This window comes from Phoca vitulina, unplaced genomic scaffold (genome assembly GCF_004348235.1).
Source record: "Phoca vitulina isolate PV1807 unplaced genomic scaffold, GSC_HSeal_1.0 scaffold48, whole genome shotgun sequence".
In the NCBI taxonomy this organism is placed as follows: Eukaryota; Metazoa; Chordata; class Mammalia; order Carnivora; family Phocidae; genus Phoca; species Phoca vitulina.
In genome coordinates this window covers 6,342,026-6,414,114 of record NW_022589751.1, presented here as the reverse complement: position 1 = coordinate 6,414,114, position 72,089 = coordinate 6,342,026, and the positions used below count along the sequence as shown (strand labels likewise).

Sequence of the window (72,089 nt, the reverse complement as noted above, 5' to 3'; positions counted from 1 at the left end):
AGTGCACCAAATATTTTAGGTTTCCAGAATACCAGAAAATTGATTCCCTTTCTCATAGTTTTCCAGTATGTCTATGGAGATTTTCTGTAGCAACTGTTATTCCCAAGTCCAGTTTTCTGAACATGCCAATGTCAGTGGTCATCATCCAGCATTAAAATAGCCTTTATCGCCCTCAATGTCCACTTCCTGATCAGAATCCTCTGAAATCTCTGATTCAAGGTCTTCCTGGGAGGCAGGGGAGGGTGAACATTGAGAGCTATCCAAAGCACCTTTATTCTGCTCACTGGGCAAGTCTTGCCTCTGGTCACAGGGATTGTCCAAACTTTCCAGTTCTTCTTTTTTATTGCTTTGAGGGTTCTCCTGAATGAAAGGAATGAAAATGGAAATTGGTAGGCTTGTGAAATATGGAGATATAAGATACATAAATCAAAATGTGTTTTCATTCTCTATCATCTTTAGAATTTTTAGTTTATCTATTGCTTTCATCAGCTATAATCTTTATTCAGAAAATACATACTTGTGCTTCTTTCTCATTTTGGAAGAAAAGTGCCTGTCATATCAAAGAAAGATTATTCTCTTGCCGGATAAGAACAACCAGTCACAAATATAACAGTGTATTGTGTCAAATGAACACTTAGCTCCAGCCCATACTCATGGTCTCAAGATTCTTAAAAGTTTAGGGGAGGGAGAGATTAGATCACTACAGGTACACACTATCTTCATTCTTCAGGTGTTTTTAAACCTTGCCAATTAACAGGGTCTTCCAGACATTTAAAAAATATGAATGCTAAGTAGTGAATTAAGGGAAAGTTTCAAAATTATTAGATTGAATCCTTTTTCATCCATTTTCTGGAGTAAATTTATAAACTTATAAATACACGTAACAAGTTACAAAATCACGGCAAAGGTAAAAATGCAGAACTGGAAGAATGCTGCCAACTGCAAAGGGAGACAATTAACTACAATTTGCTTATAATCCAGGGGAAATATCTGGAAAATATATTCCCATATTACAAAGGAACCACTATTTTTTTTTTAAGACTTTATTTATCTGACAGAGAGAGAGAGAGGGAGAGAGAGCACAAGCAGGGGGAGTAGGAGAGGGAGAAGCAGGCTCTCTGCTGAGCAGGGAGCCCAATGCAGGGCCCCATCCCAGGACCCTGGGATCATGACCTGAGCCCAAGGCAGACACTTAAGGACTGAGCCACCCAGGCGCCCCAGGAACCACTATTTTAAAAATCCCTGGTAAATTGCAGTCAAGCCTTTGACCAAGAACTAAGTAAGTGAGTGAATTTTTAATTCTGTTTGTCTAAAATAGACATAAACACTACAAAGAAATATATATTCCTAAGGGTTTTTTTTTTAAGCAAGACTATAGAATAATATATTCACCAGGCTTGCAACTAAGTAACAAATAGATGCACAAGGTCAGAGATTGAGAGGGAATCTACAAATTTTTAAATCATGTTAGAGTAATGAAATTATGGGAAATTTATTTTCTGTCTCAAAGTGCTCTCTGTGACACCATCTTATTTCTAATGAAAAAGTTATGATCACTAAATTTAAAAATGTACACTGCTTTCAATTTCCCCACTCCTATTATTGTTTTCAAAAATATTTTATTCTAAACTGTATATACACTGACAAATGAACAATTCAGCAATTGTCAGATAACTTTGGAGAAGACATCCAGATTGGAACATCAAAAGCAAATCTTCAGCTTTAAGTCAATAGAGGTTTTTCAAAAACTGAATTAGCCTTTACTTTTTATCACATCTTGCGTAACAAGGTCATTGGAAAAAAGACTTAGTAACTTGAAGCTACTTTCCAAATAGGCTTGTATATTCTCTTACGTGTCTTATATTCATTTTAAGAGCTGGTATTAGATGGGAAATAATTTTAAACTCTTTGATATTTAATCCTTCTAAAAAAAAACAGTGCAAACAAGACTTAGAGGTGTTTATTTCCTTATATTTACCCTTGAGCTCTGCCTGGTTTTATTATGGCTGTGTAAATAAAAGAAACAATTTTCTCCCAAAGATAACTGCTTAAGTCATTTACTGTCAATTACTTTATCTTTCCTGCGTTAATTAGATAAACAACATATGGAGTTTATAAAACAATTAGCCCGGAGTTTTACCAGCCAGTGTGTGAAAACCCAAGCATAATTGATATAGGAACTGCATTAGGTGCTTTTAACATTACTGCCACCTGAGCAACTCATCCTGAATTTCAGCAGGACTATTTGCCTTTTTAATCAAGGTGAAGAGGTTAAATAGTCTCTCAAATGACTTTTGCATACAACCCATAACAGGCCTCGCATTGAGATAACATGATAAAAATATTTATTTCCATAGAAACAGAACCATGTCGATACCTGTTTCAGTCTTCTCCATTTAGCGCGTCGATTCTGAAACCAGGTTTTAACCTACAGGAAAGAGAGAAAGAAAACTTGCCACGAACCCAAGCGACCTGGGGAGTAACGGAGAAGCTGCTGAGCGGCCGTCGAGCCGGCCAGAGCTCCGGGGGGGGAGACAGCGCGACGCGGCACGCCCGAGCGCACGGCTGGCGACATGTCTGTCTTCCGCCCCGCGACCCCCCGCCCCTGGAATCTGCCCCGAGCCCGCAGGCGCGCTCACCTGTCTCTCGCTGAGCTGCAGCATCTTGGCCAGACGCTTCCTCTCGGGCGGAGAGAGGTATTTCTGGGTCTCAAACTTCTTCTCCAGCTCGATGGTCTGGTCGTTGGAGAACCTCACCTGGCCGCCTTTCCTTTTATGCAGAGGCCTCTGCAAGAAAGGGCTCCAGAGCAGGGGTTTGCCTGCGGGCAGCGAGAGCGGCGGTTAGTGACAGCCCTGGAGCGGCCGGGCCCTGGGGAGTAGGGGACGCAGAAGGACACTCAACCAGACAAGTTCACATACACCCACCCACAAGGACCCAATACGTTCCCACCAAGACACGTGCACACCCAGGGACACACACCTACACTGCGTATGCACACAGACCGCCCTTGTACGCTCAGACGCGCACGGACGGCCATCACAGGCACCGCTGATTTCAAACGCACAAATCTTTTGATCCCCAAAAGAACACCCACTATAAATCGAGCCTAAAATACCACGACACTCTTTTAACAAGTCACTCTCGAATTTATACAGAACTGTTTGCACCTCTAGGGCCTGTCCCTTGCTGAGCCGCACTTTCCAAATGCCCGAGTGTGTGTCTGTTGGGGAGGAACCGGGCTGTTACCCTCCTTGGGGCGTTCCGGCCAGGCGCCGCCGGCTGGAGCCTGCTCGGGAGGCCCTCGGGGCCCGGGCGCCGACGTTAGGCCGCTTGCTCGTGGAGCTTCCAATCCTGGCTCCAGGGCGCTGCGGCCTCCTCTGATTTCACACCCGGCGGCGGGGGCGGCCAGTTAAAGCTACCCCGTGGGCTATGGCAACATTTCCGTCAATGTGTTTCCTGTTGGTCTATCTCGAAAAGCCCTTTGCTTCCTCCTGCGCGGTCCCAGCAGTAACCCAAGGAAACCCAGGGCGCGCTCTGTGAAAACGTTCGCCCCAGGCCCGGCCCGGCCGAGGGTCCCGCTCCCGCCCCAGCAGGCGAACAGAGCCACGCCGAGGCCACCGCACCAAACCCTCGAAGCTGGAATCAAATATACAGTAACTTTAAAAAAAAAAAAAGCGCTACAATATAATCCCCTATCAGATCTTAACGATGAGAAAGGAAGGTGGAGGGCTGAGCTAGAGGCCGCGTCATAAACATGAACATGTCTTTATTCCCCCCGGGGCTTCAGATGCCAGAGCCGCCAAGGGCCACCCGGAGCGCGAGTCACCGTTGGCTTATTTCTTAGGCCGAGCGCTGAGGGGAAAAGCCCCGCGAATACCATATGCCCTAGGTGTCCTGGCTGCCTTTCCTACTCCAAAGACCTGTCAGTCAGTCAGTCAGTCCGTCCGTCCGTCGGTCGGTCTGCAGGCCTGCCCCCAAACACTTTGAAAGCTGGCATTGTTGGGTTTTTTTCCCCCAGATTTTGCTTACGTCAGGCTTCAGACTAGTGCAAAACAGCTTCGGGGGGAAAAAAAAAAAGGAAGCAACTGGTTATTTTAGCTGCCATAAAGTCACATCCCACACAGAGGAAATGAACAATATCAGAAAAACGGATCCCGGCTATCAGAAGTCGAGTGTTTCCTGAATTTGTCTGTATTGAGGATGTCGATAAAATAATCAGCAGCGTGCACTACTCCGGGGGAAGGGTCTGCTTCATGCAGCCAGGAAAACACTTAACAGCTTCTGAAACCAGATTTACTCCTATCGAGAACTCAAGATTTCCTGTATGAACGGAAAGGGTCAGGCTCTTTCACTGCACAAGCTTGTTGAACCAGGTCCAGCCTCGTAACCGCCGGGGCCCAGCAGCTATCCCTGCCCAGCAGGACCGGCCCGGGGCGCCTCGGCACTCCCTTCCCCGCCCCTCCAGCTAAGGGGACCCCACCACCCCGAGCGACGCGCGCGCCCCGGGGCTGCCTTCGGCCGCCAGCCCCCGCGGCAGTGCCAGAGGTCTCGCGCGGGCTCGCGCGCCCCGACGCCTGCAAGGTGCAGGAAAACCAATCTGAGTCATGGTGCGGTCAGTCCCGGCCGCGCGCCACTGGGGCCCGCGCCTCCCGTCCCCGCGCGCGCCCGAGAGCCGCTTTTCGATCGCTTTTGCCACAACTTTCTATTGCCTCCCCCTCCGCCCCCGCCGCCTCCTGGACGCTGCCACCTGCCGGGTGGCGCCTTCCTCGCCGCCGCCGCGGCTCGGCCCCGCCATGACCCCGGCCGCCTTACCCAGGGGGTCGTGGCGGAGCAGGGCGTGCGTGTAGTCGTTCACCGTCCGCGGGAAGGGGTACAGAGGGCCCCCGAAGCCGCCGGGTCCGTAGGCGGCGGCCAGCGCGGCGGCGGAGTGGTGCGAGAAGGCGGGGTGGATCGGCGTGGGCTCGTACACCGGGGTCCGGTAGGAGGACACGAGGCTGGTGAAGGAGGAGTTGGGGGACGGCAGCGTGGGGGCGGGGGTGGGCGCGGCGGGCCCGCGGCCCAGGATGTCCTCGATGTAGAACGGCGTCGGGTGCGCCGGCTGCAGCAGCGGCGTGGGCGCGTACAGCGGCACCCCCACGGCGCCCGCCGCCGCCGGCCCGGGGTGTGGGTACTGCATGGCTCCGCTGCGCTCCGGCCCCTCGGAGAGCTGGCGGCCCGCGCCGCGGCGCTACATTTATCCGCGCTCCGCGCTCCCGGCGATAGGCTCTGCCGGCCACGGGGTGGGGCCGCGCTCTCTGGCCCCTTCCTGCCGCCCGTCCCTGCGGCCAATGGCGCGGAGCCCCGGGAGCCGCCTCCCGCCCCCACCCTCGGCCCGCCCCCGCCGGCCGAGCTCCCGCCCCCCGGGACGCGCTCGCTCTCAGGCTCCTGGGACCCTGCGCCCCGGTGCCCGGCCGCCGCCGTCGCTCGGGGCTCCAGGCACCCTGGCCCGGAAAGCCCTCGAAGGAAGCCCAGGGTCACGTCCGTCGTGGGGAGACACGAGGAAAGTAGCGCCTGGAACACGGACTCAAATAGTCCCAGCTCCTGCCGGGAGGCAACTCTGCCGAAACTCGGGGGGCACTGATCCAGGCCCGGGCCCAGGGTGGCAGCAGCCGGCCCCAGGCGCGGGGCAGCTAGACTCGAGCCTGGCAGGCGTAGAGGCCACCGGCAGAGCCGCGTCTTCGCAGGCCTGAGAGTAGCGCTCCCTGGAGTAACGGTGACACTGGCTGTTGCCCGGGGCGTCTCCGGAGCTCGTAGCGGGAGCGGGCCCAGGGTTCCTGGGGCAGCTCCAAAGAGAGAAATCCAGCCCTTAGCTACGTCCCAGTTGGGGTAAGGACGACTAATCTCAGGTGCTCCGGACTCGTGGCCGCTCCAGCCCATTTCATTTGTGGGCTCCCCGCACTCAGCCACTTCCGTGAGGACGCTGGCAGAAGCCGCTCCGGGAAGGAATCAGGGGAAAGCCTGGGTCTTACGGTGCCAGGTAACCGCCCCGATGGGGGTTGCTCTGTGTCCCCTATCCCCGGGTCCTGGGGGTCGCAGCTGCGCGCAGCACCGCTTTCCCGTTTTGCACGTGTTTTCTATTGAATCCGTGGCGCTACCCCCTTGTGGCCTCGGCTCTGTGCAGCTCCACTCGCCTGAGGGGCAAGGGGGCATTTTCTTGATTGACGCCCTCCTGCGGTCGTCACACCTCGCGGTGAGCAGTTTCTGCTAAGGTCCTCCATTAATCGTGGAAATACACATTTCCCAGCTTTTTCTATTGAGGTTTTTTTTTTTTTTTAATTTACATCTTGGAACTATTTCTCCGACTAAAGCGGGGTCGCAGACGAAAGAAGAGTGGACTGGAAGCCGGCTGGCCTGAGTTCGAGTTTCACTGCGCACATTTCTGTTGAGCAACTACTGTGTGCCGCCAGTGAACGAGACAGATGTAGTTCCTGTCTTCACGGAGGCAGGAAACAAATTTTAATGCCGTGTCTTATGTGTGTGCTAGGAAGGAGAAGTACATAATGATCCGAAACCTAATAACCAGGGGACGTCACCTAGTTGGGGGAGGGGGCGTGTTAAGGAAGGGAAAGTATTCTCCAAGGAAGTGATGTTTGAAAAATGAGGAATTGTCAAAGAACGTAGAGAGGGACGAATATTCAAGGAATAGCATGTGAGTGTTGTCAATACAACTTTGGTCAAGTCATCCTCCCTGAGCTTTCTGAAACATTTGAAACTTAGCCTAAAGGCTCCTAATCTTTTGGGGGTGGAGTCGTGCATCTTTCAGAATCTGATGACAGACAAACACAGGGAGTGTAATAGGCTATCATTTGAGTTAAAAAGTTAGGAAAGGGTAAGGGTATTTATCTGTGCTTTTGTTCTGTTGGGTAAACTATCTCTGGAAGACGACACAAAAAACTAATATCGGCTGTCTATGAAGAGAGAGGTGGAGTTGGAGGGAGAACTTGCTGTATACTCTGTGAATATTTGGAGAATTGAACCATGTGGATGTGTGACCTATTCATAGTATAAGCAGGTCTTTGAAGAAGTGGCTGATTCTAGGTCTGGGGCAGGAAAAGTACAAGGTGAGCTCAAGGTGTCTTGTGCTAGAAACCACAGGAGAGAGACCGCCCTGATTCGTCTTCCATGGGACAAATTTGGGGTGGTTTAAGTATCAAAAGCACATTTTGGATTATAACACATTGAATGTAACACTTCATAGTCTCACTCTCCATAGTGATGCTCAGAGAGAGAGGGATGGTGGATGGTAAAGCTGGAAGGATGCCAGCTAACAAATGTAAAAAACTTGATAAAATCTAAAAAATGTAATAATTCAACCATCAAGTGAGGGGCGTCTGGGTGGCTCAGTCAGTTGTGTCAGCCTTCGGCTCAGGTCATGATCTCAGGGTCCTGGGATCAAGCCCCACATGGGCTCTCTGCTCAGCGGGGAGTCTGCTTCTCCCTCTCACTCTCCCTCTGTACTCTCTCTCTCAAATATATAAATAAAATCTTTAAAAAACAAAAAAAAAGAACCATCGAGTGAAACATTGTTGAGGATGAGGATTTTCAAAATCTCTCATAGTATCATACCAATTGATTAGATTCTGGATTTTTTTTTAAAAAAAGCTATAAAAGACATTTGGGCAGCTAATAGGGAAAAACTGGAAATGAATTGTAGGTTAGATGACATTAGTAAATTAATGTTCATTGTGTTACATGTGATACTGGTATTGTGGGTAAAATGTCATTCTTGGAAGGTGCAGACTGAAGTAGGAGTGAGGGTCTTGACATCTGCAACTTTCAAATAGTTCAACACATACACACAACATATATATACACAAACCATTATACACACACATACAGATAAACAAGGAGATAAAGCAAATTAGAAAATTATTCTTTGTTGAATTTAGGTGAAGAGTATACTGATGTTCATTGTACTAGTTTCAGCTTCTCTGTAGATTTGAAATTTTCCAATATAAAAACTTTGTAAAGTATGATTTTAGATATTAAAAAATGAAAGCAGTCTCATTTTTTAAGGTAAAAATTATTTGAATTTTTTGTGAAGTCTGCATACAAGCTCAGGTAGTACATTGTCCCTGGAAGCCATCCATGGAGGGCTGTTTGCAAATCATTGGTCCTTCTCTGGCCTGGTCTGATGTTGTGCCCATTCCACCAGTCATAATTCTCATCCCCTGGCCTGATGGAGAAGTCAGGCAGGTGCTGGGAGACTGTGAAAGTCTAGTGTGTTCTTCTGTGTACCAAGGACAGAGACAAGATTTGGGGACAAAGAAAGGATAGTTGCTATCTGAAGCTCAAAGGAGCCTTCAAGAGTTATGTTTGGGTCTTCAAAGATTGGGACCTCAGTGAACTAAGCAGGTGTCTGTGATTATTGTTTTCTCACAAAATGTCTCTCCCTCATCTTTGTTTTTCTTCTTTTCCTACCCTTTCCACCTAGCAAGCAATTGAGACAATCACTCCAATTCATATAATGCCTTTACAGTAAATCACTAGCCAGCCGTTATGCTCCATCTTCAAAAATAGTATGGGTTTATAATTTATTCTGTGCATGACTCAGCCACCAGCCAAAAAAAGAAAAAAAAGAAAAAAAAATCTAAATCTACAAACCTTCCAAAAATAAATATTAAAATGCTAGGAAAATAATCACTAATATAGGAAAAGGAAGCATCATCCCTTTCTTTGATTGGCACAGACCCTGTGATGTAGATGGAGATCTTAAAAGGCATTGATAGAACATTCCAGCTCCACTACATAATGCTCACCAGCAAATTGAAGCACTTAATTCTGGTAAGCTATATAACACCACCTCTTCTAAATCCAGTCGTCAGATCCATGTTCATTTTGTTATAGTTAAAAAAAAAATTACAACCACATTTGTGAATGTCACATTTATTGAACTACATAATTTTTAATATCACTTGTGTAGGTTTTATAGTTTATTTTATTGTTTTAAAAGTCATTTGGGGCTCTAAAAGAACTAGGTTTTTCCGAAGTTGTCCTTATAATTTTTTTTCACACAGTCAGAACTAATAAAACAAAACTGTTGTAGCTATTTAATTCAAAATCTCTTGGAGTTTCAATATTTTTTCTCTGCTGGATACTAAAACCAATAAAGCTACATGAGATTTTAATTATATTCTGAATTAAACAAGACTCTCTCCAAAAATTTGGCACCATTTATTTTAGTCACTGCTGTTACAAAAGAGACCAACCTTTGTAGGAAGAGAAGGTGGGTCTCACCTCTAATTTATCTAGTAAGAACTTTGGTAATTGTTTCGCAACTTCTTTTTTTTTTTTTTTTTAAGATAAGCAGTATGTTTATTAAATGCATTAGACAAACTTTACAAATAGACAAATCAAGTTATTTTCAATAATTAAATACACATAGAGGTAAAACTTTAAATTAGCTAAAGCTTGAAAGCATCAGGACACCTGGGTGGCTCAGTCAGTTAAGCGTCTGCCTTGGGCTCACGTCATGATCCCAGGTGCTGGGATCGAGCCTGGTGTCTTCAGGTTCCCTGCTCAGCTGGGAGCCTGCTTCTCCCTCTCCCTCTACCCGCCCCCCACTTGTGCTCTCTACCTCTCTCTTGTCTCTCTCTAATAAATAAATAAAATCTTTTTTAAAAAATTTTCATCACAAGAAAAAACAATTTTTTTTTTTGTATCACCATACATCACATCATTAGTTTTTGATGTAGTGTTCCATGATTCATTGTTTGTGCATAACACCCAGTGCTCCATGCAGTACGTGCCCTCTTTAATACCCATCACCAAGCTAACCCATCCTCCCACCCCCTCCCCTCTAGTACCCTCAGTTTGTTTCTCAGAGTCCATCGTCTCTCATGGTTTGTCTCTCCCTCCGATTTCCCCCCCTTCATTCTTCCCCTCCTGCTATCTTCTTCTTTTTTTTTAACATATAATGTATTATTTGTTTCAGAGGTACAGGTCTGTGATTCATCAGTCTTACACAATTCACAGCACTCACCATAGCACATACCCTCCCCAATGTCTATCACCCAGCCACCCCATCCCTCCCACCCCCCACCACTCCAGCAACCCTCAGTTTGTTTCCTGAGATTAAGAATTCCTCATATCAGTGAGATCATATGATACATGTCAAGAAAAAAAAATTTTTTAAAAGAAAGCATCAATGGATTTTATTATAACAATTTGGTTCTATTTTTACTTATAGTAAAAGTTGTTATTACCTTCAAGTATTGGGATGACTAAATCATTTATTATATCACATATCAAAGCATTGTATCACATTTAATTTAAAACTTGACAAAATCTAATTAATGTTTTAGGGCTTTCCTAACTTGCAAAATGCTAATGTGATTAGATAGAAATGTCTCACCTGCGACATGGATGGGATCAGAGCTCTGGAACACATGGGCAATAATCGCCATGACATCCCTTCAGTGATGTCCACATTTCACATACTATAACGTACTTAGCACCGTAATGTGGGTGTACTGATCATGGAAGTTTTGGTGAAGCTTATGCTATTTATTTGCCCAATTAAAAAACTTAAGGAACTCAGGGGCACCTGGGTGGCTCAGTCATTGAGTGTCTGCCTTCGGCTCAGGTCATGATCCCAGGGTCCTGGGATCGAGCCCCACATCGGGCTCCCTGCTCAGTGGGAGGCCTGCTTCTCCCTCTCCCACTCCCCCTGCTTGTGTTCCCTCTCTCCCTGTGTCTCTCTCTGTCAAATAAATAAATAAAATCTTAAAAAAAAAAAAAAACTTAAGGAACTCAATAATAAAAAGAGAACCCAATTTTTTAAATGGCAAAAATCTGAATAGACACTTCTCCAAAAAAGATATACAAATGGATGGGGCCCCTGGGTGGTTCAGTCAGTTAAGCGTACAGCTCTTGGTTTCTGCTAGGGTCATGATCTCCGGGTCGTGGATTGAGCCCCCCTGTTGGGCTCCACACTCAGTGCAGCGTCTGCTTGAGAATCTCTCCCTCCCCCTCTGTCCTCCCCCCACCACTCGTGCGTGTTCTCTCTCTCTCAAATAAATAAATAAATAAATAAATAAATAAAATCTTCAAAAAAACAAATGGCCAATAAGCACACAAAAAGATGTTCTATGTCACTACGTATGGTGCAAGTTGAAAGCACCATAAGGTAGTACTTCCTACCCACTAGCATAGCTCTAATAATTTTTTTTAAATCAGGAAATAACAAATGTTGGTAAGGTTGTGGAGATTTAGAATCCTCATCCATTGCTGGTGGCACCATAAAATGAAGCAGCTGCTCCAAAAAACAATCTGACAGTTCCTGAAAAGTTTAAACATAAAGTTACCATATAACCCCATAGCTCCACTCCTAGGTACATACCCCAAAAATGAAAATATATGTCCATCTCCCCCTCCGATTTCTTTTTTTTTAACATATAAGGTATTATTTGCATCAGAGGTACAGATCTGTGATTCAACAGTCTTGCACACTTCACAGTGCTCACCATAGCACATACCCTCCCCAATGTCTATTACCCAGCCGCCCCATCCCTTCCCCCCCCACCACTCCAGCAACCCTCAGGGGAGATGAACCATGAGAGACCATGGACTCTGAGAAACAAACTGAGGGTTCTAGAGGGGAGGGGGGTGGAAGGATAGGTTAGCCTGGTGATGGGTATTAAAGAGGGCACGTTCTGCATGGAGCACTGGGTGTCATATGCAAACAATGAATCATGGAACACTACATCAAAAACTAATGATGTGATGTATGGTGATTAACATAACATAATAAAAAAAAGAATATAGAGGCAGAAGACATGTAGTATTTTATGTGGAATTCTATATAATTAGAAGGTATCAGTAACAAAAGGGACAAGTCTTTGAAATTTTGCCTAAAAAAAAAAAGAAAGAAAGAAAAAGAAAATATATGTCCATACAGAAACTTGTACACAAATGTTCATAGCAGATTTATAAAACCCAAAAAGTGAAACAACCCAAATGTCCATCAACCAATGAGTATATAAATAAAATGTGGGGCATCCTAGCAATGGAATATTATTTGGCAATAGAAAGGAATGAAGTAGTGACTCATGCTACAACATGGATGTACATTGAAAACACATGCCCTGTTGTGCAACCTTATTAACTGTATGATATTTTTTACCAGTGTTACTGAGAAACAATTGACATACATCACTATATAAGTTTAAGGCATACAGCATGATGATTTAATATACATATATTGGGAAATGATTGCCACAGTAGGTTCAGGTAACATCCATCTTCTCATATAGATAAAATAAAAAGAAAAGAAAGAAGAAAGGAAAGAAATATTTCTCCTTGTGACGAGAACTCTTAGGATTTACCCTCTTCACAACTTTCCCATATCATGAGCAGTGTTAGCTATGGTCATCATGTTGTACGTTGTAGCCCTAGGACTTATTTATCTTATAAGTAGGATGTTGTACCTCTTAACCATCTTCCTTCAACTCCCCACCCTCCAACCCCTACCTCTGGTAGCCACAGTTTGATCTCTTTCAATTAGAGGTGTTTTGTTTTGTTTAGATTCCACATGTAAGTGAGATTATATAGTATTTGTCTTTCCCTGTCTGACTTATTTCTCTTGGCATAATGCTTTCAAGGTCCATTCATGTTATCATGAAACTAGGATTTCCTTATTTTTTGTAGCTGAATAATTTTCCATATATTTACCCATTCATCCATTGATGGACACTTAAGTTGTTTCCATGTCTTGGCTGTCGTAAATATGCTGCTATGAACATCGTGAAGGTGCAGATATCCTTTTGAGTTAGGGTTTTTATTATCTTTGGATATGTTCCCAGAAGTGGAATTGCTGGATCATATAGTAGTTGTATTTTAAATTTTGTGAGGATCCTTCATACTGTTTTCCATAGTGGCCTTACCAGTTTACAATCCCACCAACAATACACGAGCATTCCCTTTTCTCCATATCTACACCAGCATTTATTGTCTCTTCTCTTTTTTATGATAATCATTCTAACAGGCATGAGGTGATATTGTGGTTTGAATTTGCATTTCCTAATGACTAATGATGTTGAGCATCTTTTCATGTACCTGTTAGCCTTTCATATATCTTTTTTGTAGAAATGTCTGTTCAGATTCTTTGCTCATTTTTATTTTTATTTTTATTTTTTTTTTAAAGATTTTATTTATTTGACAGAGAGAGAAAGACAGCCAGAGAGGGAACACAAGCAGGGGGAGTGGGAGAGGGAGAAGCAGGCTTCCCGCGGAGCCGGGAGCCCGATGCGGGGCTCGATCCCAGGACCCTGGGATCATGACCTGAGCCGAAGGCAGATGCTTAATGACTGAGCCACCCAGGTGCCCCTCTTAGCTTGTTTTTAAAGTGGATTATTTGGTTTTTGTTATTGAATTGTATGAATTCTTTATATGTTTTGGATATTAACCCTAATCAGATATATGATTTGCAAATATTTTTTCCTATTCTGTGTGTTGTTCTTTCACTTTGTTGATGATTTATTTTGCTGTGCAGAAGTTTTTTGGTTTGATGTCGTCCCACTTGTCTATTTTTTATTTTGTTTCTTTGAGAACATTTTGTTATGTGAAAGAAACCAGACACAAATATCCCTGATGAACACAGATGCAAAAATCCTCAATAAAGGCACCTCGGTGGCTCAGTTGGTTAAGTGTCTGACTCTTGATTTTGGCTCAGGTCATAATCTCAGGGTTGTGAGATCGAGCCCAGCGTTAGGCTCTGCACTTGGCATGGAGCCTGCTTAAGATTTTCTCCCTCTCCCTCTGCCTCTCCTATACCCCCCATCTCTTAAAAAAAATCTTCAATAAAATACTAGCAAACAAAATTCAATAATACATTAAAAAAATCATTCACCACAATCAAGTGGGATTTATTCCTGTGTTGCAAGTGTGGTTCCAATATTTGCAAATCAATCAACATGATACATCACATCAATAAGAGAAAGGATAAGAATTATATGATCATTTTAATAGATACAGAAAAAGCATTTGACAGAGTACAATATCCATTCATGATAAAAAAACAAAACCCTCCACAAAGTAGGTTTAGTGGGAACATACCTTAACACAATAAAAGCCATATATGAAAAACCCACAGCTAACATCATCCTCAGTGGGGAAAACTGAGAGTTTTCCCTTAAGATCAGAAACAAGACAAGGATGTTCAGTCTCACTACTTTTATTCAACATAGTACTGGAAGTGCTAGCCACAGCGGACAGCAGAAAGAAAGGAAAGGACTCCAAGTCAGTAAGGACGAAGTAAAACTTTCACTACTTGCAGATGACATACTATATATAGAAAACCCAAAAGACTCCACCAAGAAACTGCTAGAATTGATAAACAAATTCAGTGAAATTACTGGATACAAAAATCAATGTACAGAAATCTGTTGCATTTCTATACACCAATAATGAAACAGCAGAAAGAGAAATTAAGAAAACAGTCCGGGGTGCAGGGAGGATGCTTGCTGGTTCAGTTGATGGAGCATGCAACTCTTGATCTCAGGCTTGTGGGTTTGAGCCCCATGTTCAGTGTAGAGACTGCTTTAAAATAAATCTTAAGGGGTGCCTGGGTGGCTCAGTTGGTTAAGTGTCCAACTCTTGATTTTGGCTCAGGTTGCGATCTCAGGGTCATGGGATCAAGCCCCAGGTCAGCTCCACGCTCCGCTCAGAGTCTGCTTGTCCCTCTCACTCCCTCTCTGCCTCTCCCCCCACTTGCACATGTGCATGCTCTCGCTCTCTCTCTCTCAAATAAATCAATCTTTATTTATTTATTTATTTATTTTTTTAAAGTTTCTATTTATTTATTTGACACACAGAGAGAGCACAAGCAGGGGGAGCAGCAGGCAGAGGGAGAGAGAGCAGACTCCCCACTGAGCAGGGAGCCCAATGAGGGGCTCGATCCCAGGACCCTGGGATCATGACCTGAGCTGAAGGCAGATGCTTAACGACTGAGCCACCCAGGTGTCCCTAAATCAATCTTTTTTAAAAATAAAAAATCTTAAAAAAGAAAAGAAAACAATCTGATTTACAATTGCACCAAAAATAATAAGATACCTAGGAATAAACCTAACCAAAAAGGTGAAAGACCTGTACTCTGAAAACTATAAAACACTGAGGAAGGATACTGAAGGTGACACAAAGAAATGGAAAGACATTCCATGTTCATGGATAGGAAGAGCAAATATTGTTAAAATGTCTACTACCCAAAGCAATCCACAGATTTAATGCAGTTGCTATCAAATATCACCAGCATTTTTCACAGAACTAGAACAAACAATGCTAAAATTTGTATGGAACCACAAAAGATCCCGAATAGCCAAAGCAATCTCGAAAAAGAAGAACAAAACTGGAGATACCACAATCCCAGATTTCAAGGTATACTACCAAGCTAAAGTAATCAAAACAGTATGGTACTGGCACAAAAATAGACATATAGATCAATAGAACAGAACAGAAAACCCAGAAATAAGTCCACAACTATATGGTCAATTAATCTTCGACAAAGCAGAAAAGAATATACAATGGTGAAAAAACGGTCTCTTCTACAAATGGTGTTAGGAAAACTGGACAGCTACATGCAAAAGAAATTGGATCATTTTCATACGCCGTACACAAAAATAAATTCAAAATGTATTAAAGACTTAAATGTGAGACCTGAAACCATAAAAATCCTAGAGGAGAACACAGGCAGTAACCTCTTTGGCATCAGCTATAGCAACTTTTTTCTAGATATGTCTCCTGAGACAAGGGAAAGAAAAGCAAAAATAGACTACAGGGGCGCCTGGGTGGCTCAGTCGTTAAGCATCTGCCTTCGGCTCAGGTCATGATCCCAGGGTCCTGGGATCGAGCCCCGCATCGGGCTTCCTGCTCTGCGGGAAGCCTGCTTCTCCCTCTCCCACTCCCCCTGCTTGTGTTCCCTCTCTCACTGTGTCTCTCTCTGTCAAATAAATAAATAAAATCTTTAAAAATAAATAAATAAATAAACTAGTGGGACTACAAAAGCTTCCACACAGCGAAGGAAACAATCAACAAAACTAAAAGGCAACCTCCAAAATGGGAGAATATATTTGCAAATGACATATCCAATAAAAGTTCAGTATCCAAAATATATAAAGAACTTACAAAACCCAACACCCAAAAAACAATCTAATTTAAAAATGGGCAGAAGACCAATAACATAGTTGATTAACATATTTTGTATGTTATACATATTATTTACTGTATTCTTACAATAAAGTAAGCTAGAGGGAAAAAAATAATGATCATTATCTCCTAAGAGATGGTGTAAGAAATAAAAATAGTTTTAAGGAAAAAAAAAATGGGCAGAAGACATGAACAGACATTTCTCCAAAGAAGACATACAGATGGCCAACACACACATGAAAAGATGTTCATCAATCACTTACCATCAAGGAAATGCAAATCAAAAGTATCACCTTACACCTGTCAGAATGGCTAAAATCAAAAACACAAGAAACAAGAGTTGGCGAGGATGTGGAGAAAAGGGAACCCTTATGGACTGTTGGTGGGAATGCAAACTTGTGCAGACACTGTGGAAAATGGTATGGAGGTTCCTCAAAAAATTAAAAATAGAGGGACACCTGGGTGGCTCAGTAGGTTAAGTGTCTGCCCTCAGCTCGGGTCATGATCTCAAGGTCCTGGGATTGAGTCCTGCATCAGGCTCCTTGCTCGGCGGGGAGCCTACTTCTCCCTCTGCCTGCCGCTCTCCCTGCTTGTGCTCTCTGTCTCTCTCTCTGATAAATAAATAAAATCTTTTAAAAAATTAAAAATAAAACTACCTATTATCCAGTAATCACACTGCTGGTTATTTACCCAAAGAATACAAAAACATTAATTGGAAAGGATATATGCAACCCTATGTTTATAGCAGGATTTTTTACAATAGCCAAATTATGGGAGCAACACAAGTGTCCATCAACAGGTGAATGGATAAAGAAGATGTGGTATATGTACACAATGGAATATTATTCAGCCATAAAAAAGAATGAACTCTTGCCATTTGCAACAACATGGTTAGAGCCAGAGAAGTAAGTGAATAAGTGAAATAAGTCAATCAGAGAGAGACAAATACCACATGGATTTCACTCATTTGTGGAATTTAAGAAATAAAACAAATGAATGAAGGGGTAAAAAAGGGAGAGAAACCAAGAAACAGACTCTTAAGTATAGAGAACAAACTGATGGGTGCCAGGCGGGGGGGATGGGTGAAATAGGTGAAGGGTATTAAAGAGGACACTTATCACGATGAACACTGCGTAATGTATAGAATTGTTGAATCATGGGCGCCTGGGTGGCTCAGTCAGTTAAATGTCTGCCTTGGCTCAGGACCTGATCTCCAGGTCCTGGGATCAAGCCCCACCTGGGGCTCCCTGCTCAGCGGGGAGTCTGCTTCTCTTTCTCTCTCTCTCCCTCTGCCCCTCCCCATTGCTCGTCCTTTCTCTCTCTCTCAAATAAATTAATAAAATATTTTTTTTAAAAATTGTTAAATCACTATATTATACACCTGAAACTAATATAACACTGTGTGTTAACTATACTGGAATTAAAATTAAAAAGTTAGTAAAATTTTTTAAAAAAGAAATAGAAAGCAAGGGAAGAAAAAGAATTTTCAGAAGGAATGAGGACAAGAGGGGCGCCTGGATGGCTCAGTCATTAAGTGTCTGCCTTCAGCTCAGGTCATGATCCCAGGGTCCTGGGATCGAGCCCTGCATCGGGCTCCCTGCTCAGCAGGGAGCCTGCGTCTCCCTCTCCCTCTGCCTGCCGCTCTGCCTGCTTGTGCTCTTTCTCTCTCTCTGTCCAATAAATAAATAAAATCTTTTAAAAAACAAAATAAATCTGATTTCTACCCCCTTTTATTTGAAAATTATAATTGCACTGTTATTTCAAGCTCCATATATTAAAACATATTTCAATTATAGTTTAATTATCCAATATTTTATTTTATTTTATTTTTAAGATTTTATTTATTTATTTGAGAGAGAGAATGAGAGAGAGAGAGCATGAGAGGGGGAAGGGTTAGAGGGAGAAGCAGACTCCCTGCCGAGCAGGGAGCCTGATGCGGGACTCGATCCTGGGACTCCAGGATCATGACCTGAGCCGAAGGCAGTCGCCTAACCAACTGAGCCACCCAGGCGCCCTCCAATATTTTATTTTAAATAAGTCATAGATACTTTTCATGTAAAGGATAGGAAATAGGCCTATTATATGTCTTTACCAAAAATTCAGGAAAAGATTATTAGGCTCATCAATTCTATTTCTTCTTTTTTTTTTTTAATAAGTATTTTCTTTCTTTTTTTTTAAAGATTTTATTTATATATTTGTCAGAGAGAGAAAGCACAAAGCAAGCGGAGCGGCAAGCAGAGGGAGAAGCAGGCTCCACCCTGAGCAGGGAGCCCGATGCGGGGCTCAATCCCAGGACCCTGGGATCATGACCTGAGCCGAAGGCAGACGCTTAACCGACTGAGCCACCCAGGCGCCCCTAAAATAATATTTTTAATAGAATATCTATAAAGTGGTGTTGCCAGTTTCTCTTCTTTCTCTTCCTCTTTGGGGGAAAATGTCCCAAGGGGTATCTGCTACTGATGCTCCTGCTGAACAAAAACCACTTACTTCATCAGATACTGTGCCGAGCCAAGGTAAAGCAACAAGTTTCCTTCAAAACAAAAGCTTTTGAATAAGGGGATTAGAATAAACCTAAGAAGATATCAGATCAAATTCTTCTTTTCCTAGGTCTCTTCAAGTACACATTGGGGAAGTATCTTGAAGGCATAGAAGGTGACCAGAAAGACTGGGAAAGACTTTTGGCTGGCAAGGGACAAGAAGAAATGGTAAGTAAACATATAACCATTTTTTTTTAAGAAGAGTAGAATAGGAACAAAACAGGCACACATTTGAAAAGGAAATCTCTCTTGAACTCAGTTCCACTATTTGAGAAGTTAGACAATGTTAATGCAAGATTACACTGATTCTGCTCCCACCCAGGACATAGAAAGCTCTACAAGAAAAAATGAGATAAGTTATATAACTTTTCTTGAACACATCAGAGAGCGAGGGTCTCAGGGCAGCCAAGTACTCTCAGGAAAGACAGGCCTTCCAAGGAGAGACGGGGAGGAGTAGCAGCCGACCTGTGGCAGAGCCTGGGAGGAGGAGACACCAGATACCATGTAAACCTGTAAGGAGAATTCAGCTAAAATTTTAACAAATTGCGAAAGGCTTACTATGAGCTAACGAGAAAATATAGAATCCCTAGGAAGTGCAGACACAATGGGAATTTGCATCCACTAGCAGCCTCTTCACAGACTTCACCAGGTGCTCAAGAGAGGCGGGAGGCTGTGATGCAGGCTTGGAAAGGGAACGGCCATCACTACAAGAAAAGGCATGGAGCTCTGCCCAGACCCTCCTTCCTTACAGACAAAAGCCATAGGGAGAAGGGCAGCACCCTTGCAGGGAACAGGTGAAGACCACTGCGATTGAGATAAACGAACAAACAAACAAACAAAACTTCTACTCCTAGGGGAAGGGCAGGATGCTGTTCCCTGCAAAGAACCTGCCGAAGATATGGGCAGTTTGGCTACCCCAGGGAGGGACAGGATCACGGAGAAAACCCAACTCCCCCAAGACTTGGGGCACAGAGCCCACATAGGAGTAAGGCTGGACCTGCACAGCAGAAAACCTTCCTCAACCTCCACCCTCCATCCGCCAGGAAACCCCAAGAATCAAGGCATAGCATCCTTCCATGGCGGAAAGGCAGAAGTGTGCCGAGAGACCCTTCCAGGGCTCAGGCACACAGGGAAGGCTGAAAGCACAGGATGGAGCCGAAATGCTGAGAAAAGCCCTCCAGTAACCTAGCACCCTGCCCCCTATTACAACCACTGAAAACCAGAGTCATAAAGAAAATTTTGAAGGCAGCCAGAGAAAGAAGACATTAAACGCAGAAGAGCAAAGATGGGAATTACATTACATTACCAGCCTTCTTGTTAGAAACTGCAAACCAGAAGGCAATGAGTGATATCTTTAAAGTGCTGAAAGAAAATAATGATAGAGACCAAACTGAGCGTGGCTGGAGGGGAGCTGGGTGGGGGATGGGCTACACGGGTGACGGGCATTAAGCAGGGCACTTGTTATGATGAGCACTGGGTGTTGTATGTAAGTGATAAATCACTAAATTCTACTCCTGAAACCAATACCACACTATATGTTAACCAACTAGGATTTAAGTAAAAACTTGAAACAAAAAAAAAAAGAGAAAGAAAGAAAATAACTATCAACCCAGAATTCTACACCCAATGAAATATCTTTCAAAAATGAAGACAAAATAGAGATTATTTAGAAAACAAAAACTGACAGAATTCCTCACCAGCAGTCCTGTACTATAAAAAATGTTAAAGGAATTTCTTTAAGCAAGAGGAATATATCAGAGAATCTGGCATTGTACACAAAGAAATGGATTTACAAAAACAACGATCTCTGGAAATGGGTAAAATGAAAATAAATAGGAAGACACTCTTTCTCTTATTTAGATGCCTCTAAAAGATAATTGACTTTCATAAAAAATATGGTAGCAATGTATTGTGGTTTTATTGCAAATATAAAAATAAAATGAAAACAACCACAGAAAAGATGAGAAATAATTAAAAGTGTGCTATTGTTCGGTTCTTAAACTACACATGCAATAGTATAATTTTTTTGAAGGTAAACTATGATTAATTCACAATGTATATTTACTGCAAGCCTTTGGGCGATGACTAAACAAAAATTTTAATGGCAATAAAATGGATTCATAACAATATTCAATTAATTGTAAAGGAGGAAGAAAAAGAAGGAAAAGGAACAAAGAACGGAGGAAACAGAAAACAAGTAGCAAGATCATATATTTAAGACCAATAATATTAAATGTAGGCAGTCTAAATTAGCTAATTAAAAGATTGTCAGATTGGATAAAAAACAATTATAATCTATTTACAAGAAAGCCATTTCAAATAGAAAAGACATAGATAATTAAAAGGAAAAAGATCTCGGGCCCCTAGGTGGCTCAGTCATTAAGCGTCTGCCTTCGGCTCAGGTCATGATCCCAGGGTCCTGGGATCGAGCCCCGCATCGGGCTCCCTGCTCAGCGGGAAGCCTGCTTCTCCCTCTCCCGCTCCCCCTGCTGGTGTTCCCTCTCTCACTGGGTCTCTCTCTGTCAAACAAATAAAATCTTTAAAAAAATAAAAATTAAAAAATAGAAGGAAAAAGATCTACCATGCAAACACTGATCAAAAGATGGCTGGATGGGTTGCTCAGTCAGTTGAGCGTCAGACTCCTGATTTCAGCTCAGGTCGTGATCTCAGGGTCGTGAAATCGAGCCTTGCATTGGGCTCCACACTGGGCATGGAGCCTGCTTAACATTCTCTCCCTCTCCCTCTGCCCCTTCCCTCCCATGTGCAGTCTCTCTAAAAAATAAACAAATAAAAATTAAATTAAAATTTTAAAAAGATGGCTGGAGTATCTACATCAATATAAAAATTTACTTTAGAATAAGAAATATCATCAATGATAAAGAGGGACACTATATACTGATAAAAGGGTCAATTTACCAAGAAGTATAACAATTCTAACTATGTATGTACCTTACAATGGAAGTGTTAGAAACAAAAAAACCAAATAAATACATTTACACTTATAGTTAGAGACTTCAACATTTTAGTTAATAGAACTAGACAAAAAAAATCAGTAAGGTGAGAGAAGACCTGACAACCTTATTGACCAACTTGACCTGACAGTTATAGAACCATCCATCCCATGATAGGAGAATATATTCTTTTCAAGTTTAATATTTTACTTACACTTTACTTACCAAAGTCTAATATTAATTAGAGCTTTAATTCCTCCCAGACAATCAAAGGATCCTAAACACAGGGCTCCTGGGTGGCTCAATCCGTTAAGCATCTGCCTTCCACTCAGGTCATGATCCCAGGGTGCTGGGATCCAGCCCTGCATCGGGCTCCCTGCTCAGCGGGGAGTCTGCTTCTCTCTCTGCCCCTCCCCCTGCTCATGCTCTCTTTCTCATATAAATAAATAAAATCTTAAAAAATAAAAAAGAACCCCTAATGCCTCTTACCCTTCTTCCATCTCACGTGCTATTCTTGAGAATTTTATATGTATGCGCTACAAAACACTGTTATTGTTTCACAGTGATTATTTACCTTTTCAGATGCATTTACATTTTCCATTGCTCTTTGTTCTTTCCTACATCTCTGAGACGCCATTTGGTATCATTTTCTTTTTGCTTAAAGAATACCCTTTAATATTTCCTTTAGTGCCAGTTTGGTGGTGACAAAATCAATCTTCATTTTTTTATTTTTTTTTAAAGATTTTATTATTATTTATTTATTTGACAGCGAGAGACACAGCGAGAGAAGGAACACAAGCAGGGGGAGTGGGAGAGGGAGAAGCAGGCTTCCTGCAGAGCAAGGAGCCCGATGCGGGGCTCGATCCCAGGACCCCGGGATCATGACCTGAGCCGAAGGCAGATGCTTAACAACTGAGCCACCCAGGCGCCCCCAATCTTCATTTTTTTAGACTGACAAGATGCCTTTAATGCACCATCATTCCTAAAAAATATTTTCTTTTTTTTTTTTTAAAGATTATTTATTTCTTTGGCAGACAGAGACGGCGAGAGAGGGAACACAGCGGGGAGAGTAGGAGAGGGAGAAGCAGTCTTCCCGCCAAGCAGGGAGCACGATGCGGGGCTCGATCCCAGGACCCTGGGATCATGACCTGAGCCAAAGGCAGACATTTAACGACTGAGCCACCCAGGCGCCCCCTAAAAAATATTTTCATTAGGCATAGAATTCGATGACGACAGTTATTTTCTCTATTGTTTCTTAATTTTTTATTTCACTTAGCTCCACTCTAATCTTTATTGTTTCCTTCCTTATGTTTGTTTTGGGTTTAGTTTGCCCTTCTTTTGCAACTTCCTTTTTTTTTTTTTAAGATTTTATTTATTTGAAAAAGAGATGGGTTGGGGAAGGGCAGAGAGAGCAGGAGAAGGATAAGCAGTCTCCCACTGAGCAGGGAGTCCAATTTGGGGTTCGATCCCAGGACCCCAAGATCATGACCTGAGCCCAAGTCAGAAGCTCAACCAATTGTGCCAACCAGGCGTCCCTCTTTTTCAACTTTCTTGAGGAGGAAGATCACTAACTCAGGTAGGTGCAATGTGAAACGCGAACCTCGGCTGTGGCTTCTTTTCAACAAACGCCCCCAGGAAAAAAGCTGTTCACACTGAGCAAGGTTGGATTCAGGTCAAATAAAGACAGGCCCTTGAATGCAGGTTTTCCAGAGAATTGCCAGATAGGTCAAATAATGACAGTTACCCGAGAATGGTGTTTTCAGGGGGCTCCAAACCTAATCGACCCCAGGCAGTGGCTACTAGGCTACTGGTTTTCACTGTGATTGTGGGACTGTTGGTTTTCAAGGCTAATGAGGAGCTGGGGAGAGTGGTAAGAACAGGTCAAGTTAAAATACCACAAAACTCATCCTTTTAACCAAAATACAACCTTTAAAAATATAAATAAAGAAATGCTCCTTGGATTATTCCAAGCCTTTGGTTAATTACCAGAATTCTGAAAAATGTTATCTTGACCAGTTTTCTCCGTGTCTCATTGCTTTTATGGAGGCCCTTCCTCCAGCCTTCCTGCGGACTTTACCTTCTTCATTACTGAAGCTGTCATTCCCGTCTGCTTCCTTTCTATTGCAAAGTCAGCGGTCAGCCTAATTTTTCTTCCTATGAAAATAATGCCTTTTTTTCCCTCTAGTTACTTAAAAGATTTTTTTCTTTATTGTTGGCGTTTAGCAGTTTAGCTATGGTGTATCTCGGTGTGACTTGATGTTCATCCTGATGGAGATTTACAGAGCTTCAGTCATTCTCTCTCCTCCCTTTGGAGGCTCTAATTACATGTACGTTAGACCTTTTCACCATACCATTTCTTTGGGTTTCTTGTCCGTTTGTCTTGTTATGCTTCAGTGTAACTATTTTCTTCTAACCTATCATCCACTTTTTAAAACTCCCTCTGATTTAACTCTTAACTATCCAGCAGACAAAGCCCATTCTCTGTGTTTATAATTTGTTGAATTTTTCAGTTCTAGAATTTCCATCTGACTTTTTATAATTTCCAGTTATCATTCAAAATATTTCATGTCTTTAAATTCTTTAAATGTCTGATTTTGAAAGATCTTGTTTTGCAGCTCCATTTGCTGAAATTTCTGTGATTTGTTTCCATTATCTTTCTTTTTTTGGTCCAGGTTCATCTCCTTGTATACAAAGTTATTTTTCAAAGGAGTATTAAGCAGCTGTGTTTTATGAGCACACAATGTACACATTTTTATTTTTATTTTTTTTTAGAGAGAGACAGAGAGAGAGAGCATGTGAGTGGGGGTGGGGGAGGGTTTTTGGTGTGGTTTTTTTTTTTAAGATTTTACTTATTTGAGAGAGAGAGTGAGCGTGACATCTTCACCAATACTTGTTCTTTTCTGTTCTTACTCTAGCTATCCTTGTGGATATGAACTGGTACTTCACTGTGGTTTTGATTTGCATTTCCTTGAAGACTACATTTTTATGCTTTCAGGATTCTGTCTTCAGCTTTTGACAGTTTGAATATATAATGTGTCTTGTGGATCTCTGAGTTCCTCCTGTTTGGATTTATTGAGCTTCTTGTATGTAAAGATTCAAGTGTTGTAATAAATTTGAGAACTTTTCAGCTATTCTATCTTCAAGTATTCTTTCTGCCCATTTCTCTCTTCTTCTGGTACTCCCGTTTTGAGAATGTTGATATGATTCATTGTGGTCCACAGGTCTCTTAAACTCTGTTATTTTCCTTCATTCTTTTTTCTTTCTGCACTTTGGATTAGACACTCTCAATAATCTCGCTTCAAGTTCACTGGTTCTTTCTACTGCCTGCTCACATCTGCTGTTGGAACCCTCTAGCGTTTTGTGTATGTGTGTGTGTCTATTTGTGTGTGTGTTTTCATTTGTTTTGATATGTTTCAGCTCAAAATTTGTATGGCTCTTCTTTAGTTTCTTCACCGATGTTCTCTATTTGTTGAGACATTGCCCTCCTGAATTCCTTTAGCTCTATGAGCATATTTGAGACAGTTCATTTAAAGTCCAATATTTGTCCTTCATAAGGGATGGTTTGTGTTAATTTCTTCTGTAAATGGGCCATACTTTGTTTCTTTGCATACTTCTTAGTTTTTTGTTAAAAGTTTTTAGTACTGGAGCACCTAGGTGGCTCATCGTCCAACTCTTGATTTCAGCTCAGGTCATGATCTCAGGGTTGTGGGATTGAGCCCAGCATCAGGCTGCCCACTCAGCAGGGAATCTGCTTGAGATTCTTTCCCTCTTCCTCTCCCTCCCGCTCTGCCCCTCCCTTGCTTGTGTGCGCACGTGCTCTCTCAAAAAAATAAAATCTTAAAATTTTTTTAGTATTATAATGTGACATCATGGAAATCAGTCTTCATGCCTCAGGGTTTGTTTCTGTTGCTTGCTGTGGCACTAACGGTTTGTTACTTTTCTAAACTATTTTCAAATCTCAACTCTCTGACTTAGGTAGTCTCTGAAGGCTTTTTTTGCTTTGCAGTCAGCTAGTATTACTGCTGACAGATTTCCTTGAATGCCAATAACCAAAAAATAAAACAAGAACTAAAAAAAAAAAAGGAAAGAAAAGACAAAGAAAAAAATCCTCCCAGTCTTTGCAGACTGTCGGAGCACACCTTCAGTGCTTAGCTAGGCCATTTAAAATCTGCCTTAGTGGGCTGCCTGGGTGGCTCAGCCGTTAGGCGTCTGCCTTCGGCTCAGGTCATGGTCCCAGGGTCCTGGGATGGAGCCCCACATCGGGCTCCCTGCTTGGTGGGAAGCCTGCTTCTCCCTCCCACTCCCCCTGCTTGTGTTCCCTCTCTCTCTGTGTCTCTGTCAAATAAATAAATAAAATCTTAAAAAAAAAAAAAGAGATTACGAGATCCTCTGTGCCCTTAGGACCAGTGAACAGGGTCCCTCTGCTCTGAGAATGTGGGCTGCAGTCTGACCACCGTGGAGCTGGGAAGGGGAATGGAGCAAGGGCAAGTAAAACACCAAAAAGATTTCCTAGTTTTTAGTTTGCCTTCTCTTGATTGAGCACTTGCTTGGTTGCTATAAACCTAGTTCTGACAAAGTTGTTTCTGAACGTTTTTGCCTCAGGAAGAATGAATCCTTGAAGCTACCTACTCTATTTTTGCTGATGGTTAGTTTTTGAGTGCTTGATATTGTATATGAGAAATTGTAGAACTAATTTAAGACTTGGGATGTTAAAATTCTCCAGTGATTTGGGGTGCCTGGCTGGCTCAGTCAGTGGAGCATGTGACTCTTCATCTCAAGGTTGTGAGTTCGAGAACCAGGTTGGGTGTGGAGCCTACTTAAAATAAAAAAATTCTCCAGTGATTTATTTTTGCTTGTCAGTTGCATTAGCATTCCTAGATAACTTTAAAATGTCCGGAAACTGATGACTTAAAGCTGGACATCAGGCCTTGTGAGGACCAATCTGTTTCTCATTAATCTTATACTAAGGTCGTAGTCCCTTAGAGTGCAACTGAAGGAGCCTGGGATGTTTACCAAGGCACTTCGTCCTAGGTGGTATCTGTGTGGAAGTGTTGTTTTTTTTTTTTATAAGATTACTTATTTATTTGACAGAGAGAGACACAGCGAGAAAGGGAACACAAGCAGGGGGAGTGGGAGAGGGAGAAGCAGGCTTCCCGCTGAGCAGGGAGCCCGATGCGGGGCTCGATCCCAGGAGCCTGGGATCATGACTGAGCCACCCAGGCACCCCTGTGTGGAAGTATATTTTAGGAATTTTGGAACAACTTGCTAAACTCTGTAAAGAGACCCACTGCCAAATAAGAAATAATAGGGCAAGCAAGTTAATGTAGAAACCAAATTTATTAATGGATTTACTGAGGGCAGTTTATTTTGTTAGATATTATCCATAGCTTATGTTGACATCTGATTTTGCAGAGAAACTGTATCATTATTTTTATTAAGGTGATTAATACTTCTGCAAGGTAAATTTAGTTCCTTGAAGTAGCACATTTTCTAATTCTCCAATTGGGTTTGACTTTACTTAGCTATCACAGTCAAATCTCTCTAAATGTATACACTTAACTTGATATAGGCACAAAATTTTTTCTTTGCCTATATTCCTTCTAAGTGTGCTTGCTCTTCATGCTGAAAAATCTCAACTTCCAGAAATTTGGCTGCTAGATCAAAATTGTCAGGACCCTTCTAAGGGTTAAGATTTCACTAAAGAAAAATATACATATACATATTTTATTATATACAAAGAACAAAGTTTCATCAGGTAAGCAAACAGATATAAATTATAGTCATAATTAATGGTTCCAAAAAGCCCTTAAATCACTGGGACCTTCTGCACAACACATAGGCCACACAGCCATTAATCAGAGTTCTTGGTAGTTCTCCCATAAGACTAATCTATATTCTAGAGAAGCTGGCTTTTTACGAACTCTGTGGGGGCTAATGTGTTAGGCCTCATAAAGGAATGCTTTTATATCTAGGGGGAAACAAACTAAAAATATTGAAGGAAGGACTACTTCTAGAGTTATGTTTATTGTTGACAGTAATTTTAGAACCACAGAAAGTGTTAAAAGACTTCTAGGTAAAATTCACACTATCTCATAATAAGAATGGATACCATTTTGTAGCTCTACAAATGGTTTGGTCACAAATGAAAAAGGAGAAAGTGAGCTGAGAATGCAGAATGGAAAAGTCTAGGGAAGGAGGCAAGCAGATACAGACATAATTCAATCATAGCAAGAAAAGTAGAGATGGTCCTTCCCAAGACCGAGTTGGCAATATTTACCTATGTAAGTTAAAGCCTAGAAGAACAGTACAACTTCTATATATATGCTGCCTAGTGAAATACAAGAAAAATATTTTTCCTTTTTTTATTATTTTTTTTTGAGAAAAATATTTTTCATTTTTTAGGAAAGGGTTATTTTATATCAAAAGCTAAAAATACATATTTACTCAATGCAAGTCCCAAATAAAACCCAACTTAATACACAGTGAACTACAGGGATGACAGAAAAATGAGTAGACATATTAAATCCAACTGAATTTACAGTATTGCCTTGATATTTTCCATTTGTTTTTCATCTATACATAAGGCTCAAGTTCTGGAGTTATAGGTTTTATTCTTCATTTTTCTTAAAAATAGAATCACCAATCCCTCAAGTTAACTAAAGATTTATCTGGGCTCGTAGAGGTAGTCTGCTCCTTGTAACAGAATGCTCTGTAGTTTCTTCCACTTTAGACCTCTCCACTGAATTAATGCCTCTGTTTTCTTTGTCTTTTCCATGTGACTTTTTATGCTGTGGACATAATGGGAGAAATTAAGTCAATATAAAGTAACATTTGATACATATTAGCTACACTCTATTTTCAAAGTTCTCTGGGTTATAGGCAAGAAATTAAGTGTGGAAAAGGCTCAGCACAAATTGGAGCCAACAATTTGTTTGGCAAGTAGAAATGAATGCCTTCCTCATCTTACCATCAATGGAAGGAGTGAGGTGAAAGAAGTATTAATTCTCTGCATGATTTTCCAAGGCATAATTAAAGATTTTACTGTAGGGCAATGGTTCTCAACAGGGAGCAATTTTACCCCCCCCAGGACATGTGGTGATATCGGGAGACAGTTTTGGTTGTTAAAACTAGGAGGTGCTGCTGGCTTCTGGTGGGGAGAAGCCAGGGATTCTGCTGAACATCATATAGTAACAAGACAGTCCGCCACAACAAAGGATCATCCAGCTCAAAATGTCAATAGTGCTGCTATTGAGAAATCCTGCACTAGGAAAACAAAGATTTGATATCATACAAAAAAGGCAATTCTATTTTAAGCAGAGAATCTGATATATGGCTAACTCAAGACATTTTTTTAACTGTATTTTAGCTTTTATCTTAAACTTATTTCATATTTCTCACTTAGGAATTATATTTCATTGGAATTCTCACATTTGCCCATAGAGAGCTTTAGGAGACTAATGACATTCATTGCACAACCAATCATCCATGCTGAGACAAATCATAAACCAACTTCAGAATTTCAAACCCAGAAAATTTCCCCATGAGACTGCTAGCAGGGAAAAAATAATTTTCAGACTTCAGCTCAAGGTCTAAAATCCAATCCCAAATCTTTTCTGGTACGGTAGGGCCTTCCCTGCCCTAGCTGAACCACTAAGCCTAGCCTTCGAAATGCCATAAATGGTAGTAATGAAGGGATTTCCAGCCAGGGGATTAAGTAGTCACTAGGGTTCTCTTTTCTTTTCTTTTCTTTTTTTTTAGGGTTCTCTTTTCTTAACTTTCCTTCTTTCCTTAACTTTAAAGATAGAAGAGAGGGTTGAAAAATGAAAAGAAATATATTTAGAGTTCTCTCATAGTAAAGAATAAAGCAAAAGGTAGGAAGGATCTGGGGACAAAACTACCTTGAGTACAAAGAGAGAGGAATTTAACAGAAATTAAGCTAGAAGTTTTAACAGCTTAAATCGCAGATGGAGGGTCTTTCTTTAGGCCTTGGTGGGAAGACCTGCAAGTCTACGAGGTACAAGAACATACACTTATCAGAAGCAGCACTTCGACTGTAAAATGTAGACATCAGTGTCTTATGTGAGAACATCTTTCCATCACAGACTGTGTCTAGGCTCGTGTCTTCAAAATAAAAGGAAAGATGCTGGGCAGTTTATAGTGCCATGCTCCCAAGAGTGTTGAAAAGGAGTTAGGAGAGGTCACAGGATTTAACTGTACAAGATCAAGGCAGGTAAGGAGGCCCAGGAAACATGGGGGAATCCTTAATAAGAGAAAAGCCGCAGGTAGGAGAAACTAATATAACCTGAGAGGCCTTCAGTCTCTGTCTTTTAAACTTCTTAGCTTTCAAAGTCTGAGTATGAGCAGATATAGGCTCCAGGACTTCGTGTCAAAGGTAGAGGGGACTCTGTCTCTCATTCTCTCTCAAATAAATAAATAAAAAATCTTTAAAAAAAAAAAAAAAAAGGTAGAGGGGAGAGAGAAATGACTGCTCTCAGTATCCATTCTGCATATGTAGGAAGTGGAAAGGGGAAAACCATAACAGCTAAAGAGTACTATCTGAGGATGGAGATTAAGTTAAACCTTGCCTTTAATTTTCCTACAGAAAACCCCTGATCAATTATCATATTTGTGTAAATAATTTAAATCAGAAAAGTTAACAAGCCATCCCAAAGGAATGACAAAATATTTTGCTGTTCCGCCCACTAAGAGTAATACCTTCATATTCAATAGCCAACGACTGACTTATTTCAGATGCGGAAGGGTTATGTGACAGGATATAATCATGTACCTGGAAAAACGGAATCCCACCACTTGATGAACAATCCACACTAGCATCTATAGATGGCTCTTGACCTGGAGGTTCTTCAATAGAGTGCCCTAGAACTGACTTTTCTTCATCCAAGTCCTAACATAAGAAGGTAGATGAGTGATTAAGTCCAAGGACTTAAAAATCTTCACAAAATACGTGCAGCTTTCTTCTTTGAAAATAACACAATGCCCATTGTATAAAAGTTAAACCTCAACCACATTAGTAGGAAGTCTAAAAAATAATGAGGGTGCCTGGCTGGCTAAGTCGGAAGAGTATGGGTCTCTTGATCTCAGCGTTGTAAGTTCAAGCCCCATGCTGGGTGGAGAGATTACTTAAAAAAAAAAAAAAAAAAAAAAAAAACTTTGAAAATTTAAAAAATAAATAATGAAAATAATCCCAAATATGTTTTCTCATAGAGAAGTACCTGTAATGTTAAAAGTAGTAATCTCAGAATAATGGGATTACAGTTTATTTTTTATTTTCTACTTCCCAACTCGTCTATAATTACTACGTAAGAGCGCAGTTTGTGGAGCTCTTCTAGGTTCTAATTGCAACTCCGTCCTGTGACTTGGTAATTCTCAGTTTCCTCACCTCTAAAATGGGGACAGTACTAGCACCCACTTCCTAAGGCTACTGAGAGTATTAACTGAGTAAATCTTAGAACAGGCTCTGGCACGTAATAAGCACAACATAAATATTGGTTATTATTATTACTTTAATAATTTTAAAATGTCCAGATTAAAAGCAACAGGCTTAAGGGTCAGACGACTACCATTAATGCAACAGGGTAGGATTTAAGGGCAAAGAATAAAATTCTTCATAGGAAGATGATGACATAAGGAGTTTACGTGAGAGTTCTACAATTATGCCGCTTTACATTTTACCTGACTGATCTCTTCCTTGCTGTTTTCTGAGCAGTCTAGCATCATTAACAGTTCAGGCTGCTTCCTTTTCAGCTGATCAAGGAGCTGTTCACGTGGTTCGGTTCTCACCAGCGTTGATGGGTAGAGGTAATTTTTCCTCTGTGGTGTCGTACCTTTAGTGGACATTACATAAATAGGAAAAAATTGAAGTGTGGGATACGAGTGAGATTTTTTTTGTTAGAATGTATACTTCCCAATGAGTCTCTGGCTTCCAAGGATATAGCCATTGCCACACATGGGAATCAGTCTTGTTACCTGTCATGCACAGATTGCTTACAACTACTATTTCCTAACTTGACAAATGATCTTAGATAGACTCAACTATTTTCAGGATTCAACCTACCACAAAAACATGAAATTATCCATCTCTGAGGATGTACAAAAGATGTGCTATAGACTCTAAAAGGAATCGAAGTGTTCTGAGAAATGGTAGCATTCCTGGAATAAGAGTACAGCTTTCCAATGAGATCTTTGATAGGATAATCATTTCATTTAAATTTGGTGGCAGCTAAATATTAACCAATTACATTTCTTTTCTTTTTTTTTTTTAAAGATTTTATTTATTTGAGAGAGAGAGGGAGAGAGAATGAGCGGGGGGAGGAGCAGAGCGACAAGCAGACTCCCCGCTGAGCAGGGAGTCCGACGCGGGGCTCGATCCCAGGACCCTGAGATCACGACCTAAGCTGAAGGCAGATACTCAACCAAGTGAGCCACCCAGGCGCCCCCCAATTACATTTCTTTATAATGAACTCATGCTCTCATACATATTTTACACAAGCACTTGCCTTTCTGCTTAACACTTATATTCCTAATTTCATTGAAGAGTGGAAATAAATATTACAGGACCCTTGTGGAAAAAATAAACTAACATTCTTTAGCATCATCTCCTTTTATAATTGTTTTATTTTTTTTTTTTAAACTTTGAAGTAGAATTTACATACCATGAAATCTATTCAGTGATTTTTAGTAAATTTACAGGGTCTGTGACCCTAAGTGCAATCCAAAGAATAGTTCAATTACTCATCCTATTCAATAGCTTGCATACCTGTTTCCATGAAGGCTTCCCGAAATCACTATAGCCTAAAATGATCTTTGCCATCTGACAAAATGAGAGGTACACATAAGGAAATACACAATACGCTGAGCTTTTTCCAGTAAACTACATTTATGTAATTACATTCCTCAACTACTGCTGGTATTACAATGCCCTTTTACAAACTGTGCTACATAGACGGTTGCTGGTTTTCTTTTTATTTGCTTTTAAAATATCTTCTCTTTGGGGCACCTGGGTGGCTCAGTTGGTTAAGTGGCTGCCTTCAGTTCAGGTCATGATCCCAGGGTCATGAGATCGAGCCCCGCATCAGGCTCCCAGGGGGCTAAGGAGGGAGCTTTCTTCTCCCTCTCCCCCCTGCTCCTGCACGCTCTCTCAAATAAATAAATAAAATCTTTAAAAAAATAGAATATCTTCTCTTAAAAAAAAAAAAAAGATTCTCTCCTTCTGCCCCTCCCCACCCACCCCCACTCCTCGACTCCTCTGTGCTCTCTCTCTCTTAAAAAAATAAAAATAAAGGGGTGCCTGCCTGGGTGGCTCAGTTGGTTAAGCTTCTGACTCTTGAATTTTAGCTCAGGTCATGATCTCAAGCCCCCCTTGGGCTCTGCTCAGCCTGGAGTCTGCTTGTCCCTCTCCCTCCCCCTCTGCTCCCACCCTGCTTGCACACACACTCTAAAATAAATAAATAAAATCTTAAAAATAAAAATAAATAAATAAAAATCTTCTCTTAACCAAGCCAGCTCCCTAAATATTTGTAAAATTTTATTGATTGTAATGCCCAAATTTCATGACAAGTACATGACACCCATATCATGACATCTAATCTTGATGTATTTTAATCTTAAAGGTATTTTAGGGTTCCACTCTTTCCATTTGAGGTGACTACAGTGAGATGGAAAATTCTTACCGGGCAATTGCAGGACCTGGTTTTTCTGAATATCTGGCACAGTACAAGGTTGACTTCAACCTCAAAAATTTTAACAATTCTCTTTCCCTTTAAAGTACCTGTTGGGATATCCAGTTTCAGGTCCTGTTGTAGAAAGCAATTAAGCTTAGTCAAACCCATTTTTATGGTTTCGTTAAGTTCTAGACTTTGTGCCGTTAACTTTTCTTCGTCAGTAGTTATCTGACCAAAAAAAGTGTTACGCTGGTTCTCATTAGCTGCTTTATGTCCATTTAATTTTTCAGTTATCTCTGAACTTGCAGCCTTACAGCCTTGGTTTATAACCTGTAAATGATGCAAATGAGCTTTCGTTATTAAAATCAAAGCTGTCAGTGTTTTATTCAATATATTATTTCCCCTTATCTTGAAATTTTCCATAGTAAAAAGTTTTAAAAACACATGCAAAAGTAGAGAGAATAGTATAATTAACTCCCTTGTATTTACCCAGTCTCAACATTTATCAACACATGGGGTATAGATCAAACAAGATTAACCACTTATTCCTCCTCCCATAGATTTTAAAGCAAATCCTGTATCATTTCATCCATTTATTTCAGTATACACTTCTAACAGTTAAGAGCTTTTTAAGACCACTCTCACATCTGAAAAACTTACGTTGATTTCTTTACAGCAAATGTCTAGTCAGCATGCAAACTTCCCCAATTATCTCAAATGTTTTTCACAATTTGAACTTATCATTAGATTGGGTTGATTTGTTTTAAGTAGATGACTATATAATTTATCACCCAAACTGGGATACATTTCAGAGTGAAAAGGGCCATTCTTAAAAAAAATTACCTCCAAACAACAGATGTAAACAAGGACTATCCCACGCAAACTAGGTCTTAAGACCCTCTGGTCTTAACTCTCTTAATAATAGGATAGCTTTCCTCATACTTTTTTAAGTGTTTGGCAAGAATATTTTGTAGGTGCTGCTAAAAGCACATATGTCTGGTTCTATCTCTCATGTTAAGATTAATCAGTAGGGGACCTAGCTGGCTCAGTTGGGAGAGCATGCAGATCTTGATCTCAGGTTTGTGAGTTCAAGCCCCATATTGGGAGTAGAGTTTACTTTAAAAAATAAATAAAATTTAAAAGAAAAAAAAGATTCATTAGTGAGTTTGCATGTAATCACCCTATTAATTATAAAGTTCTCTATCAAGGGGTGTCTGGCTGGCTCAGTCAGAAGAGCGTGAGACTCTTGATCTCAGGGTCATGAGCTCGAGCCCCATGCTGGATGTAGAGATTACTTAAACACACACACACACACACACACACCTTTAAAAAATAAATAAATAAATAAAAATACAGTTCTCCATCAGTTTTTTTCAAATGGTGTAGATAGTAATTAATGTCCGCGGGGGTTATCTCACTAGGATTGCAAAATAGTGGTTTTCAAATTCTGTCATTCCTTCTGCATTAGCTGGGATTCTTCTATGAAACACTTTTCTCCATCCACTATCCTGCTAAACCACGATAGAATTCTTTTGGCAAAGGCATATGGATGCTCAACTGTTTCCCTTTATTTACCAGTTTTCAGAATAATGCACTGCCTCCCTAACATGATCCAAAGGAGACCTATGAAATTTTTATGAATGCATAAGCTTTAATATATTTAATGTATTTTAATCAATTATAGTAATTATTCCTTTTGAAACTCAAATTATACCATATTTAAACAAAGGAGTGTCATCAGGTGGGCTCCTATGTTTTTTTGATACAACCCCACTAATCTTTAATAGCTCCCTTACCTTCTGGTATGACAGCATCTCTAGGCTTATCTGGTATATTTCCTGTTTAAACCTGAAATCAGCTATTTCTCCATTAGCCCTGGTTCCTTTTGGTAAAGATAGCTTATATAGAGCTTAAAATACTTTTTTTTTAACTTATATTCTTTTACCTAGTTCCTGAGAATATTAGTAAAATCCTTTTATAGCACAGAAAGAAAAACCAAGCCACAAAGGGCTCATGCAAGTATTAAGATCAAGCAAACACACAAAACTATCAAGTACCCTTTGACCAATCAGAACAATATCCTAAATATTTAAAGCAATAATAGGTTTGAATTATATTCAAAAAACAGGGTGCCCTTAACTGAAAGAACTAACAAGTCAAAAACCAAGGACAGATGCAGGACAGATAGACACAAGAGTTAAATCATTTTAAGCTCTAGAAGACATGTACATGAGATTAGATCATGAATAAGGATACCAACTATTATGCTTTAAAAATTTAATTCATTCATTATTTTAAAATATCATCTGTTTTGAAACCAATTCTAAGCCAGGAATATTTCATTTTCTGATTATTACTATTCTCTCCAAAGTAGGTTCCAAATACAACGTTATTACCTCCAATAAGTTCTGAAGTTCTTCTTCCCTTTTGTTTAAGCAAGATACCCACTGTTCAGAAAAAGCAAGCGTGCTTGCGTCCAGGGCCTCGCATCTCTGTTCAGTCTCTTGAGATACTACTTCAAGGTTGCTACTGAGTTTATCACAGTGTTTCCCAGACTCTTCAACCAATTTTGTACCTTCTTGGTTACAGCGTCTGAGTTCCTGTGACAAGCCATCACAATCAGCACAAAACTGTGTACTATGAGAGGCTGTTTTGCTGATTATATCCTTAGATGTCCTATAGAAAAAGAGAACATTGTTAAAATGGAAAACTAAGACTCAAAAGACCTATAACTTGCCCAAGATCACACAGTTCAAAAACGGCATATTTGAACCCAGGCAGTCTGGCTCCAGAGCCCATGTTCTTAATCAATCTGCTACATTGAGGATGGATGCTTTGGCCAGTGTCTTTTCACAGCAGACTGATATCACATCGGCCATTAAATGACCTTTGGAAATGTCTCTTTTCTCATAAAACCTTTCCCAGCTCTCCTCCAGATATGATGCTTTACTTTGTACCTCGTAGAGTAATGACTATACAGTTACTAAAATAAAATCTGCCCATGTGTTTTTTTCCTCCTACTAGATTATGTTTCTTAAGGGCATCACCTGCAGCCTCTAGTCTAGTCCCTAAACTGTCCACAATCAATCATTCTGATCTTAAGTAGTTTTGCCTTGTCCAAGACCTTAAATAAATGGAAAAAATTATAAATGTTATAAAACAAAGTCAACTATAAAGCTTTCTAATAATTAAGATTATATTGGGTGTGACAAACTATACGCCTAGCACACACAGTACACTGCAATATACCCCTGATAGAAAACGAAAGTCCTCTCAGGACTTCAGAGTTAAACTCTGGCGAATGAAAGTTACTCTCTATTACCACTAGATGGTAGACCATGTGAGGAAACCAAATGAGGAAGCAAATAGGTTGAAAACCAAAGTTCAACTACAGGTTAAATGGAAATGATTGAAAAAGGAAAAGAAATTCAAGTGATAAGCTTGGAAACTATCAACACAAATCTAGTCCCTCAAGGAATCACAACCTAGCAGGAAGATGAAATTCATTCATGAGTGACTACAATCCATGACAGTAAGTGCTGCAGGCAGTGAGTGGGTCTCGAACTTCATTATACATAAACCTCCCCTAGATTCCTGGGCCCTACTCCTGGCTCATTCTTTTACACGGTCCTTGGACCACACTTTGAAAACCACTGCTATAGGCAATAAATGTCAGAAAGATTGGGGAAAATGGCTTGCAGGGGGCTTAAAAGGAGTATATCATAGTTCCATAGCCATTTCAATCCTATTCCAGTATTCCCTTCAGAGCTATTGAAGAAGCCAGAAATCCTTAAGGTTAAACACTAGAAAAAAAAGTGGGGAAACACTTCCTAGACTCAGAGTCTAGAAAGAAGAGTTCAGAATGGGGCATGATATAATGAATAAGATCAACAACAGAATTGGAAAACCAGTGATAGGAGTTATGTAGTAAAATAGGTGACAGCTAGAATTCTAGGACAGCACTGTTCAATAGATATAATATGAGCCACATAATTAAAAATTTTCTAGTAGCAGGGAGCCTGGGTGGCTCAGTTGGTTAAATGACTGCCTTTGGCTCCGGTCATGATCTTGGGGTCCTGGGATTGAGCCCCGCGTCGGTCTCCCTGCTTAGAGGGGAGCCTGCTTCTCCCTCTCCCTCTGCCTGCTACTCTGCCTGCTTGTGCTGTCTCTGCCTCTCTCTCTGTCAAATAAATAAATAAAATCATTAAAAAAAAAATTCTAGGGGCGCCTGGGTGGCTCAGTCATTAAGCGTCTGCCTTCGGCTCAGGTCGTGATCCCAGGGTCCTGGGATCGAGCCCCGCATCGGGCTCCCTGCTCCGCGGGAAGCCTGCTTCTCCCTCTCCCACTCCCCCTGCTTGTGTTCCCTCTCTTGCTCTCTCTCACTCTCTGTCAAATAAATAAATAAAAAATCTTAAAAAAAAAAAAAAATTCTAGTAGCCACATTAAAAAAATAAATAAAAAATAAATAAAGCGATTAGAGTAACAGTGTCCTGGGTGTATACAGCATACGCCAAAGCAAAATATATGAAAACAATGCAAAAGAGATGGGAAGGAGAAATTGGGAACATACTGTTATAAGGTCCTTTTATCACAGCTGAAACAGCAAATTACTTGGAAGTGTATTAACATTATTTAAAAATATGTATCATTAATCCTAGAAAAACTATTTTTAGAAAAGGTAACTTAAAAGTATAAACCATAAGAGGTGCCTGGGTAGCTCAGTCGGTTAAGTGTCTAACTCTTGGTTTTAGCTCAGGTCATGATCTCAGAGCCTGCTTAGGATTCTCTCCCTCTCTCACCCCCCCAACCCCCCACCGCCACTCTCATGCACATTCTCTCTTAAAAAAACAAAAGGAAGAAAAAAAGTATAAATGATAAATCAATGGAAGAGATAAAATGAAAACATAAAAACACTCAACTTAAATTCAGAAAGGAATAAAAGGAAACAAAGCACAGAATATGCAACAAATAGAAAACAGCAAAATGGGAGATTTTAATCCAACTATACCAATACTTTAAATGAAAATGGTCTAAACACACCAGTTAAAAGTCATACATTGTTAAATGTGACGAAAAAGCAAGACCCAATTACATGTTATCTGCAAGAAATCCACTTTAAATATAAAGATGTAGGCCAAAAGTAAAGGGATGGAAGTACATTATATACAAATAGCAATGAAAGGAAAGCTAAGTACTTATATTAGTTTCAGATAAAGTAGACTTCAGACTTCAGAACAAGGAAGATTATCAGGGATAAAATGGGACATTACATGATGATAAAGCAGTCAGTTCTCCAAGACATATCAACACTAAATGTGTATGCATCTAACAACAGAGCATCACATATATGCAGCAAAAACTGATAAAACTGATGAGAAATAGATAAATCTAAAATTGTAATTGGAGATTAACACCCCTCTCTTAGTAATTGATAGAACAAATAGGCAGAAACTCAGTAAGGATACAGATGACCCAAATAACACAATCAATAGACCTAATTGACCTGTATAGAACATTTCATCCATCAAAAGCAGAATACAAATTTTTTTCATATGGGTAGCACCAAACGAAGCATATTAGAATGCAAGGGCTCTGAAAATAAAATTGTCTTTGGAACCAAAGCTCGCAAAACTGGGCCAGGGCCTTCACATTAAACCTAAACAAAAGTGAATGCCTGCCAAAAAAGGAAACTTAAATAGGATTCTGAATCTCCTAACATAATAATCAAAATGTTCAAGATACAATCAAAACCATTCCAGAAAATCACAACTTGAATGAGAAAAGACAACAGGTGCCAACATTGAGATAATTCAGATGCTGGAATAATCTGTCAAGGATTTTAAAGCAGCCATACAAAAATGTTTCAATGAGCAATTAAAACACTTTTGGAAAAAATAAAATCTTAGCAAAGGAATTAAGAGAGATTAAAAAAAGAAGGAAATGAAAATTAAAAAACTGAAAAACCCAGTAACTGAAATAAAACACCTCATTGAATGGATTCTACAGGTTAGAGATGGCAAAGGAACATGAAGACAGTTCATAAAATTTACTCAATCTGAACAACAAAGAGAAAATAAACTATAGCCTCAGAGACCTATGGGACCACAATAAAAGATCTAACATTTGTGTCATCAAAGTCCTAGAAGCAGAGGAGAAAGAATATAGAGCTGAAAAACGTTCAAATAATGGATGAAAATTTCCATAATTGGTGAGAGGCATAAGTGTACAGATTCAAGAAGCTGAGTAAATCCAAATAGGATAACCTCAAAAAATATATAAGACAACACAATATAATCAAACCTCCAAAAACTAAAGGCAAAGAAAAATATCTTGAAAGAAGCTACAGAGAAATTCCAATTAATTATGAAGGCCAACCCCAACTGAGGGACACTGTACTAAATAAATATTCTATGCTGTTGAAAAAGCAAAGGTCATAAAAGACAAACACTATGAAACTACTCCAGATTAAAGGAGATTCAAGAGACATGACAATCAAATGCAATGTGTGATCCTAGATTAAATCCTAGAGCAGGAAGAAAATCTTTTTCTTTTCTTATAAAGAACACCAGTGAGACAACTGGCAAAATTTGAATTAGGTCTGTAATACTAGGTAATAGAAGTTACCAATATTAATTTTCTGATTTAAAATAATTATATTATGGTAATATAAGAGAATATCCTTATTTTTAGGAAATACAGCCTGAAGTATTTAGGGGAAAGTGAGCATTATGGATGCAACCTATGCACAGCTAGTTCAGAAAAGATATCTATATGTAAAATATTAGAAGGGCCTGGGAAGAGAGAAAGGGAATGAGAATGAGAAAACAAACATAAAATGTTAAATGAGAAATCGGTTGATAGTATAATTTGTACTGTTTGAAGCCGTCTATTCTGAAATAATTTCAGGCGGAGAAAAGTTAAAGAGTTTTTTATTTTTTAAGATTTTATTTATTATTTTTCAACAGAGAGAGAGAGCGAGAGAGGGAACACAAGCAGGGGGAGTGGGAGAGGGAGAAACAGGCTTCCTGCCGAGCAGGTACCCCGATATGGGACTTGATCCCAGGATCCTGGGATCATGACCTGAGCCGAAGGCAGACACTTAACAACTGAGCCACCCAGGCGCCTGAAAAGTTAAAGAGAATTAAAAACTGCTTACTGTTCTGTATTTTCTTGGATGCTACTAAGTGGTTTCTGGATGTTTTCACACTTTTCCTCCAAGGCACAGAATCTCTCTGCCCAAAGATTGATTAACTGGCAAAGTTCCTATAAGAAAGGTGTGGGAGAGGAAGAGGTTGAAATTATGACACCTGAACTTTTCCTCTAATATTGACATGAAGTATTTTCCCATAGCTGAGAATTATACAAATTCTCAACAAGAGAACTTTAATTCCACTTCTCACCCATAGAGGAAAGCAGTGTAACTGATATTAAAAGGATAATATTAAAGGAATTTTTTTAAAAAGTAAACAATTAGCAAACTTTGCTATCTTAACGATTATTTAGTAACAAATTACTTTCAGTGTACCTCAAAACGAAGCAAATACACCAAGATGTCACCTTATGCTAGGAGAACCACTTTGACAGGTCTCGAGCACCAGTTGCTTCTTAACTGATAACACTACCAGAAAAGTAATGCTGATAATCTGATGGGTCAAGTAGTCCAAAAATAGTAGTAATTACTTAAGTTGAAACATTTTACAAAATCTAGCTGGATCATATTAATAAAACATAATTTCACCTTTGCTCATACTTGGCATCTTTAAAAACAAGTTGTTTTAAGGCACACAACATGATAGGGATTTAAACTTATAAAATGAAGAAGCTACACTAAAGGCCAAGAAAGAGCTGAACATGCATCCAGCATTCTTATTCACTGTTCAGTCCATTAGATCGACCAACATCTCTAAAATACACATCAGCTGACAATACATATCCAAGACTGATTATGAATAAAGTCTGTCAGTATTTTTACTCGTCTCAAAGTAGAGGAAAATGCAGGTATTATCAGATTTATCTACATGTAGATAGGTGTTCATAATTGTTTTGTTAGTGCTAACTTCAAGTTCTAGAATATCTGAGAAACAGCACACTTAATAAATTGAACTTCTGTAAAGCCAAAGAAGTCAAATCATGTTAAAATACTTTTTGGACCATAGGTGTTTTGCTTGTTTTTAAACAGCTGCTTATCAATTTAAACATTTCAAAACAGCTAATATATAAAAAGCTGATCTACCTTAGAACATATACCTAAAAAGTTATAGACAGGTTGATGCAGAGGTATGAGAAACTGCTACAATTTCAAATTGCAAGAATATGTTCTAGAAACAGAGCAACTCAAAAGTGGATGCATTTCAGACACAAAAATCACCACTACTACTCTCAGAGGATCTAAATACTCTTACGTGCTTTCAAAGCCTTGGTTTCCTCATTAGAAAACTAGGCTAGTAATAGAACCTGTATCTATATTGATGACAGGAATAAGCACATAGTGAGTGGCTCAGGAAATGTTAACTATTAGTTTTACTATTTTGATGTTAATCCTTTCTCCAAAAAGTTTCATGCTTATCAATTACGGAAACAAATACTCTTACTTCAAAGTTGCTTTAACTCTTGCCTAAAAATCTTGGATTTGTTTCCTTTCTCATTTTGGATGACATGGATGTGAATTCCCCCTCCCTTACTTCCAAAGAAAAAGAAATCTCTATTACTCACTAAATCATGTCAATAGTTTTATTGACCAAAGAGTTCTGTCATGTAATAATTAGCCTCATTTAATAAAACTTTACACACTCATTACCTCAGGCCTTAAGAATACGAGGAGTTGTTTTCCATATATCTGATCTTTACAGATTATGACTTCCCTGGTTTGGAGGTTTGGTTTGGTCATGAACTGAGAAACAGCTTACATGGAGGAAGGTAGGTCATGAATTACATTTACAATCAATTAAAATTAAGAATTGTATTAATTGGGGCAGCTGGGTGGCTCAGTCGGTTAAGTATCCGACTCTTGGTTTCAGCGCAGGTCATGATCTCAGGGTCATGAGATAGAGCCCTGCATGGAACCCAGTGTGGAGCCTGCTTAAGATTCTCTCTCACCCTCTCCCTCTGCCTCTGCCCTTTCCCCCACCATAGACATCCATGCACTCTCTCTCTCTCTCTCGCTCTTTCAAAAAAAAAAAAAAAAGAATTGTATTAATTTGCTATAATCTAAATGTCTGACATCAATGAGACAGAAATAGTAAGAGACAGGATACAGTTCCTGAAAGAGAATAACTATCCATGTTACCCAAGGAAAAAAACAATTTATCAAGTTATATTGCAGATACATATTCATTGTAAATACTATCACCATTTTCTTCTAATTGCACTCCCAAAAGTTTCTCTAGCTTCATCTTTCATCTCGGTATGATGAAAGGACAGTCTTGTCTTTATTTTTTCTTAAGATTTTATTATTTATTTGAGAGAGAGAGAGAGAGCTTGAGCAGGGAGAGGGGCAGAGGGGGAGGGAAAGGGAGAAAGAGAATCTCAAGGAGACTCCCCTATGAGTGCAGAGCCTGATGCGGGGCTCAATTTCACAACCATGAGATCATGACTTGAGCCGAAATCAGGAGTTGGACACTTAATTGACTAAGCCACCCATGCGCCCCTCCTGTTTGTCTTACAGTGCTTTAGCACAGGGTTCTAAATGTAGCAAATCCTAAAATATTAACTGGTCAAGAAAAGTATTCTTAATTATTTTGTATTAATTATTGTTATAAGCAAGAGTGGCTATGGCATTTTCAGGTTTCTAAATTAGTTCTACTAATTAGATTAGTATTAGCATTCAGATTACATAACAGGGATTATCAAGTTAAAGGTTATAAAACTTCCTTTTTATGCTCCCCAAATCACCTAAATGAGATACCTGTGAATGGATTTTTTTTATTGTCTTCAGGTCTTCAGTTAAGTTTTCACATAGCTTCTGTGATTCAGCCAAGGAAGAAATTGTATTTTCTTGTAGTTCATGTAGCTTATTACACAGTGTACCGAGAAAGCTATCCATTTCGTTTTTCTGATCTTCTATCTTTGAAGGAAAAAGTTAGTTTCTTTCTTTTAATTAAAAAAACATATTTTAGTTTCTTTCTTTCTTTGTTGAACACATACAAAATAGAACACATCCAAGCAAGAAAACAGTATGCAGAGAAAAGTCTTCCCTCTCCAGCCCCTGGAACCCCAGTTCCACTCTCACCTCTGAGAGAAGATTGCTATTATCATTTTTAAACACTTCCAGAGATATTTTATGCATATTTAGGCAGATGTGCATGCATATGCGTGTATACACGAATATGCACATCTTCCTCACCCACTCATGGTAGCATGCTATATATATATGCTACTATGTGAACACACACTTCTCTTGAAGATCATTCTCTCATTTTTCTTAGCCAGGATTCTGTTGATCACATCAATGGCAGTGAGCATCCTATCTCCTCTCTCCTCCAGATCCCACCTCATAACCCATGGCTTTGCATGTATACAGACATGGCCATAGATATATAAAATTTCTTTCTTAAAAAACAATATGATTTTGAGAAATTAAGAACATAACACTTGTTACCTTACTGGCCACTGTCAATGAAGTCTTGAAAAGATGCTTTAGTTGACTGTTGATTTTCAGTATAAACACCATCGTGGGGGATAAAACTGTTTCCAGTGAATTTAGAAGGTCAGTCTTAAGTACATCCTGGTTAAAAAGAATATTTTCACTTCCATAAACCTGGCTGGTTAAATGACAGTATCTTAAAATACTTTGTTAACACATGCATAGTAAAATCCTAAGTTTCCATTATCTAGTCTTTATAGCCTATAGAGCCTATTTGTTTCTAGAGTTTATATTCACGTTACTTATTCTACCTACAGTAATTAAGAAATGGTCACGTAGCGTTCAACAGATTCTTAACAGTCTAATGCAATAGAAGTCCAAAGAATTCAGAAGAGGGGAAAACGACAATCATTTGATAAGATTTCAGCATTGCAAATAAAGGGAATTTAAAAAAAAAACTGGGGGGCGCCTGGGTGGCTCAGTCATTAAGCGTCTGCCTTCGGCTCAGGTCATGATCCCAGGGTCCTGGGATCGAGCCCCGCATCGGGCTCCCTGCTCGGCGGGAAGCCTGCTTCTCCCTCTCCCACTCCCCCTGCTTGTGTTCCCTCTCTCGCTGTGTCTCTCTCTGTCAAATAAATAAATAAAATCTTTAAAAAAAAAAAAAAAACCTGGTTAAGTACATTTTAACAAAATAAATTTCAAATAAGTCAGAAAGGCTGAAACCAAATAGCCTTCAAAGGTAGGCTCTGAGCTGGAAGTATTAAACTCTGAAGACCTGGTGACTTATATCCTATTGTAGCTGAAGAACTTGTCAAGGTTCTTGTTCTTGTCGAGGTATATATGGAGTTGAGAATGTAGATTGGGAATTTTTTTTTTTTTTTTGGATTGGTAATTTTTACAAAAAGGGAAAAAACTGCGACCTTAAGTTCCCTTCACTCGGGAAGGGTGAGGAACTCTAACAGAAACAATTAGTGAGGAATGAAAGGAAAAGGCTAGTGGCATTCTTTGGGAAAGAAAAGCTATCATCATTTCAACTCATTCTGTGGGAGAAGCAGTCATCTCTCCTGACTCCAGCAGTGTTTACAAGGTGGCAGAGAACTTGGTAGAAAGACCTCAATAAATACAGTCTTGCATTTAGTGCATAAATCAATTTCCTAAAAGTACCAACTGAGCCTCTATTAACTTTGTCAAATTTGGGTGACTGAAGAAATCCATCAAACAGTGTCATATAAGCACTGCATCTAGGCAGTGTCAACTAACATTTGTAGTTATTTACTTGGAAAATGTTCGACAAATATTGTTAGACTCAAAAGGGGAGGCAGAGAGCCTACGTAAAGAAGAAAACAAGAGATATGGCCACGGACTTCCTGGGCAAATCATACAATTACAAAATAAAGAGTATTATTCAAATCAGCTCTGAAGGAGGTAATACTAGTGTAACTGGATGAGTGGCTTCTGTAGAACTATGAAAAGGAGCCTTACAGTTAAGAAGGGCTTGATCGCACAGATCTGACCCCATAAATTGTCATATGTGTTCCTAGAATTCTAGCAGTTTTTTTTCTTGCACTTCTCAGTATTACCATAATTTTAAAATTAACCAGCTTATATCCCCTCTGGTTGGGTCAACTTTAACATCAGCATTACCATTCCAAAACCCTTGAGGAAAAGATGATTTACCAATTTCTGAGCCAACCACCAACTCGTGGGTCCCCTGAATTCATCTGGTGCTAAACCTGTCCTTTCTAATTATTAGGCTTATTAACTCCTGCTCTTAATGTTACAAGATGTTAGTGAAAAAAGTTTCAAAGGTTGGTTATATGCATTTGGAAGTTAATCTTTCTGGGAGAAAAAAACAGTGGAGAGATTTGCTTTTAAAAATATAAATCTCGGGGGTGCCTGGGTGGCTCAGTCAGTTAAGCAACTGCCTTCAGCTCAGGTCATGATCCAGGGGATCCCGCATCCGGCTCCTTGCTCAGCTGGGAGCCTGCTTCTCCCTCTGTCTGCCGCTCCCCCTGCTTGCGCTCTCTGTCTCTCTCTCTGACAAATAAATAAAATCTTTAAAAAAGATAAAATAAAATAAAATAAAAATCATATTTTTAAAAAAAATTTTAAAAGAAATATATATCTGGGGGCGCCTGGGTGGCTCACTCGGTTAAGCATCTGCCTTTGGCTCAGGTCATGATCCCAGGGTTCTGGGATCAAGCCCTGCATCAGGCTTCCTGCTCAGCAGGGAGTCTGCTTTTCCCTCTCCCTCTGCCCCTCCTCCCTCTCCCTCTATCCCTCCTCCTCACTGTGCTCTCTCAAGTGCGCACTCTTTCTCTCTCAAATAAAAACAAAAATGTTAAAAATAAATCTTTCTCAAATAAATAAAAATCTTAAAAAAAAAAAAATATATATATATATATAAAATCTGGGGCACCTGGGTGGCTCAATCAATTAAGATTCTGCCTTTGGCTCAGGTCACGATCCCAGGGTCCCAGGATTGAGTCCCGCTTCAGGCTCCCCTCTCAGGAGGGAGGCTCCCCTCTCAGGAGGGAGTCTGCTTCTCCCTCTGCCCTTCACCCAGCTCATGCTCGCTCTCAAATAAATAAAATCTTTAAAAAAAAAAAAAAAAAAAAAAAAAAATATATATATATATATATATAAACCTACTCTTAAAGTGATGTTTATAACCATGTCTTGTAAAACTTAAAATGAAAGAGCAGTTAACATTGTTTTTGAAGACTTAGCAAAGTAACACTTGAAAAATACTTTAAGAGATTTACTAACAATCAATGTCTGAAGTACAGTTTTACTTTCTGCTGCTAATGACTGTTCTGTTAATATCCTATTAGAAATCTGAGAAACACGTATAGACACATTTTCTGGAACAGATGTGAGAGATCCAAGTGCTGTTGTAGTAATTGTGTCTAATGCAGAGACACTGGAAGACAGCAGGTTACCTATACCAAAAAGAAAAAAGATACAAACTTTGACATAAATATATTAATACAGTTAGAAGTACTTTAAAGAGGTTGAGAAAATTACATCCTTGTGGAAATTTGTAATAACAAATAAGCTTAAAATAATTGGCTCATTACATCAGCTAGGAAACATTTCAAATATAAATTATTTATGTTCTAGAGTATTCTGCAAGCACATGTCATATTTGTCAGTTTATCAGACCCATCACTATAGTTCACAGTAAACCAAGAATCACTGTGATCTCCAGCTACAGGTAATCACGGTATTATAATAGGTAAAAGAGGTTATAAAATTAATAAACCAAACTTAAGAGTGGTTGGCTTAGAGCAACTAGACTCTAGGTGATTTTTACAAATTTTTACGTTTCTGTATCTTACACGTTTTCTATAGTGAAGATAATACTTTCACATTAAAAAACTAATATTTAAGAGTTTTTTTCTCTGGGCACCTAGGTGGCTCAGATGGTTAAGCCTCTGCCTTCTTGGGATCGAGCTCTGCGTCAGGCTTCCTGCTCAGCAGTGAGTCTGTTTCTCCCTCTCCCTCTGCCCCGCCACCTGCTTGTGCTTGCTCGCTCTCTTGCTCTCTCAAATAAATAAAATCTTAAAAAAAAAAGTTTTTTTTCCCTAAATGAAGATAACAAACAATGGGTGTGGTTAAACTTACTTTATAGAAAACAGGAAAAAAAAAAACCAAACCCAGCTAAGATTTGTTTTAATTCAAAGGCAGTAAAAGATAATCCCTAGTCTGACAGATAGTGTGTGCACTGGAGGGGACTAGTGACATGGTCCCCTGAGTTTTTTAAGATAGTAAATGATCAGTTTTGAAATTAGTCTCACACTAATCACACAAAGACTAATTAGAAATGCTTGAACTTACCAAACAAAGTCTTGTGAGTCTCTAGCATGGCCTTTTGTTTTGAGCTGCTATCCTTAATTAATTCTTCCATATTACTAAACAGACTATTCAGGTTTTTGCCAAAAATATCCTGAGCTTCTGCATTGTGCTGATCGATTGCCTTCTTACGATCCAGTTTGGAATGGAGACCAGATACATCTTTTGTAGTTTCTTCAACTGTGGTAAGCAACTATATATGATTTTTTAAAATAAATGTTGGTAAGATGGATATGACAAAACAGTCTAATGAAAATATCTGTGCTACATAAGGATTTCTCCTGATGAGGACTAGTAAGTTTTAGATATTGTATCAGAACACATTTTCAATTCATGCCAATTTATCCAGTTGCCCAGGAATTTCCCCTCATCTAGCAATCTAGGCAAGGAAAAGGGATTTTGCCAACCTAATATAGTAATTATGCTTCCTCACAAATTTTTCTATTATGTGTTACTATTTCCTCTAACATGCACCTAATAAACAATTCTTTCACCATCTCCCACCATTAGAAGGTGCTAAATTCTTTATGACTGATTAGTTCCAATCATGACCAAAGGGGAAAGTACTGCATCATTGTTCTCAATGTCCCCAAAGTACATTAAAATTATTTTCTTTTTACAAAACTTCAGGAATGGTTTTTTCCTTAAGTCAGAAACTCTAGTGAGGAAAATTCAGATGAAATAGTAAAATATGTTCTTTAAATTGACAGAAATATCATTTGGGGTGGATAAATAGAATTTCACAGTTAATGCTTAAGCAAAGAAAGTTACTTCTATCCATTCTCTAATTTCTTTAATGCAAGTACAAATCAAAACAAAAGACAAACCCTGCTGGCAGCATCATGAAGTTTCTCCTCAGTACTTTCCAAAGCTGATGTAATATACTCTTCTTCAACAAGTTGTAATTTAGTTTCTTGTAAATGTTTTTGAGTGGTTTCAAGTTCCTGTGTCTTATTTTGCAGGTCAGACTTACACTGGTCAAGTTCATTTTTATTGTCCATAAATAACTCCGTAACCTAAATATAACATTTAAACATTTTTTAAGATTTACAAAATGCTGAACTGGTTGGTGAAACACCTGGCTAGTCCATAATATAATAGAAGAATCAAACAAATTATTTCCATGCAAAAGCTGTGACAAGTTGTTAACAAGTCACCAGGTAGGTTAGCACATTTTATATGTTACCTGGTCTCTTCCTGTAAATTCATTAAAATTTTTGAGATTAAATACCAGGTCTAGTGTAGTGGTGTTAGTTCTTCAGGTCCCTTTCAACACTGACAATGTGAGGGTGGCATAGAAAGGTCACGTCTTTCCACCTTAGTTATTCAACATCTGGTTTCTCCTAACATCTGCATTCCCTCATATGATACACAAGGTAATGAAAATGTCTCAGCATTATTTAGCTTTAACAATAAAACCGCACAATTCAGTTAATTTCTCATAATGCTGCCTTAATGTGTTAAAATAGACAGTTTCTTCATCGTTGATTACAGTAAAATTATGATACAACTTAATTTTAGTATAAGAGTCAGCAAGAAAAAAAAAATCTTAAAAAATATCGGGGGGGGCGCCTGGCTGGCTCAGTCGGTAGGGCATGTGACTCTTGATGTCAGGGTTGTGAGTTCAAGCCCCACGTTGGGCATGAAGCCTATTTTAAAAAAAAAACAGTGGCTTGTCTGAACTGAGATATACAGATGAAGCACACATGGGATTTCAAAGACTTAGTACAAATTAAAAGAATGTTATAAAAGGCGGGGGGTGGTGCCTGGCTGGCTCAGTCAGTAGAGCACGAGATTCCTGATCTCAGGGTTTCGGGGATGTTAAGTTCAAGCCCCACATTGGGTGTAGACATTACTTAAAAATAAAAAATCTTTAGGGGCGCCTGGCTGGCTCAATCAGTGGAGCATGCAACTCTTAATCTCAGGGTTATAAATTCAAGCCCCATGTTGGGTATAGAGATTACTTAGAAAAAATAAAATCTTTAAAAAATAAAAATAAACTAAAAATCTTAAAAAAATATCAGGTCCCTCAAGTTCTGAAATTTTCTTTTAATATTTGCTTTTCATGTAACATACAATACTGTTGTGTTTTGGGGTTTTTTCATTCAATACGGTTTTAAATGCTTACCCTATTTAGCTCCTCCTCAATGGCACCAATTTTTTCAATCAATTCTACAATCTGTTCTTCTTGAACAGTTAGTTTTCCACTCATGGCTCTAAAATAAAGTTTAATGAGTTTAACAGTTAATATTTTTTCCTAATTCCTTTAAAACTTATTCTAACAAAACTGTGGGAGTTACACATCATCTCTACCATTTATCACTTTGATAATGATGCCTAAATATCAATAAGTAATAAATACAAATTATAAAAAACAAATGTATTCCTTGCTCTTGTCTTATAAATGGACTATTCTTCTTGTGACCTCCATTTTGAAACTGAGAATCCCTACCTATGAGGGGAAAAAAGCATGTGTATATATAAAATTTGAGAAGCTACCAAGCTGACAAAGGACTATAACTCACAAAGTAAAGATGGGGAGGGATACAACCTAAGCGTCTGCAATCAGGAATATGGAGTATAAATAGGACCCACAGAATCCAGGAAAGGCTTGGGACTTAAAGGCATCAGGTGTCACAGGAGGAGGGGGTGAGATAAGGGGCAAAATGGGAGAAGTGAGTTAAAGTATATATACAAAGCAATTATACCTCCTACCCCCTGCACACATACCCCAATATGCACCCCAACACACACCACCACTGATGTTTTACTAAAGTTATGCAAGAGATAATGAGTGGGGAAAACAAGTGAAAAATACATGGGACCTCTCTGTATTTTTCTTGCAACTTCATGGGGATCTATAATTATTTAAAATTAAAGCCATATAAAAATTTTTAACTGTTTGATAACTACCTGTTAATGTCAAAAGAAAAAGAAGCATTTATAGGAAGCACTAGATATAAAGATTTTAGTTACTGTCACATAAGTAAATTTTACTTCAAACACCTTGCTATCAGGAAATGATTATTCTTGGAAATTAATTTCCACATCCAAGGTCTTACCTAAAATTTTCTTCAGAAATGTACACCCCATTTTTCTCACGGGCTGCAGCAAGATCTCGTTTCAGACGCTCTATCTCTTCTGTATATTCCTACACAAGAAGAACATTGTAGGTGTCAATTTAGCATTTAACTTTTTGTTCATTCATTTTGGGGAGGATATTTAACAAATAAAACATGTACTTAGCCCTTTTATGTTTTTTAAAACATGAAAAATAAAAGTCATAATCATACTTTTCATTCAATATTAATCTGTTTAGAATAAAGTCTTTCAATAGCTTAAATAAATAAATTCTTTTAAAAAAAAAGGGCCATATAAAGAAGATAAACTACAGACTAGGAGAAAATGACTGCAAACCACATTTGTGACAAAGGACTAGTATCTGAAACATATTAAGAACTTTCAAACCACAATAATTTTTAAAAATCCAATTAGCAGGGAGCCTGGCTGGCTCAGTGGAGCGTGCGATTCTTGATCTCCAGGTTGTGGGTTCAAGCCCCACGCTGGGTGTAGAGATTACTTAAAAATAAAATAAATTCTTTTTTTTTTTTTTAAGAGGTGGGGGGCAGAGGGAGAGGGAGACAGAGATCTTAAGCAGGCTCCACACCCATCTCAGAGCCTGACTCGGGGCTCGATCTCATGACCCTGCGACTGAGGTCACGACCTGAGCCAAAATCAAGTTAGACACCCAACCAACTGACCCACCCAGGCAGCGCCACCAAATTTTTTTTCAAAGATTTATTTATTTATTTGAGAGAGAGACAGAGAGAGAGCACAGAGTCAGAGGGAGACAAGCAGACCTATGTGAGGCTTAATCCCAGGACCCTGAGATCATGACCTGACCCAAAATCAAGAGTCAGATGCTTAACCAACTGAGCCACCCAGGCGCCCTGAAACTTTTTTTAATAAAAACATTAAAAACCCAATTAGAAAATGGGCCTAAAGACATGAATAGACATTTCACCAAAGAGGATATGCAAATAGCGAATAAGCACATGAAGAGATGCTCAACACCATTAGCCATTAGAGAAATGCAAGTTAAAACCACAGTGAGATATTTAGCACCTATTATACTCATCATAATACCTAAAATAAAAAATAGTTACAACACCAAATGCTGGTGAATATGTGGAGTAACTAGATCACTCCTGTATTGCTAGTGGAAATATAAAATGGCACAGCCACTCTGGAAAACAGCTTGGCAGCTCTCTAAAAAAACTAAATATTCAATTACCATACCCAACAACTTATACTCTTAGGCAATCATTCCAGAAAAGTGAAAATTTATGTTTACACGGATACCTATAACCAAAATGTTCACAGCAGTTCTACTTGTAATTGTGAAAAACTGAAATCAGCCCATATGTCATTCAACAGGTAAATGGTTACACAAACTATATGTATGATATATACATACCACGGAATACTACTTAGCACTCAAAAGGAAAGATCTATCAATGTGCGCAACTCAGGTGAACCTCCAGAAAATTCTGCTGAGTAGTAGTGAAAAATGCAATCTCAAAAGTTTACATACTGTATGATTCTATTCAATAACATTTTTGAAATGGCAAGAGTTTATTTTATTTTATTTTTTTAAGGTTTTTTTCTTTTTTTTTTTTTTTAAGATTTTATTAATTTGACAGACAGAGACACAGCAAGAGAGGGAACACAAGCAGGGGGAGTGGGAGAGGGAGAAGCAGGCTTCCCGCAGAGCAGGGAGCCCGATGCGGGGCTCGATCCCAGGACCCTGGGATCATGACCTGAGCCGAAGGCAGACGCTTAACGGCTGAGCCACCCAGGCGCCCCGAAATGGCAAGAGTTTAGATATAGAGCACAGATTAATGGATACCAGAGATTAGGGAGAGGAAGTGAGAGTGGGAAGGAAGTGATTATAAAAAGGCAATATGAGGGACCCCTGTGGTGATGGAACTGCTCAGTATCTTAACTGTGATGGTTGATGCACAAACCTACACATGTGACAAAATTGTATAGAACTAAATACACACACATAAATGAGTACAAGGAGAACTGAGGAATAAGACGAATGGACTGTTATTAATGTCAATATCCCTGTGGTGATACTTTACTGTAGTTTAACAAAATGTGCTAAGGATCTTTCTGCATTATTTCTCTCAATTATCTCAATGAAAACTTCAATTAAAAAAAATAAAATTGGGGCACTCTTTTGGTGAGTTTCTGGTTAACTTTCTAGACATTTCTTAAATGGAATCATGCAATATTTGATCTTTTGCATCTGACTTCTTTCACTTAGCATAACATTGGGGCTTCATCTATGTTGTAGCATGTATCAATAGACTATTTCTTTCTATTGCCAAATGGTATTCCATTAAATGGATAATAACACATTGTGTTTATCCATTCACCAGCCAATGAACATTTGGATTATTTCCAGTAATGCTGCTATGAACATTAGCATATAAGTCTTTGTGTTGATGTATTTGCAGTCTTCTTAGGTAGATACCTGGCAGTTTAATTTCTGTGTTGCTCAATAAGTTTATGTTTAACTCTTTTAGAAACTGCTTTCCACAGTGGCTGTACCACTTTAAATTTTCATCAGCAGTGAATGTGTGAAGGTTGCAGTTTCTCCACATCCTCTCCAACACTTGTTATAGTCTGTCTTTTTAATGTTAGCCATTCTAATAAGTGTATAATTGTACCCTCAGTGTGGTTTTAATTAGCATTCCCCTAATGAATAATGAAAATGAGCATCTTTTCACATGCTTATTATCCATTTGTATATCTTTTTTGTGAAAAGTCTACAAACTAGATTTGTAGAACAAATCTATAGACAAAAAGTACATCAGTGGCTGGCTGACTGTTTGCAAAGGGGCAAAGGGGAACTATATAGTGAAAGAAATGTCCTAAGTAGATTATAGTGATGTTGCACAGCTCTATAAATGTACTAAAAATCATTGCATTGTAGGCTTACAATGGAGGAGTCTTATGGAAATTATACCCTAATACCACATTAATGTATGGTGATTATACACTAAAGCTACAAATAAATAAATTTTGTAAATGTAAATAATTACAAATTTTGCTGACTTGATAGAGCTGGTAAAGTCACATTAGCATTAGAAAAAAACATTTTAATATATTAGGTAATTAATTAAAATCATTAGATGAAAAGCCTTACCACAGGCAATTGAACAAATCTTTTAACAATTACCAAAATTCACAATTACCTTAATAAGAGCTCTTTTGGTGAGTTTCTGGTTAACTTCAGGCTTATTTAGTATGTTCTTTGCTCTATGAGCATATTCCAATGTACTCAGAGTTTCCTGTGAAGAAAATGCCAATTACTAAAGATATTATAAGAATAATGTAGTTCTGTTATATAAAATGTACTGTAAAATAACTTATAAGAAAAAAAATAACTTACAAGAAATAATTTATGGTTGTATCTAACCTAAAAATCTATCATCCACTAGGACCACTATACCCTAAGAATTTTTTACTTCAGTCTTCACACTCAATGAACCCCATCAGCTGATGAATAAACAAAACATCCTATATTCATACAATGGAAAATTACTCACCTACAAAAAGGAATGAAGCATGGATACACGCTAACCACATGGATGAACACTGAAAACATGCTAGGTGTAAGAAGCCAGTCACAAAAGAACACTTATTGCATAATTCCATTTACACGAAATGTCCAGACTAGGCAAATCTATAGATTAAAAAGGTAGGGTGGGGCACCTGGGTGGCTCAGTTGGTTAAGCGTCTGCCTTAGGCTCAGGTCATGATCTCAGGGTCCTGGGATCTAGCCTCACATCGGGCTCTCTGCTCATTGGGGAGTCTGCTTCTCCCTCTCCCTTTGCACCCTCCCTTCCCAGCCCCCCCCCCGCCCCCGCTTGTGCATGCACTTTCTCTCAAATAAAGAAATAAAATCTTAAAAAAAAAAAAAAAAGAAAAATATTTTAAAGTAGGTTAGTAGTGACCTAGGGCTGGGAGTGAGGGCAAATGGAGAGTGATTCCTAATGGGTTACAAGGTTTCTTTCTGGGGTAATGAAAATGCTCTAAACAGACTTTAGTGATGGTTGCACAGCTCAGCAAATATATTAAAATCATCAAATTACATATATTTTTTTTTAAAGATTTTACTTTTTTTTTGACAGAGAGAGAGACAGTGAGAGAGGGAACACAAGCAGGGGGAGTGGGAGAGGGAGAAGCAGGCCTCCCGCTGAGCAGGGAGCCCGATGTGGGACTCGATCCCAGGACCCTGGGATCGTGACCTGAGCTGAAGGCAGACGCTTAACGACTGAGCCACCCAGGCGCCCCTCGAATTACATATTTTTAATGGGTGAATTTAATGGTATGTGAATTATATCTCGGTAAAGATGTTTTTTAAAATGAAAGGAGAGTTAGAGACCTTATAAAACCTTTCGTAACTCCACTTAAAGGAAACAATCATAATAAGAGATTTCACCATCTTTTTTGCTTCTCTTGGTTTTACCACCTGTTCTCACACATCCAACCCATCTTCAGTGCCCTCTAAGAGCTTCTACAACACTAGCATTCACTTAACCCACTTTTAAGTCCTCACTTAAATCTCTGTAACCCGCCCCCCATCAGGCTCCCTGTTCAGCAGGCAGTCTGCTTCTCCCTCTCCCCCCACTCATTCTCTCTCTCAAATAAATAAAATCTTTTAAAAAAAAAAAATCTCCATACCCCATGTAACCATGCACTGCTAATGACCACAGCAATTTCTTTTGAAGACTGTGTGGGAAAAGCCATTAAGTAATTGGCTTTTTAAGATTAAAAACTCTGCCAGGAAGGAGAAAGACAATTTTTTCAGTTGTGTCCTCCTCTATGTCCATGTGTAATATCCAGATTCTTTTACTCTTGCTTAGAATGAATGAAGCCAATTAATGAACTTTTTAAATATGTGATAAAAAAGTAAAATAAATTATGTGATAGCTAAATAATAATTACACCTACTACACTTGCAGATACCTATTAAAGGGCTTACCTCAAGATTGAGAGATGCAGGAGAAATTGTTGCAATTATAGATGTTCTTGTACGTCCCCCAAGAGAATCCTGGAGGATTCTAGTTAGTTTAGATTCTCGATAAGGAACATGAGGTGTTCTTTCTACAAGAGCAGTAATAACCCTTCCCAAAGTCAAAAGGGATTGATTGATATTTCCAGCTTCCCGGGCTCTCTTGTCAACTGCTCCAGAACGGCCAATGTTCTCACTTCCCGCAAGATCAACCTTGAATTTCGAAAATAAAAGTAGGTTGTTAGTTCCACTGGATTTGGATACAAAGACTTTCATTCTCAAATATAATATATTAAATAGCTAGCAAAATAATTTTTTTATAATTAACAATCTACTACAAAGCTAATTACCTAGTGACTTCAAAACTATTGTCTAGAAGTACAGAATTTCAAGCTGCTCCGAGGTGGTCAAGAATGAAACAGTTGAGGGGGCCTGAGTGGCTCAGTCCATTAAGCATCCAACTCTGAATTTTGGCTCAGGTCATGATCTCAGGGTCACGAGATCAAGCCCCATGTTCGGTTCCTCGCTCAGCCAGAATTCTGCTTGAGATTCTCTCTCCCTCTCTCTGCCCCTCTCTCCTCTCTAAAATAAATAAATCTTAAAAATAAATAAAAGATTCTCTTTCCCTCTCCCTCTGCCCCTGCAACCTCTCTCTCCCTCTCAAAAAAAAAAAGAATGAAACAGTTGAAAAGAACTACCATATGATCCAGCAATCCCACTTCTAGGTATATTATCCAAGGGAAACGAAATCAGTATCTCAAAGAGATATCTGCACTCCCACGTTCAATGCATTATTCACAATAGCAAAGATATGGAAACTGTGTCAGCTGATGAATGAAGGGAGAAGAAATGGGGGTGCCTGGGTGGCTCAGTCGTTAAGCGTCTGCCTTTGGCTCAGGTCATGACCCTAGGGTCCTGGGATAGAGCCCCGCGTCGGGCTCCCTGCTCTGTGGGAGGCCTGCTTCTCCCTCTCTCGCTCCCCCTGCTTGTGTTCCCTCTCTCGCTGTGTCTCTATCAAATAAATAAATAAAATCATAAAAAAAAAAAAGAATATAGAGAAGATATGGTATACATATACAACGGAATATATTTATTTAGCCATGAGAATGAAGGAAATCCTGCCATTTGTAACAACATGGATGAACCTAGAGGATGTAATGCAAAGTGAAATAAGCCAGACAGAGAAGGACAAATACTATATGATCTCTCTTATGTGTAGAATTGAGGAGGTGGGTGGGGAGAAGGAAAGTTCACTGAAATGGAGAGAATGACGGTTACCAGGAGCAGGGGAATGGGGGAGAAGCAGATGCTGGTCAAAGCGTGTAAGCCTTCAGTTATAAGATGAATAAACTCTGGGGATCTAATGTACACTATGGTGATGACAGTTAATAATACTATACTGAAATTTGCTAAGAGTAGACCTAAACATTCTTACAGCAATCCCCCCAAAAGTAACTATGTGAGATGAAGGATATGTTAATTAACCTGATTATGGTACTCATTTCTCAAAGCGAACATGTATCAAATCATCACATTGTACACTTTAAATATATAATTTTATTTGTCAATTATACCTCAATAATGCTGGAGGGAAAAAAAAAGAATGAAACTAGTATTAAGGTAGATACTTACCAAGTTCAACTTTCCAATTTTAACAAGCTCCTCTCCATCAATTGTAGTTTCTTTCATATGTATTGTAACAGAGAAAACTGAGTGGGAACGACTAGAAAACAAGATCAGATTGTCCAGTCATTATAATGTAAAACATTATTTGCTTTCTATAAAATATTAAAAAGAACAAAGAAAGATCAAACTCCACAAAGCAGAGAAAGATAGTATCAGACAGGAGACATTAATAAGATTTTGGAAGACAGAGGGTAGATAGAACAATGCTTAGGTTTTTGCTTTCTTGTACTTGCTGCCTCCAAAGGGGACCCCAATAAGAAACTACCTGTAAACACCCTAAAAGACTTAGGAACTAGAATCCTCAAGACCTCTAAAAGCTGGATGTGGGGTCGGTTTGGGACAGTTGCCTGGTATGTCAGAGGAGAAGGCTTGCAATCAAGCTTCTTATTTATAAGAATCTCTTGAAATACGTCATTACCATAAATTCAAACAGTACCACACAAGTCATCAGATTACTTGCTTTCAATGTCAACTGTTGTAAAAATATATTGCTCTGCTTTGAGAATGTCATCAGAAATAGTTAACACCCTCTCTTGAAAAGCAAACGGTAAATAGCAATGATTACTGAAATACTACAAGATAATCACCACTAGACCATAAAGTGTTCCGATGTCTATCTTATATTATATACTGACATTCAGTTTTTATCTGAGGGATACAAAAGTTATATAGACAACCAAAGACCTCTTTTATTCCCGTATCAATGACATTTGGTGAACATTCCTATGTTTGTTAATGTCATTGATGATTAGTGAGGAATATGATAATTTTTAATTTTCTTATTTGCACTTTTCATGTTACTTGGAAAGTTTTCCAGTAAGAATCATATTTTATTTATTATTTAAAATTACAGAAAAGGGCACAGGAAAAATATAAAGAAACTATAAATCTGAATTCAATATATATTTCATATTTTTCTATCATTATTTACCCATTTCTAATCCAAGATTATGGAATTAATGCAATTAAGCATAGAAGTCAACTATGATTTTGGAAAATTTAATGTTTTCCTTCACTTTACCACATACATTCATAAAGAGACCTTTACTCAAGTCTACATATAAAAAAATGAGTCCTAGGGGTGCCTGGGTGGCTCAGTTGGCTAAGCATCTGCCTTCGGCTCAGGTCGTGATCCCAAAGTCCTGGGATCAATAAAGTCCAGAGTCAGGCTCCTTGCTCAGCAGGGAGTCTGCTTCTCCCCTGCCCCTCCGCCCCCCCCCCCCCCCCCCCTTTACCCCCCTGTTCGAAAAAAATAAAATCTTAAAAAAAAAAAGGAGTCCTAAATTATACAAATTTATGAAAAAGCAGGAATTTATTTAAAAGAAAGGTATTTAGAGAAAAGAAATATTACTTAGTCTTAAACTCCTTCCTCCAATATATAATTTTTTAAATGGAAAGCTATTATAGGAAAATTTAATTAAAATCATAAAAATCACCCATAATGTCATGATTTTCATTACTTTCATCTTATTTTTCTTCTTTAAATGTATATGTAATTTTTTATAGAGTTGCAGAAATTTCCAGTTATAAGGGAGCAAAGAAATAAATGATCTAATTTTTTTTTTAGGTTTTATTTATTTAAGTAATCTCTACACCCAACGTGGGGCTCAAACTCACGACCCCGAGATCAAGAGTCGCATGCTTTTCTGACTGAGCCAGCCAGGCACCCTGAGATCTATTTCTAATAATTATTTTGTAGGTCAGAGAAACTGATACTCAGATAAATTCACTTATTTCCTTAAGTCACATGTTTGGTTAACTCCAAAACTAGAACTAAACACAAATATCTAACTCCCAATCCATAGCTCTTTTAATTACACTCTGATGCTTCCTTCAAAGACCGGCAGAAAAAATATCCACCTGACTTGGTAAACTGCTTTTCTAGAAATTGAGATTCATTCTATAAGGGGTGCTATCAGCTATGCCCCTTTCTACCCTGGAAAGCCGTGTTAGTGACCATGTCTTCCTATATTAAAATGAAGCCATATGAGAAAAGTTTATGTTTTTTTATATTTTTCCAAAATGTTGGACAACCTAAATATATGTAATTTTTGTCAATCATACTACAATAAAGCTGGAGAAAAAAAATCAAATGAAGCTATCTGACTTTCTTCTAATTCTTATTTAAACCATGGGCTTTCAAACTTTGTTCTAGGTATCCATGGGCACCCCAAAAAAGTGCTCAGGGAAAACCTTCATGAGGCTGAGGAAGTAAGCCTCTGAGCATCCCACCCTCAAATCGACTACAGTAAGCACATGTTAATCTAGGCTCCTGTGTACAATTTCATTTGAGAAAAAATAATCTACTTAAAAAAGTTTAATACTTCTCTAATTCACTTGTCTTTGTTCCCTTTTCAATATTCTTCCAATACTGGTGCTTGCCTCTAAATCTCAAGCCAATTACTAAAGCATGAAATCAAGCATACATACAATCTAGTATGCGACTCACATACTTTGACCCACCCCAATTTGACTTCCCATGTTAAAAAGAAAATGGAGGGGCGCCTGGGTGGCTCAGTTGTTAAGTGTCTGCCTTCGGCTCAGGTCATGGTCCCAGGGTCCTAGGATCGAGCCCCGCATCGGGCTCCCTGCTCCACGGAGAGCCTGCTTCTCCCTCTCCCACTCCCCCTGCTTGTGTTGCCTCTCTAGCTGTGCCTCTCTCTGTCAAATAAATAAATAAAATCTTAAAAAATAAATAAATAATAAAAAGGAAAAAAAGAAAAAAGAAAATGGAGAGGTGGGGGGAGGACACTGGCTTTCTTACCTGGAGTATGCATTCATCAGAGTTGCTGCAGTTGTCCGTTTTGCTGCTCCCTTCTCCAAAATCTGATAGACTTCATCCTTGTTGTGTACTGTAATTTCTTCTAAACCTTTGATTATCACTCCCCTCTGACCAATATCAAAAGATCATCCATTAGTCTGACAAAAAATATATATATACTGATTTCTCAAAGCATCACACATTAAAATCCAGAGACACTTCATTCTCAAAGACTGAGTTACCTTGTTACGGGGATCATCAAACATCTGCAGTCTCTCAGAAACATCAGAAGATGGATTAAGGAGATCAAAAAGTTCTTCATTATAGATTTCCAACAGAGACACTTTGACTGAAAATTCAGTACCATTATCAGTAAGTTTCTCAAAAATTTGATGAAGAGTACGTGGAATTATCCCAGCCAAGGGATCCTGAAATTATAATATTAATAAGGACTAAAATAAGGGAAGAACGCCATTTACTATGGCAGTTAAAACACATATAACAAGGGCCTCTAAATATGAGGGGCACCTGGGTGGCTCAGTTTCCACAATATTCTACTCCAACTATTCTGTCTCAAACAGACCCCTCTCTTACCACTTAACTGTGCCGTATGTATTGGTCCTTTCTCTCCTAATGACGCTGTTTCTTAAACAGGAATTATACCATATACTTTAATTTTGCTAAAATAGTAGTTTATCCTACAATCATGTTTGACATGGGTATATTGATCTTCTCTATTTCAAGAAAGAGGCCTTCTACCAAGTTTTCTATTCAGTTATATTTCAACCACTTTAGAGACAGAAATCTATTATAAACAATAAATACCTCCTCCCAAGTGTACTCTTCATTAGGTGACCTCTCACCTTCCATTGTAAAGGTTTTTCCAGTGCCAGTTTGGCCATATCTGTCAAAATTAACAAAAGTGTTAATTAGAAAACAAATACATGCATCTAAACCTTTCCAGCAATTTGAAAAATAGTGTTTTACTCACGCAAAAATAGTGCAATTATAACCCATAATAACTTCATCCAGAATTGGACAAACAACACTTCGGTAAACATCAATTTGTTTAGTAGAAGGTCCAAAAACCTATCCCAAAAAAAAAAAAAAAAAAATCAAAGCAATTCTTCAGGAAAAAAAATACTCCAAAATTACTCACTTTAAGAATTTTGTTTTTAGGGGCGCCTAGGTGGCTCAGTTGTTAAGCGTCTGCCTTCGGCTCAGGTGGTGATCCCAAGGTCCTGGGATTGAGCCCCGCATTGGGCTCCCTGCTCTGCGGGAAGCCTGCTTCTCCCTCTCCTACTCCCCCTACTTGTGTTCCCTCTCTCTCTCTCTCTGTCAAATAAATAAATAAAATCTTTAAAAAAAAAAAAGGAATTTTGTTTTTAGGGCGCCTGGGTGGCTCAGTCGTTAAGCATCTGCCTTCAGCTCAGGTCATGATCCCAGGGTCCTGGGATCGACCCCCACATCAGGCTCCCTGCTCCGCGGAGAGCCTGCTTCTCCCTCTCCCAACACCCCCTGCTGTGTTCCCTCTCTTGCTGTCTCTCTCTCTGTCAAATAAATAAATAAAATCTTTAAAAAAAAAAAAAAAAGAATTTTGTTTTTAGGGGTGCCTGGGTGGCTCAGTTGGTTGGGCGACTGCCTTCGGCTCAGGTCATGATCCTGGAGTCCCAGGATCGAGTCCCGCATCGGGCTCCCTGCTCAGCAGGGAGTCTGCTTCTCCCTCTGACCCTCCTCCCTCTCATGCTCTCTCTCTATCATTCTCTCTCTCTCTCAATAAATAAATAAAAATCTTAAAAAAAAAAAAAAAGAATTTTGTTTTTAATATATTAACTCATTCAGCCCACTAGAAACCATACGACAACTCAGTCAACTGAAACTTGGAATTGTACACTAGAACCTAGAGGAAATGTGTATCTGAGAATAACTTTACATAGTAAATAAAAAAATAATAAAGTAAATAAATAAAAAAAATAAATAATTATTTACATAGTAAATAATAAATAATAAAAGTAGCAGCATTTTAAGAAATAGGTACCAGGAGCACCTGGGTGGCTCAGCCGGTTGGGCATCTGACTCTTGATATTGGCTTACGTTCTGATCTCGGGGTGGTGAGATCGAGTCCCATGTTGGGCTCTGCACTCAGCACGAGTCTGCTTGTTCCTCTCTCTCTGCTCCTACCCCACTCTCCCGCACATGCTCTCTATTAAATAAATAAAATCTTAAAAAAAAAAAAATAGGTACCATATCAAAAGTATATGTTTTCCTTGAGCTCTTGTCAGCCAATCCTCCAGTTCGTACACTAACTTCTTTTCGTACATGATCACAGTCTACTACAGAATGGGCATTAGCTTTCCGTTCTGCCAAATTAAATGGTCTATAAAAAGAAATGTACAAAGTTATTTTAAAAACTCTTAGTTATCAGGTTACAGATGACATTGTCATTAATACCTTAGATAATAACAAAGTAAAGTTTTTTGACAACACTATTGGTGACAAGGATTAAATGGGGGACTAAATGATACCGCTAAAGCAGAATTTTTAGTTTCTACTCCCAGAAATAAAAAATAGGTTTTTTAATTTTCAAAGACATGTAAAACATGATAATTCTGACAGCTTCTTGGAGTAGATGTTAACAGAATTAACTTGTAAAAAAAATGCCAAACTTATTTTTCAGATTTCTGTTTCCACTATTCTTACAGTCTGAGAAAGTTATGTTATGACGCAGTAGAAAGAACATGCCAAATTTGTGTTCAAAATACTAACCTGTCAGTGGATAACTGGCACAAGATAAAAAATAGATAAAAATAATGACTAATACATTGAGTATTTACTATATGTCAGGTACTCACTATTCAAAATGCTTCACATGTGTTAACTCAGTTTGTCCTAGCGGGGAATAGCAACATAAAACAAATGATTATAAGAGAAGTAATGTTTAGGGGTGCCTGGGTGGCTTAGTCGTTAAGCGGCTGCCTCCGGCTCAGGTCACGATTCCAGGGTCCTGGGATCGAGCCCCGCATCGGTCTCCCTGCCCGGAAGGAAGCCTGCTTCTCTCTCTCCCACTCCCCCTGCTTGTGTTCCTGCTCTCGCTATCTCTCTCTCTCTGTCAAATAAATAAATAAAATCTTTAAAAAAAAAAAAAAGAGAAGTAATGTTTAGAAAGGGTATGTAAAGAGTGCTGTAGGAATATATAGCAAAAATTTAATTGATTGGGACAGGGAGGGGTGGGGGGAAGCATGGGTGATGGGAAAGACTCCCAAAGGAAGTAATCTTCTAAGCTAAATTCCTTCTTGGGCTTTCTGTAGAGTGAGGACTCTTGATCCAGTCTGCTTGGGCAATGTAGCCCTGTGTGCATACTTCCCCATTTGAAAAATGGGGCTAAGGAATAGCACCAACCTCACAATGTAGGAAAAGAAATCCTGCTTAGGGGCGCCTGGGTGGCTCAGTGGGTTGAGCATCTGACTCTTGATTTCTGCTCAGGTCATGATCTCAGGATCGTGGGATTGAGCCCTGTGCTGGCTCTGTGCTGGGAATGGAGCCTGCTTGGGATTCTCTCTCCCTCTGCCTCCCCATGCCCTTACTCGCTCACACACATGCCCCCTCTCTCTCAAAGAAAAGATATCCTATTTAGTTTACAGTTTCCCAGTGGCTCCTACTGTGCTTGGCACATAGGAGGCATCCTAATATCTGTTAAACTACATACTTAATAGATGTCATCCTAAGAGGAATGATGGAAGAGCTGAAAAGAACCATAGTCCACGAAGTGGCATCATTCAGATATGCATATACCTAACACACATCTGGGCCAAAGAGAGAAATGTACTCTTGACCTGAGTTCATTTTTCCCATTCAGTATCACATATTATGAAAGGAAATGGCAAATAGGAAATTATCTTTCTCCTCATCACTAGACAAACCAAGTTGCTGTTTATTTTAAAAATGATACCTCAACATCCTCTGGCATGTCCCATCCCTAATATATTTTTGACAGTCAGAAAACCAAATTTGTGATCCTGGGAAATTTAACTCACCAACTTCCTGGTAATATATAATAATGCTATCGATTGTCAAATGTAGTGAAACCTACAGAATGCACATAACCCATGACATGCAATATTATTAAAAGTTCAACAAACCTAAGTCAAAACCAACTTATACTGAGGTAGGCCAAGAGTATCAAGTAGAATGAATTGCTCTCATGTGGTTAAAGGTTTTGCAATTAGTCTATATTCTTAGCATCTCTCAACTAATCTCTTTGCCTGGATGTGCGATGATGTTAACCACATGAATACCATTCAAGATGTCACAACCAAGTCGTAGATAATCACAAAGATTACACATTTCTAAAAGTTATCAAAACTCCCACTGAAGAGCTTTAAGGACTATTTGTACTATAATAAAAAGTATTGCAAAGCCACTATATTCCTAACCAAACTTCTCTAATTAGAAATTGTAAGGTTCCTGTTAATGATGTTAAACCCATCAATTTGTTGGCCTCACTACAGTTACATTACATTCATTTATTCATTCCATAAATATTCATCTAGTACTTATTATGTGGTAGATATTTGTTTAGGAACTGAAGATATACCAGTGAACAAAACCAAGTTTCAAAAAAAACCAAAACACCCAAGTTCCTATTCTCAGGGAGCTTTTATCCTAGTGTTATAAATAGATATATCAAAGTAAATAAGTGGGATTGGAATTAATGATGGGGGAAAATGGGCAGTTGCTATTACTATTTTAGGGTGGTCAGGGAAGGCTTCTCTTCTCTGATATTTAATGATATTTAAGCAGAATCTAAAAAGTGAGGGAGCCAGTCATGTAGCTATTTTGATGGGAAAGCTTTCTAGGCAGAGTGAAATTGCAAAGGCCCTGTGGTAGAGCCTGGTAGATTGGGGGGGGGCGGTGCCCACAGGGGAGTTAAGTAGGGTGTAATAAAGATAGCTAGTAGTTAGATCATGTGAGGGGTCTATAACCTTCAATCTGTGAGCCAAACCTGGCCTTTTTCATACCAGAGACCTAGAATGATTTTTACAATTTTAAAGGGTTGTTTAAAAAAAAAAAAAAAAAATCAGATACTGCAGTGGTAGCTGTTCTTTAGCAGATTCATTCCACCACTGAAAACCTGAAAACAACGGACCACACAGTCTTACTGATTTCAGGTAAAAGATGTCCAGCAAAACAGCAAGCACCAACAAACATAGCCCAGGCAAGAACTGTGCAGCAGTTGAGATCAGAAGCCTCCATAAAAGAACAAAGGTTTCAGTGGCATCATCGGACCTTATGTTCTACTGTGAGGAGCATGCCAGGAGTGACTCTTTGCTGACAGGGATACCAACTTCAGAAAATCTTCTCAAGGATAAATCTGCATCATCTTAAACTGGAAGAATGAAACAGTTCTGTGTCTCTTCCTAACAAAGCTAATTACAAGCAGCTCCTTAAAGAGATCGACCTTCAGCTTATTTGGTAACCACTGCTAATAACTAAAACGCTCTGAACTTGGAATAATGAACTCTGAAGTCTTCATTTTCCAAGTTGTCCTTTCTCTAAAATATCCTTTGCTGATTTAATACAGCATTAACAGTCTTGTTCTCCGTTTGGTAACTATAGCATCACATTGGGTTACTGTTTAAGGAAAGCTGGTCTGGGCCTTTTTAAAAACACAATTAGGGGCGCCTGGGTGGCTCAGATGGTTGGGCATCTGCCTTTGGCTCAGGTCATGATCCCCGGGTCCTGGGATTGAGCCCTTCATGGGGTTCCTTGTTAGTGGGGAGTCTGCTTCTTCCTCTCCCTCTCTTTCCCCCTGCTCGTGCTCTCTCTCTTTCTGTCTCAAATTAATAAATAAAATCTTTAAAAAAAATAAAAAATAAAACACAATTATACACTTTTAAAATATATGAATGATTCATAAAAGTTCAGATCTAAATTGCTAAAGCACTTGTCTAGATTCAAATGCCAAAATTAACTTAAATCCTAAAACCTTTATATTATGTTCTTAATAGGACTTATGCTAACCTGCACACTTATACAAGGGGGAGGAATGTTTTGCATATATGTCTTTGTATATACATATATCAAAGCCTATTTCCTTATTAAAACTTCTCTCTATAAAAACTATCAGTTCCTCAATTCCAGAAATTATATCTTTCTCTTGAGCTGTGTATAGGTAGAATAAAAAATTCTCTTCATATAGTTATAATACTAGTAAAGGACATAATAAAGATTGTATTCATTGTAATTAAGTAATAAAGTCATCTCTCTCGTGAAATCTTGCTGACCTCTTAGGTTACAATAAACTGTGCCAATTAAAAATGTAAAATTAAAAAAAAATCAGAGAATATGTGACAGAGACTACATGTAGCTTGCAAAGCCTAAAATACTTTAAAATATTTACTATGTGAGCCCTTTACAGAAAAGATTTGACAACCTCGAGGGCCTCATAAATTGTTTATTTACTAAAGCTTAAGGACATATTTGCCCTAGGAAAGATATTTGAAAAATAAAAGAAAGCATGAAAAGAAAAACATCTCTTTATACAAAAATTACTGTAAATAATTAGACACAACCTAAGCACTTTTCATGAATGACAAAGTAAAAGAAATCTCTTTTTAGGTAAGACTTGAAATATATGGGGATAATAAACATGAATAATGTTTAATCTTGGGGAGAGGAAGGGGGCTGGAGAGGGATACAATGGGGCTCCAATTGTAATGATTGTTTTGTTTCTAATTTAGGTGATGGACACACAGATGTTTGTTACTTTGTTCTCCATAACTTTTTATAGGTTCTGACATATTTTGTAACTAACAATAAAAAAGAAAATTAAAGAAAATAAAACCATCCAGAAAAAGCAGTATTGTCTAGCCTTATTAAACGATCAAAATAATCTAAAACTTTGCGTCTGTGGGGGCCTGGCTGGTCAGTAGGTAGAGCATGCAACTCTTATCTCTGGGTTGTGAATTCGAGCCTCACACTGGGTGTAGAGATTGCCTAAAAATAAAATCTTTAAAAAATAAATAAAAATTTGCGTTTTTTATTACAGGCTGTTATTTTTTTTTTCAATCTTCAAAACAAGTAACTGTTAACAGAAGCTCTAGAGTACAACTAGTAAGTGGTTGAACTTAAGGTTACCATCAAATTTCCTCTCTGACACCTAGTTCAGAAAGCTAGCTATTATCTTTGACATCTACAATTCAAGTCACCAAAGCTGAGGAGGCAATAATTTAAGACAGTTTCTTCACACATTTTAAAAATAACCCCTTTTTAAAAATTTTAGAACTTTTGGATTTACAGAAAAGTTGCTGATAGTTGGTAGAATTTTTAAAACAACAGCAACAAAAACACACACACAAAACACACAGACCAGTAAACTGTGGAGGGCTTCTAAAAAGCTGAATAAATCAATCTCTAATTAAGCAACAGTTTGTATAACGAGTATGTTCTTCCTCTACTAATTTTAAAATTGGGGAGTTATTTGGAAATCAATCTGGGGAGAGCTGAACACCTCCACCCCACTCACCCCGAAGAAACTATCTCCCTTGGTCTAAGACCATGTTGCAGTACAATCAGAAAGCTATACTGGCTTAAGTTGTCTCCTTTTAAAAACATAAACTCACTCTATAAACTAATCTTTAAAATTTAAATATAATGATGTTTTCTTGTTTGGTAGGGATTAAGAAAACATTTTATCTACAAGAAAGAGAACAAGTGATCGATTGTGCTTTTAGAAATGATGGAGAAGACGGTAATCCCAACATCAGTACTAAAACATCTGCAAAGTAGGTATGCAGTCTTTCTTATTTCCAAACTGAGAAACTGCAAGAAGTGGCATATACAAGTGCCACCTAAATCTTTTCCAACATTAGTTTTTTAAAAGAACATACTTTTCCCTAAAGACCCGCGATCAAATTCGCCTTCTGAATAGCAGTTTAAAATATAACCTCCTATACGAATACCCTTTCTTCGGAAACAGGCACTAATTTACTCACAGCAATCTGGTGTCATTTTTATCGACCGAACGCGGAAAACTGCGAAACAGGAAGGTTTGCTCCCCGCAGAAACTGCAAACAAAATTCCTCTCTCCGGACAACACAGGAGGGAGCCTAGCAGCAAAGCCCCGCACTCCCAATCCTGCCGGGTTCGCCTACCTGCATCTCACCACCACCTGGATGTTCTTTCCCTTCTCCTCTTTCTTCTTCGCGGAGGAATTCGGCTGGGAAGCCATGACGATCCCCGCGCGAAGGTCGAGGCCTGGCTGTGGACTCGGGAGCTGTGGGGCGCGGAGGGGCCCTGCGGTCGGCGCGGCCCGGGTGCCCACCTCCCCCGCCGGGTACTGACGTGGCTGGGGAAAGCCACGCGAGCAGCTCGACGTCTCCGCTCTCCACCAGGGGCTCTGACTGACCGAGGCGCCTGTCCCGCACTAGCGGGAGCCTCGGAATCACCAATATCGTCTCCGTCCGAACCTCGGAAACAGAGCAACGACTCGGCGCCTCAATTTGAAAAAGGAGCCGAGACGCCGAGCCAATAGCAGCGCCCTGGGCGCGCGGGGCACCATGGGACGCGGTGTCGTCACCAGGGCCCCCGCCCTCGGGGCGTGGCCCGCGGGAAAGTAAAAAGCTGGTCTGTCCTTACTCGCCTGGAACTTAGTCCGATGGGGGAGACGCGCGAGTAAACACTGTGACTCTTCAACGTGACCTTGTCCAAGTTACATAACGTCTGTAAACCAAGATTTCCTCATCTTCAAAATGGAAATAATAGCAACCATTTCAGAGGGTTCGGTGAGAATTGAGCTAGCGCGGGCAAATAGCTTAGACTAGGACATGTAGTGTCAGGAAAGCTGGCCATGATTATAATTATTAGCGAATTGTACGACAGTGTTATGGAAGCACATAGGAGAGAGGTCCAAAGCGAGCCCCTTTCTCGGAGGCAGCGTCCAGAATAGCCTTGAGTAACTAGGAAGTGTTAAGAAATAAGGTTACCACGAGTACCAAATCGCGATGAAATGGATGTTAAATGTCACTTTTAGGACTCTGAATTTATCCTTTAACTGATGAGAAGATGTCACCGTTAAACGATTCCAAGCAAAAGGCAGTACTGCACTTGCCTTTTCGGACTACCATTCCGGAACGACTGACGCAGGCTCAGGGCGCGCTTCGCTCCCTCTACGTGGCGCCGCATCCCCCTCCCTTCCCCCGGGGCGTCTCAAGGAGTTTGAGCCAGCGCTCGCAGCCGTCAGCCTACAAATCCCAGCAGGCTCCGCTCCTTGGGCCCCGCCCCCGCTGGGTAACTTCCGGCTTTCCGTAGACGTATTGCGAGCGACCTGGCGCTGTTAGGGGTGACTGGACAGCTTCAGGTGTAGGACCTGGGCCCAGGAAATACTGAATCATGGGCCTATGCCGTAGTTCAGCTCAAGGAACTGAGCTTCTGGGTCACACTTAGCCCACAGGAACCTAGGTATCATTTAATTTTTTTAAGGGCCAGATGGAATGGAAAACTCTCAGGCGCCTTTTGTGTTCCTCTACTTACTAACTTCCTGCATTCCCCCAAGGAGACGTCTCAGTATACAGCTCGGATCGCTGGTCACCTTCATTATGCATAGCTAGGTGTGTACTGTTACCTGTGATGGCTCACCAGCATCTCAAAGTGGACCTGTACAAAACGAAACTCTTTATCCCCCTTACCACCACCCTAATCCTCATCTGGACCCAGGCACTAACCAGACCTTTGATTCCTTCGTCCTCCACCACAACCAGTGCACTCCTGTTGGTTTTACTGCCTCCGCCATCACTCTAGGCCAAGTCTCTCTCTCTCTTTTTTTTTTTAATTTAAATTCAATTAATTTCAGAGGTAGAGTTCAGTGATCCATCAGTCTTAAATAATACCCAGTGCTCATTACATCACATGCCCTCCGGTCCGTCACCCAGTTACCCCATTCCCCCCACCACCCTCCCCTTCAGCAAACTTCCAATTTGTTTCCTATGATAAAGAGTCTCTTAATGGTTTGTCTCCCTCTGTGATTTCCTCTTGTTTTATTTTTCCCTCCCTTTCCCAATAATCCTCTGTTTTGTTTCTTAAATTCCGCATGAGTGAGATCATATGGTATTTGTCTTTCTCTGATTGACTTATTTGGCTTAGCATAATACCCTGTAGTTCATCTATGTTGTTGAAAATGGCAAGATTTCGTATTTTTTTTTGATGGCTGAGTAGTATTCTACTGTGTGTGTGTGTGTGTGTGTGTGTGTGTGTGTGTGTACCACATCTTCTTTATCCATTCATCTGTTGATGGACATCTGAGCTCTTTCCATAGTTTGGCTATTGTGGATGTGGCTGCTATAATAAACATTGGGGTACAGGTGCCCCTTTGGAGCACTACATTTGTATCTTTGGGGTAAGTACCCAGTAGTGCAATTGCTGGGTCATAGGGTAGATCTCTTTTCAACTTTTTTTTTTTTAAGATTTTATTTATTTATTCGACAGAGAGAGTGATAGCGAGAGCAGGAACACAAGCAGGGGGAGTGGGAGAGGGAGAAGCAGGCTTCCTGCTGAGCAGGGAGCCCGATGAGGGGCTCAATCTCAGGACCCTGGGATCATGACCTGAGCTGAAGGCAGATGCTTAACGACTGAGCCACCCAGGCGCCCCTCTTTTCATCTTTTTGAGGAGCCTTCATTCTGTTTCCCAGAGTGGCTGCACCAGTTTGCACTCCCACCAACAGTGTAAGAGTGTTCCCCTTTCTCCGAACCTTCACAACATCTCTCATTTCCTGTGTTGTTGATTTTAGTCATTCTGACCCGTGGAAGGGTGTATCTCATTGTGGATTTGATTCATATTTCCCTGATGCTGAGTGATGTTCAGCATTATTTTATGTGTCTGTTGGCCATCTGTATGTCTTCTTTGGAGAAATGTCTGTTTATGTCTTCTGCCCATTTCTTGATTGGATTTTTTGTTCTTTGGGTGTTCAGTTTGGTAAGTTCTTTATAGATTTTGGATACTAGGGGTGCCTGGGTGGCTCAGTTGTTAAGCGTCTGCCTTCGGCTCAGGTCATGATCCCAGGGTCCTGGGATCGAGCCCCGCATCGGGCTCCCTGCTCTGCGGGAGGCCTGCTTCTCCCTCCCACTCTCCCTGCTTGTGTTCCCTCTCTCGCTGTGTCTCTCTGTCAAATAAATAAATAAAATCTTAAAAAAAAAAAAAAGATTTTGGATACTAGCCCTTTATCTGATAAGACATTTGCAAATATCCTCTCCCATTCTGTCAATTGCAGGCCAAGTCTCTATCTCTTCTCTGAAACACTGTCCTTAACAAGTCTTCCTACATCGGCTCTTTTCTCCTCTCCCCACTGCATTCACTCAGCAAAGGGAAGGATCCTTTAAAAGAATCAGACCATGCCCTTCATTTACTTTTTAACCTCACAATAGCTTCTCATTGAACTTTGAATAAAATCCAAACTCCTGACCATGTCCTGTGAGGCCTTCATTATACTGCCTTTGCCTATCCCAACATCAACTCCAGCTACTAACCACATAGCTCACTACCGTGCTCCAGAGCTTCTAAGTGCTCTCTTGTAGACAGGCCTTTGCATTTGCTGTACCCTCTGCCTGTATCTCTTTTAGTTTGGTTCTTTGCATGACTTACTCATTCTTATCCTTCAGATCTTAGCTCCACTTTCTCTTTTAAAAGGCTTTTCCTGGCCACCCTATCTAAAGTATTTTACTCCTGTTTCAAGACTCTGTTTATTTCCTTCATAACACATATTACAGTCTGTGAT

General features: G+C 39.6%; 2 protein-coding genes across 2 annotated transcripts in view; both read right to left on the bottom strand.

Moving 5' to 3' along the window:
* Nucleotides 1-5,224, bottom strand: part of HHEX (hematopoietically expressed homeobox) — a 6,030-nt gene extending 806 nt beyond the window's left edge. Inside the window, exons 1-4 of the mRNA XM_032432462.1 lie at nucleotides 4,813-5,224; nucleotides 2,640-2,818; nucleotides 2,378-2,428; nucleotides 1-360 (exon numbers count right to left, since the gene is read on the bottom strand). The exon at nucleotides 1-360 is cut by the window's left edge and continues 806 nt beyond it. Coding sequence (XP_032288353.1) covers nucleotides 142-360; nucleotides 2,378-2,428; nucleotides 2,640-2,818; nucleotides 4,813-5,176 — 813 coding nt within the window. The 5' untranslated portion in view covers nucleotides 5,177-5,224 and the 3' untranslated portion in view covers nucleotides 1-141. The remainder of the gene's footprint in view (nucleotides 361-2,377; nucleotides 2,429-2,639; nucleotides 2,819-4,812) is intronic.
* Nucleotides 5,225-28,258: 23,034 nt separating this feature from the next.
* Nucleotides 28,259-68,801, bottom strand: KIF11 (kinesin family member 11). Its single transcript, XM_032432452.1, has 22 exons — nucleotides 68,475-68,801; nucleotides 62,566-62,698; nucleotides 61,313-61,410; nucleotides 61,147-61,225; nucleotides 60,564-60,749; nucleotides 60,325-60,449; nucleotides 57,507-57,597; nucleotides 55,845-56,087; nucleotides 54,052-54,147; nucleotides 50,848-50,936; nucleotides 49,914-50,001; nucleotides 48,613-48,801; nucleotides 47,771-47,978; nucleotides 46,700-46,872; nucleotides 43,946-44,071; nucleotides 43,253-43,411; nucleotides 40,505-40,611; nucleotides 35,745-36,024; nucleotides 33,456-33,678; nucleotides 31,361-31,512; nucleotides 30,456-30,572; nucleotides 28,259-28,455 (listed from the first exon to the last, which is right to left on the bottom strand). Exons 1-22 carry the CDS (start codon nucleotides 68,549-68,551, stop codon nucleotides 28,324-28,326), a joined length of 3,171 nt encoding a protein of 1,056 aa, XP_032288343.1. The 5' UTR covers nucleotides 68,552-68,801; the 3' UTR covers nucleotides 28,259-28,323.
* Nucleotides 68,802-72,089: the final 3,288 nt, after the last annotated feature.

Coding starts and splice junctions, on each gene's coding strand:
- KIF11 (XM_032432452.1), bottom strand. CDS start 68,551: ATGGCTTCCCAGCCGAATTCCTCCGCGAAGAAGAAAGAGGAGAAGGGA. Junction 54,148..55,844: donor CTGCATCTCTCAATCTTGAG/GTAAGCCCTTTA, acceptor TTTTCTTCACAG/GAAACTCTGAGTACATTGGA. Junction 48,802..49,913: donor TTGAGGAGGAGCTAAATAGG/GTAAGCATTTAA, acceptor TGTTATATTTAG/GTTACGGAGTTATTTATGGA.